At 41.4% G+C, this 72,089-nt stretch overlaps 3 protein-coding genes across 3 annotated transcripts; all 3 read left to right on the top strand.

Moving 5' to 3' along the window:
• Positions 1 to 28,139: 28,139 nt before the first annotated feature.
• LOC149012233 (uncharacterized) lies at positions 28,140 to 41,869 on the top strand. Its single transcript, XM_089157557.1, has 5 exons — positions 28,140 to 28,373; positions 39,745 to 39,933; positions 40,286 to 40,704; positions 40,867 to 41,077; positions 41,189 to 41,869. The coding sequence occupies exons 1-5, from the start codon at positions 28,140 to 28,142 to the stop codon at positions 41,867 to 41,869; spliced, it is 1,734 nt and encodes a 577-aa protein (XP_089013683.1).
• A 2,506-nt stretch (positions 41,870 to 44,375) lies between these two features.
• Positions 44,376 to 51,329, top strand: LOC149012232 (Transducin/WD40 repeat-like superfamily protein). Its single transcript, XM_089158538.1, has 2 exons — positions 44,376 to 44,557; positions 45,727 to 51,329. The coding sequence occupies exon 2, from the start codon at positions 45,881 to 45,883 to the stop codon at positions 48,695 to 48,697; it is 2,817 nt and encodes a 938-aa protein (XP_089014664.1). The 5' UTR covers positions 44,376 to 44,557; positions 45,727 to 45,880; the 3' UTR covers positions 48,698 to 51,329.
• Positions 51,330 to 54,559: 3,230 nt separating this feature from the next.
• On the top strand, positions 54,560 to 58,530 carry LOC149012231 (uncharacterized). The gene is made up of 4 exons (XM_089158539.1): positions 54,560 to 54,936; positions 55,510 to 55,550; positions 55,879 to 56,005; positions 57,927 to 58,530. Exons 1-4 carry the CDS (start codon positions 54,567 to 54,569, stop codon positions 58,061 to 58,063), a joined length of 675 nt encoding a protein of 224 aa, XP_089014665.1. The 5' UTR covers positions 54,560 to 54,566; the 3' UTR covers positions 58,064 to 58,530.
• The last annotated feature ends 13,559 nt before the right edge of the window (positions 58,531 to 72,089 follow it).

Genomic DNA, 72,089 nt, shown 5'->3' with positions numbered 1-72,089 from the left:
TCCTCATCCTCCGATTCCTCATCATCCTCACCCTCCGGACCAGGAGATCTCTCTCTGCTGCAGTCTCATCCGACGAATGGTCCGAGTCCCAATAGAGTATCCCCGTGAACCGGTGTCCACCGGTGTATCCTCGAAACTCACCCCGAAATGCCCGAAGATCAAGGTCAGTAGCCTTCCATAGCAAAGGTTCCGCATGCTAGGCCGCAGAATTAAGTCCAGCATGACCTGCTGAATGATGTAGGAGAGATCGATCTCGAAGCCCATGTAGATGCGGTAGATGACTAAGGCCTCCATCACTGTGACCCTGTAAAATCCAGCTTTTACCTAACCTTGACCCCCCCGCCGGTTTTTTTTTTGTTTGGCCCCCCCCCCCCCCAAGGGGGGGGGGGGGGGATTTAGGCCCCCCCCGGTTGTTTCGGTGGGGGGGGGGTCCCCCCCGTTGATGACGCAATGTCGGGATTCCAGGTTTATGGACATTGATGATGCTGCTCCTTCCTTGAGCACATTACCAGTGTTAAGTTAGAATCTACGCACTGATGAAGAGCGAGACAGTTGAAATAGCAAACGGACTCCTGTGCATAATCCGAAGGTACTCCCTGAAACTAGACCTCTTGAATGAACTGTAGGAGAAAACCCCATGCAATTTGACCTTGTATAGCCCTCCAAGTCCGCACCTAAAGTTGCTGAACTATTCTGTAAAATTTCTGCGAGTTTGTTTTGGTCGATACTATTGGTCGATACCATCGACCAAAGGTATCGACCAACAAGTCTCGCTGAGCCCAGATTTAAAGATTCTTAGAATATTCTTTTCTATTTATTTATTCCTCGAGACTGGAGCCCTATTCTCGCGTCTTTAACATCTGGGAACGTGAGAGAGCCTCCCAAGAACTCCTCCTTGGTAGTGGTGAAGCATCTTCTTCATCAATCATTGCCAACCACTTATTCCTACTTTCTTGTTCCACTTTAAAGGTATGACTCTCTCTCCTAATCACTTTCTCACTCATCTTCTCTCTATTTTACTGTTGGGACCATGGTCAAGGTGCTGCAACCTTGCATACACCTTGCCATGAACCTTCTAAACCCCATACAATGATGTTTTCACCGATATGACTATGATTGATTCACCTCATGATCATTGACTACACATTTCCATGATTTATTGCTTACCAACTTGCTTTATTTACCAAAACTGAGATGAAGCTCGTGATTTACCTAATCTATACCTTGCATATGTGCTCCATGTTACTTCTAAACGATTCCCTACCTAATCCCCCATGTTTTCCCCGAATTTGCATTGAGTTATAGCCAATGCTATGATCTACAACTCTTAACCTTAATATGTCAATTTGGGGATTTCCAAATGGACCATTGGATTATGAAAGTTTCTTGATAATTAGTGTCCCCATGTTGTGCTTAGACTATCCTCCAAGTTTCATGTCAATCCGAGACCCGGAAGACCAAATCTGGGCAAGAATCCGAAAAGCCAGCTTGCTGTCCTGGAATTGATTTGGTCGATACTATTGGTCAATACTATCGACCAAATGTATCGACCAATAGAGTTGTTGTCAGCAACTTTTGCCCAGTTCTGATTCGTTTGATCTCCGATTGTTCCGATTTCTTCTCTAACCTTTCATATATGCTTGTTTAGGACTTTAAGACTATTTGGGCCACTTGCTTGTGATCTTGGACCATTCTCTTCTCCGATTCAAGGTAAGGATAGTTATCGATGTAATTACCTAGGATATGGAAATCTTGACTTGGTATTCCTAACCTAGTAAATATAGTTTCTATTTCATATTCTTATCATGTTAGACTTGCTACATATGTCTTTTAACAGTAGCTTTGTGTTTACATTATATTACTTCAATGTTTTATCATGTTTATCAATTTCAATATATGATGACTTATGTCAATGTCATGAATCGAATGTTTATTATGACGTTGTATCTTGTGAACCGATATGCTGAACTTGGGCATGTGATTGCTTAAGTATAACTTGGGATTGAGGGGTACCCTACTGGTGCTTCTGTCCTTGGACATCGGAGGGAATAGTATGGGATGTTCTCCGAAGGTGTCCATTGACGCTTTCCCGGGTTATTGAATGACATGCATAGGATTTGTCTAGATGTATGGCTAGGATGTCCCTATCATATCAGACCCGATTCGGAAGGGCATTGAGACCGAACAACCCGTGGTAGTAGTGTGGATTTGTGGGCGCTCAAGACCGGTATCCACTCCGTGAGAGGACATAAATTGCATTACGGTTACCCGAAAGGGGCCATTTATTGGTAGGGTTACAAATGGCTAGACTTGGGCTCACGGGCACTCAAGACCGGTGAAATGATCCGTGAGAGGGACATGAGAGCTTCCCGTTTACCATTTGTGGATGACCAATAGGGTTGATGAGTCCGGTGAGTAATATCCGTGACTCTAGTGTGAAGGATACCGGAAAGGATCCCGAGAGGGGAGGAATGGAAGTATCTGGAACCGGCATGATATGATTAAGTAGATGACTTGCATTGGGCTAGGCTATACCCTGACATGCGCCAATACTTAGACCAAACGGTGATGTGAGAGAGCGGTGACCGAAACCCCCAACCATGGATTTGTCCGAGAGGGATGCAGGACCCAATTTCCCCCCGGTGATGAGTGACTGAGACTATCTAAAGAAGTATGGTGCTATGACTTAAAGCATGTCTACCATAGATGACCAGCATACTTAGAATAAAGTCATATTGCATTATATGCCTCATATCATCTCCATCATTTTATGATTATCTTGTGGTTTATGTGTGGTGGGATAACTTCCTTGCTGAGTTCTTTTGAACTCATTCCTTTTCTGTTGCAATATTTTGTTAGGCTATTCTACAGGGTGATTACTCGATGGCACCCTCCCCGAGGCGGACCCGGATACCTCATACTACCATCCGGAGGCTGGCTACGTTGAAGACTTCGGTGACCATACCGAAGAAGATTACCAGGGCGTACCGGGGTTAGCCCCGGAGTTGTATGGGAGCAGTCATGTTGGGTCTCCATGGTCCTCAACTTTGAAGAAGATATATTTATTATGGAGGAGACTTATGAGTAGTTACCCCTTCTTTTGTGACAGTATACTTAGAAGAATTGTAATAATTTTAACTTACCTTTATAACTTGAGACGTGTACTTAACTAAATTTTGACCTCACTTCCGTTTAGTGAAGGAGTGGATTCCGCCCACCGCCTTCTTAATTTATCCGATTTGATATTTATTTCCGCACTCGATTATGTCCGACTCCTTATTTCTGAATTCCATGATCATTCATTGTTAGTTTATGATTATTATCTGTTCATGATTGTATTATCGTCGATGTGGATTATGTGGTCCCCGAACTATGGATCTTCGGGCTGTGGATCACATCCCGGGTATGCCGGATAGGGTACCGGCTGGGTGGATGTGACAGAGTGGTATCGTAGCCCCGGGTTCGGTAAGACCCTAACCACGGAAGCGATGATGGAACATTCCGAGTTACCGATCAAAAAGGGTAACTCAACTATTCTTAGAGCTGAATAATAGATAACCGAGATTAGTAACTGAATAAATGAAACTTAACTGATTATGGAATAAGATACAATAATATAAGCAAAACAACTTGATTTCATTAATCACATAAGAAAATTTTTACAAGTCTGAAAGAAAGTACATCTGGGAAACATAAAAAGGGAAACTCCTAATGCTATCTATCTAGGTGATCTACTTCGACGATCTGTCTGATCCCTCCTCGATCTGAACTCATCCTCGAGCCGTGTAAACCTCTCACGTAAAGTGTGCATGTATGTCTCCATCCTCATCTGTCAAGCCTCGATCCTCTCGAGTATGGAATAAATCGAAGACTAATGAGAAGTCACACCTGGAGCCTCAGAAGTCTGGTGAGATGGACCTCCATCCTCGGAGAATCGTGGAGCGGGAATCTCCCGATGCCCCCGGTCATCATCCTGAACTGGAGCATCACCTTGATCATCATCGTCTCCATGCTCATCTACATCGTCATCCTCGGCATCCTCATCGATGCCGGCCTCATTGTCTGATCCAACCGCATTACCAAGCCCCATTTTCTTGACCGACCATGCACAGAGGTCCTCACCTATCTCTATATCAGGAATCGTCAGTGTGTCCTCTAAATCCACCTGGAAGTACTGGAAAATGCGTGTCAAGACCCGGCCGAAAGCTAAGTTCTTGACCCCGGGAGACTCAACTCGGTATATCATGATATGCTGCATGATGTGAGCCAAGTCTATCTGCACGCCAGTGTAAATGCAATAGATGACTAGTGCCTCCATAATCGTCACCCTACTGTGATGACCTGCCTTCGGAATAATGTTTCGCCCGACAAAGCGAGCATTGACTCGGGCAGATGGTATCATAGAAGTGCCACTCCTGGGCATGAAGCGGTTCTCGTCGTCCCCACGTAGTCTTGCATATCTCGTGTGTCTCGTATGGAATGAGACCCTCCAGAATGTCAGTGCGAGGAGGAATCCACAAGCGAAAGTCTGGTATAGATGGCACTCCCAAGATCCCAGCCAACTCGCTGGTAGTGAATGTGATCTCAACGCCTCTTACCACGGAGCAGATGACAATCCGAGGACCATCTCGCGGGTCATCCTCGAATCGGTAGGTCAGGTTACTATAAAAGTACCCGACAAGCTCGGGTAGACCGGATATGGCGTGGTGTACAAAGATGACCATCCCATCGCCTCTAACCTCTCCCGTATGCGAAAGGTCTCTAGCTCATCTAAGACTACCAACCGCCCGTACTCGATCGGTATGTCATAGAAGTAGTGCTCGAACAGAACTCGCCCGAGGTGATATGAAGAGGTCCTCATCGGTCACCTCCTGCCGTGGAGCATGTCCTATACCTCTGTCAGCCCTCCGTCCTCCTCCTCGGGCATGATGAACTCTGCGGAGACAAGAAAGAAATTTCATTTTGATTAATTCCCTTGTTCATTTGTTAGATGAAGGGCATTTTTGTAATTTTTTGAAAATTTGAAATTGTTGCGAAAATGCGATTCGAACATACTAGCATATGTATAAGACTTGGATAAACATGCTGGGATGTTTCGTTTGGTGAAAATCTAACATCTTGGCCGTGTAGAAGTGAAAATTCAGCAAGAAGGTGAAGGAAGAAATCCCTCCTTGGGCTATGTTTGAGATTTTTTAAAAGTTGGAATTTCGGCAAACCGAATGTGGGAACACCTTCCCCATGGTAATTTAGTCATGTGGGACTTGGTTTCATGTCAAAATTCATTTTGGTTTAAAAATGAGGCAAGTATTTGTAAAGTTGGAATCATTGAGATGAATAGTGATTTTTGAATCCTAAGAATGTGAAATCTTGTGTTTCATGCTTAGTTTGGCTTGTAAAATGGTGGGAGCATGTTTCTAAACGTCCCTAGACATGATTCTAACCATTAGCATCTACCATTTTGCAGTTTTGAAGAAAAATCATATCTTGGTAAATGAAAACGCAAGAAGAGAGAAGAAGAGAATGAGACTTACTTGTGTTGTTGATCAATGCAAGCTTGCAAGAGTGTTGGAAGTCTCAAATCACCCCTAAAACCCTTAGAGACCTTAAGGAGAAGTTTTCCCCAGAGCCAAGTTTGAAATGGAAATGTTTTGGAAATGAAACGAGTGGGCCATTTATTCTATTTTTCGCGCAGAATGTTTTTTGGTCGATACTATTGGTCGATGCCATCGACCAAATGTATCGACCAATAGGGAAAAAATTTCTGCTTTTGGGCTTTTGTGGAAATCTGATTTAAGATTTGTTTCTTGTCAATGTTGGACTATAATCTTGCTATGTTGATGATTTTAAGCATGATTTGGGCATTCTATTCTATTGATCAAGTGATTTTGACAAGTTGATTTTCGATGTTGTAAATTTCCGATGTTTGCAGAATGGTGCTTCTGAGGAATCGTTTGATTGGTTCTGATAATTCTGGAGTTGAAGATGTGCCTGCTGGGACCCCGGACCAGCAAAGACAAGGAGAGCACCCCGCCCCTAATGGAGTTCCCGATGCTCTTGAAATCGGAAGCTTCAGAGACATTGCTAGCATTATGACCAACATGATGCAGCAACAAGCGGCGCAGTTCAATCAAATGATGACCGGATTTTTGGCTATGCGAGAAGAGAACCGAGCAAGTGGTTCAAGAAACCCTGGCCGTGCAGCTCCGTATGTGGAGAGGTCCACTGAGATCCCGCATACCAAGCTGATGGAAAGTTTTCTTAAACTCCAAGTGCCATCTTTTACCGGAATGACCAAGGACACCCTCTTTCCTAATAGATGGTTAAGAGAATTGGAAAAGGCATTTAGACACCTGCAGTGTTCGGATAATCGAAGGTGTTGTTTGCGTAACGTAAGCTCCAACATGAAGCCGATGCATGGTGGACCTCCACCAGGCCTATTCTCGAGAACCTTCATGCTGGTGTGGTTACTTGGGAGTTGTTCAAGGAAGCATTTTGTAGGAACTATTTCCCTGAGTCGGTGAAGGATGCCAAAGAGGCAGAATTCATGGCATTGGTACAAGGTGCCCTTTCTGTGTTGGAATACCAGCAGAAGTTTGAAGAACTCTTTTTCTTCGCCCCTGATTCTTTGAGTTCCGATGTTGCCAAGGCGAAGAAATTTTTCAAAGGGCTGCGACCTTCGATCAAAGTCCACCTCACCGCCTTACCTCTTGGAGACTATGCTCGGGCCGTGGAGAAGGCGAAGAAAATTGAGGAAACCGAGAAGGAGAATGTGCGAAACACACGAAACCTTGGCAATCCAGACCTTCTGGATTTGTTGATCGTACTGACCGTCGTTTTGTGAAGCCTGCACCGTACCCCACTCCCACCTATCAGCCCCGGAGTGTTGGGCCGAGTCCCAGTGCTGCTCATGTAGGCCAAGATGGCCGCACTAGTGGGACCCGACCTGCAGGAATTGTTCAGCCTTCTCTACCCGGAATGGTACACCCCAGGCCCGCATTTCGAGACCTCCAAAGGGCAGCTACCTCTGTTGGACCGAAGGATAATGTTTGCTTCTTTTGCAAATAGCCCGGCCATTTTGCCCGCCTCTCGCCCCAAGAAGTCCTGTTCAGCCCGGTGCTCCTGTTCGTAAGAGTGTCCCCGCCCCCCCCGCCGCAGAGTCTTCAAGATATCCGGTACCGACCAAGAAGCTTGTCATGATGTTGTTACAGGTACATTGTTAGTCGCTTCTTTACCAAGCATTTGTATTATTTGATACGGGTGCATCTCATTCATTCATTTCATCTACTTTTGTCATGAAGACTAACCTAACACCCAAATGTTTGTCTAGTTATTTATCAATTTGTACCCCCGTTGGGTCTCTCGTTAAACTAGATAAAGTGTTAGAGGAATGTCCTGTTTGTGTTTGTGGTTTGAACTTGAAGGCAAGGTTGGTGTTGTTCGATATGAGAGATTTCGACGTGATCTTGGGAATTGATTGGTTGACATCCTACAACGCTGTGATCTTGTGCTCTTCAAAGAAGATCTAATTCCGATTGGAGGGGAATTCAGTTTTGGAGTTCCAAGGAAGGAAGGGAAGAGTGAGCAAGAAGACTTTGACCGCTTTAATGCAAGTCCACTCCCTAGTGGAAGATGTTTCATCCGGAAGCAAGGTTAAGGAAAAGAAGAGACCCGAAAATATCGGTGTAGTTTGTAACTTCGCTGATGTGTTTCCAGACGAATTATCGGACTCGCCCCCGATAGAGAGGTTGAGTTTTCCATAGACTTAACTCCTGGAGCGTCTCCGGTGTCTAAAGCTCCTTACAGGATGGCGCCTACCGAGCTAGAGGAGTTGCAAGCTCAGCTGAATGAACTCCCGGATAGAGGTTTTGTGCAGCCAAGTGTGTCACCCCGGGGAGCTCCGGTCTTGTTCGTTAAGAAGAAAGATGGTAGTATGCGCCTATGCATTGACTACAGAGAGTTGAACAAGTTAACGATCAAGAACAGATACCCGTTGCCTCGGATTGATGACCTGTTTGATCAGTTGAAGGGTGCGTCTGTTTTCTCAAAGATTGACTTATGATCAGGGTATCACCAGTTGATAGTGAAGTCAAGTGATATCTTCAAGATGGCATTCCGAACAAGGTATGGACACTATGAATTCAAAGTTATGCCTTTTGGCTTAACAAATGCCCCTGCCGTATTCATGGACCTCATGAACCGGGTATTTCATGATGTGCTCGATAAGTTTGTGATCGTATTCATTGATGACATCTTGATTTACTCGAAGAATGAAGAAGAGCATGCGGAACATCTGAACTTCACTTTGCAAAGGTTGAGAGAAAAGAAACTCTATGCTAAGTTTAGCAAGTGTGACTTTTGGCTCTCAAGGGTAGTGTTTCTTGGCCATGTTGTTTCAGCCGAAGGTATTCGTGTTGACCCGGAAAAAGTGCAAACCGTTACCGATTGGGAAAGACCGAAGACCGTGACTGAGATAAGAAGTTTCCTTGGATTGGCAGGATACTATCGGAGATTTATCGAGAATTTTTCTAGGTTGGCTGCCCCTATGACTAAGCTAACTAGAAAGGAAGAGAAGTTCGTTTGGACCGAGTCTTGCGAGAGGAATTTTGAGGAGCTGAAGGTTAGATTGACAAGCGCCCCGGTTTTGACTATACCCGATAGTTCCGGTGGGTTGACAATCCTACACCGATGCTTCCATGATCGGATTGGGTTGCGTGTTGATGCAACACGGAAAAGTTGTGGCTTATGCTTCTCGGCAATTGAAAGACTATGAGCGGAATTATCCCACTCACGACTTAGAGCTTGCCGCCGTTGTTTTTGCTTTAAAGATTTGGAGACATTACCTATACGGTGAGAAGATCGCTATCTTCACAGATCATAAGAGTTTGAAATACTTCTTCACCCGTAAAGAGCTGAATATGAGACAAAGAAGATGGCTGGAGTTGGTTTCCGACTATGATTGTGACATCCAATATCACCCGTGAAAGCAAATGTAGTTGCGGATGCTCTTAGTAGGAAGAGTCGAAGAAGGATTTGAACTTGTGTGCTTTGAGTCGACCTTTATTGCTGTCAATGGAAAGGTTTGGCTTAGAAGTGGTTCCTGAGGGTTCGGATTGTATTCTTTTTGCCATGACGGCAAGATCCACCCTTAGAGACCGGATCGTCGCTTTGCAAAGTTCTGACCCTGAACTGAGAGAGAAGATTGAGAAGGTTGCCACGAATTCGAGAGATGGACCCCGCTTTTAGTACATCTTTAGATGGTGCCTTATTGTTTAGAGGTAGACTCTGTGGTGCTGCTGTTGATGAAATCAAGAAGGAAATATTGAAAGAAGCACACCAACGATCTTTACAATACACTCGGGGGTACCAAAATGTATAAAGACTTAAGGGAACATTTTTGGTGGAATAGCTTGAAGGCGGATGTGGAAGACTTTGTTGCCAAGTGCGAGACTTGTCAGCGTGTTAAAGCCGTTCGCCAACCTCCGTCCGGATTGCTTCAGCCCCTTCCCGTTCCTAGTTGGAAGTGGGAAGATATATCCATGGACTTCGTGGACTAGCTTGCCGCGGACAAGTAAAGGAAATGACACTGTGTGGGTGGTTGTAGATAGGTTGACTAAATCAGCCCATTTCATACCTATGAAGATCACCTACACTTTGGACAAGCTAGCTAGACTCTATGTGGACAACGTGGTTCGTCTACACGGTGTGCCGGTGAGTATTGTGTCCGACCGTGATCCTAGGTTCACCTCAAGGTTTTGGAATGGATTGCAAAAGCCCCGGGAACCCAATTAAACCTCGAGTACAGCTCATCATCCCCAGTCTGATGGACAATCTGAGCGGACGATTCAAATTTTAGAAGATATGCTTAGATCTTGTGTGGTAGACATGGGTGGAAATTGGGATTAACACTTAGCTTTAGTGGAGTTTGCCTATAACAACAGTTATCAATCAACAATAGGCATGGCTCCTTTTAAAGCTTTGTACGGTAACACTTGTAGAACGCCTTTGTATTGGACTGAGATAGGTGAAAGAAAAGTCTTAGGCCCGAAAATGATTGAAGCTACAAGTGCTATGGTCGACATGATTAGAGAGAGGATTAAGTCTGCTCAGTCAAGACAGAAATCCTATGCCGACAAGAGAAGGACCGATCTGGAGTTTCCTATTGGAGAGAAAGTTTTCCTTAAGGTATCACCTATGAAAGGTGTGATGAGATTCAATGTGAGAGGAAAGCTTAGCCCCCGCTTCATCGGACCTTTTGAAATCTTGGAAAGGGTTGGACCTGTTGCTTATCGCTTGGCCTTGCCTCCATCTCTTGCTGGAGTTCACAATGTGTTCCATGTTTCGATGCTTCGGAAGTACATAGAGAACCCGGAACACATACTACAGCAAGCATCCGAAAGACTTAGTGCTGATCTTTCTTACGATGAAGGACCAGCTGAAATCTTAGATAAAAAGGACAAGCAGCTGCGGAATCGCACCATCCCTTTGGTGAAGATTCGGTGGAAGAACCATACCCCGGAAGAGGCTTCATGGGAAAAGGAAGAAGAAATGAAGGAGAAGTTTCCTCATCTTTTTGGGAGCACAGGTACACTTTCAATTTCGAGGACAAAATTCTTTTAAGGGGGGAAGAATGTAAAATCCAGCTTTTACCTAACCTTGACCCGACCCGGTCATTGTTATGTTTGTAGGTCCAAAGACCCGAAGTGGTGGTAGGAGGGACTTATGGGCCCTACTGGTTGATGACGTAATGTCGGGATTCCAGTTTATGGACATTGATGATGCTGCTCCTTCCTTGAGCACATTACCAGTGTTAAGTTAGAATCTGCGCACTGATGAAGAGCGAGACAGTTGAAATAGCAAACGGACTCCTGTGCATAATCCGAAGGTACTCCCTGAAACTAGACCTCTTGAATGAACTGTAGGAGAAAACCCCATGCAATTTGACCTTGTATAGCCCTCCAAGTACGCACCTAAAGTTGCTGAACTATTCTGTAAAATCATGCAGAGTTTGTTTTGGTCGATACTATTGGTCGATACCATCGACCAAAGGTATCGACCAACAAGTCTGCTAAGCCCAGATTTAAAGATTCTTAGAATATTCTTTTCTATTTATTTATTCCTCGAGACTGGAGCCCTATTCTCGCGTCTTTAACATCTCGGGGAACGTGAGAGAGCCTCCCAAGAACTCCTCCTTGGTAGTGGTGAAGCATCTTCTTCATCAATCATTGCCAACCACTTATTCCTACTTTCTTGTTCCACTTTAAAGGTATGACTCTCTCTCCTAATCACTTTCTCACTCATCTTCTCTCTATTTTACTGTTGGGACCATGGTCAAGGTGCTGCAACTTTGCATACACCTTGCCATGAACCTTCCAAACCCCATACAATGATGTTTTCACCGATATGACTATGATTGATTCACCTCATGATCATTGACTACACATTTCCATGATTTATTGCTTACCAACTTGCTTTATTTACCAAAACTGAGATGAAGCTCGTGATTTACCTAATCTATACCTTGCATATGTGCTCCATGTTACTTCTAAACGATTCCCTACCTAATCCCCCATGTTTTCCCCTAATTTGCATTGAGTTATAGCCAATGCTATGATCTACAACTCTTAACCTTAATATGCCAATTTGGGGATTTCCAAATGGACCATTGGATTATGAAAGTTTCTTGATAATTAGTGTCCCCATGTTGTGCTTAGACTATCCTCCAAGTTTCATGTCAATCCGAGACCCGGAAGACCAAATCTGGGCAAGAATCCGAAAAGCCAGCTTGCTGTCTCCGGAATTGATTTGGTCGATACTATTGGTCGATACTATCGACCAAATGTATCGACCAATAAAGTTGCTGTCAGCAACTTTTGCCCAGTTCTGATTCGTTTGATCTCTGATTGTTCTTATTTCTTCTCTAACCTTTCATATATGCTTGTTTAGGACTTTAAGACTATTTGGGCCACTGCTTGTGATCTTGGACCATTCTCTTCTCCGATTCAAGGTAAGGATAGTTATCGATGTAATTACCTAGGATATGGAAATCTTGACTTGGTATTCCTAACCTAGTAAATATAGTTTCTATATCATATTCTTATCATGTTAGACTTGCTACATATGTCTTTTAACAGTAGCTTTGTGTTTACATTATATTACTTCAATGTTTTATCATGTTTATCAATTTCAATATATGATGACTTATGTCAATGTCATGAATCGAATGTTTATTATGACGTTGTATCTTGTGAACTGATATGATGAACTTGGGCATGTGATTGCTTAAGTATAACTTGGGATTGAGGGGTACCCTACTGGTGCTTCTGTCCTTGGACATCGGAGGGAATAGTATGGGGTGTTCTCCGAAGGTGTCCATTGACGCTTTCCCGGGTTATTGAATGACATGCATAGGATTTGTCTAGATGTATGGCTAGGATGTCCCTATCATATCAGACCCGATTCGGAAGGGCATTGAGACCGAACAACCCGTGGTAGTAGTGTGGTGGGCGCTCAAGACCGGTATCCACTCCGTGAGAGGACATAAATTGCATTACGGTTACCCGAAAGGGGCCATTTATTGGTAGGGTTACAAATGGCTAGACTTGAGCTCACGGGCACTCAAGACCAGTGAAATGATCCGTGAGAGGGACGTGAGAGCTTCCCGTTTACCATTTGTGGATGACCAATAGGGTTGATGAGTCCGGTGAGTAATATCCGTGACTCTAGTGTGAAGGATACCGGAAAGGATCCCGAGAGGGGAGGAATGGAAGTATCTGGAACTGGCATGATATGATTAAGTAGATGACTTGCATTGGGCTAGGCTATACCCTGACATGTGCCAATACTTAGACCAAACGGTGATGTGAGAGAGCGGTGACCGAAACCCCCAACCATGGATTTGTCCGAGAGGGATGCAGGACCCAATTTCCCCCCGGTGATGAGTGACTGAGACTATCTAAAGAAGTATGGTGCTATGACTTAAAGCATGTCTACCATAGATGACCAGCATACTTAGAATAAAGTCATATTGCATTATATGCCTCATATCATCTCGCATCATTTTATGATTATCTTGTGGTTTATGTGTGGTGGGATAACTTCCTTGCTGAGTTCTTTTGAACTCATTCCTTTTCTCGTTGCAATATTTTGTTAGGCTATTCTACGGGTGATTACTCCGATGGCACCCTCCCCGAGGCGGACCCGGATACCTCATACTACCATCCGGAGGCTGGCTACGTTGAAGACTTCGGTGACCATACCGAAGAAGATTACCAGGCGTACCGTGGTTAGCCCCGGAGTTGTATGGGAGCAATCATGTTGGGTCTCCATGGTCCTTAACTTTGAAGAAGATATATTTATTATGGAGGAGACTTATGAGTAGTTACCCCTTCTTTTGTGACAATATACTTAGAAGAATTGTAATAATTTTAACTTACCTTTATAACTTGAGACGTGTACTTAACTAAATTTTGACCTCACTTCCGTTTAGTGAAGGAGTGGATTCTTCCCACCGCCTTCTTAATTTATCCGATTTGATATTTATTTCCGCACTCGATTATGTCCGACTCCTTATTTCTGAATTCCATGATCATTCATTGTTAGTTTATGATTATTATCTGTTCATGATTGTATTATCGTCGATGTGGATTATGTGGTCCCCGAACTATGGATCTTCCCCATGCCTCCCACCCCCCCCCCCCCCCCCCCACCCCGCACCCCCCCCCGCCCCCCCCCCCCCCGCCCCCCCCCCCCCCCCCACCCCCCCCCCCCCCCCCCCCCCCCCCCCCCCCCCCCCCCCCCCCCCCCCCCCCCCCCCCCCCCCCCCCCGCCCCCCCCCCCCCCCCCCCCCCCCCCCCCCCACCCCCCCCCCCCCCCCCCCCCCCCCCCGCCCCCCGCCCCCCCCCCCCCCCCCCCCCCCCCCCCCCCCCCCGGGGGGGGGGCCCCCCCCACCACCCCCCCCCCCCCCCGGTGGGGAAGCGAATCCGAGTCCGGAAGACCCCGGCTCCCGAGGACAAGTCTAAGTGGATGTCCTTGGCCTCGAGCCTCCTCTCGTGTAGGTAAGGTTGTTGAAGAACAACCTCACTAGCTCCGGGTATACCGGCAGATCCTCGGTGAAGAGATGAGTCCACCGCAATGTGTCGAATCTCTGCCGAATCCTAAAGGCTCGAGCTAGCGTAAGTGAAGTAGACGTCCCATCTCGATATTGCAAGAATCGAAGTAGGCCTCATACAAGAACTCGGCTTGAGGTGTGTCAAACATGTCCGGTCTCCTAACCTCCCGTCTAGGCTCGAAGGAACCCGACCTCTGCCCCTAAGAGCACCTACAATGCGACCACGACCTCTACCTCGTCCTCGCCCTCCCCTCTGCATAGTGGGTATCTGTGAAAGAGACAAGAGACAATTCTAGTTAGTGCTACTTTAAGATTTGAGCCAAAAGGGTATTTTCGTAATTTTTCGGAAAATTTCAAATTTGGGGGAAATTTGATTTGAACATACTAGCATGTGCGCAATACTTGGAATTTCATGTCTATGAAGTTTGTTTGATGAAAATCGATCGAAAACTTGGATTAAAGCGAAAAATTCAGCAAGAAGGAAATTTGGGGATTTTGCAATTTAGGTCAAAATTGGATTTTTGAAAAGTTGAAATTGGTTAAATCAAATTGTATGGACCTATCTACAATGTCATCTTGAGCATGTAGCATTTGATCTCGTGCGAAAATTTCAAGCGGTTTGAGAGAAAACAAGATTTTTCTAAAGATAACGATTTCGGTATGAAAACGTTGCGAGATGAACACCAATATGTTAAAACTTGTTGTCTATGCATGGCATTGTGTTTAAAACCTAGGGAATATGTTTCTAAGCATTCCTATGCATGATTTCTAGCATTGGATACAAGCAAAGCATGGTTTTGATTGAAATGCAAGCATGAGAAGATGAAAATGGAAGAAAGAATGAGAGATTTACCTTGTTTGTGAAGATTGTGGGTTGTTGTGTTGTTGTTGAAGCACCAAATCACCTCAAGAACACTTGTGAGAACTCTTGGAGACTTTCCCTAGAGCTCTCTCACCTTTGGAAGAAGTTAGAATGAGGTTGGATTGTGAAAGTGAGGCTTATAATGCGAATTTTCGCATTCTGTCTGCATTGGTCGACTCATTGGTCGACGGTCGCAATCGGTCGACCAATCACTCGACCAATGGTCACAGAGACCTCATTTGCTGTTGAATTTTTGGAAAATGTGATTTTTGCCTTATGGATTATTGTTTGATGACTATATGGATATATTTAAGCATGATTTAAGTTTTCAAATCATTTGGACTTGTGGTTTATGTTGAAACTTCGAAATTCGGTATTTTGATGTTCTCGGTTTTGCAGAATGGTTACTCCGAGAAGTGGGCGTGGTGAATCCAATGGTCAAGGAGGTGGTGAAATACCTCGGGAGGTGGTGAAATACCTCATGGAGGTGGTGAGATACCTAATGTTGATCGGGGTACCCATGAGATACCCGGTGCCCCGAATGTTGGAAGTTTTCGAGATATTGCCAATATTATGGGCAATATGATGCGACCAGCAAGCAGCTCGCTTCAACCAGATGTTGGTGGGTTTCATGACTCGCATAATGAGACCCGAGCTGGTGCTAATGTGAATCCTCATGTCGCAGATCCTGAATGCGGGAGGTTTAGCTGAACTCCTCATACTCGCCTCGATGGAGAGTTTTCCGAAGATGCAAGTACCCACTTTCACCGGAGTTACCAAGGACCCCTTGTTCCCTAACAAGTGGCTTCGTGAGTTGGAGAAGGCTTTCCGACATCTGCAATGCTCGGAAGCTCGGAAGATTCTCGTTTGCTTGACAGAAGTTGCAACAAGAAGCCGATGCATGGTGGATCTCCACTCGGCCTGTCTTGGAAGGTTTGCATGCAGGAGTTGTAACTTGGGAGTTGTTTAAAGAGGCTTTTTGTATGAACTACTTTCCCGAGGCGGTGAAAGATGCGAAGGAAGCCGAGTTCATGGTTCTTACTCAAGGATCTCTGTCTGTGTTGGAGTACCAACAGAAGTTCGAGGAGCTTCATTTCTTTGCTCCGCATTCTTTGAAGGATGACCTCGCCAAAGCAAAGAAGTTCTTCAAAGGACTGCGCCTGCCATTAAAGCTTACCTCACAGCACGCACCTCTATAGTGAGCTATGCTCAAGTGGTGCAGAACTCGAAGAAGTTGGAAGAAACAGAGAAGGAAAGTGCTCGTGTGCAAAAGCCCCAGGCAATCAAGGAATTCTGGTTTGGTGGATCGTAATGACCGTCGTTTTGTGAGACCTACACCCTACCCCACTCCTACCTTTCGTGCTAAGAGTGTAGGTCGAACACGGGTTTTCAGCAGCCCGGCCAGCTTTAGGACAGTATGGCGGAAACCGACCACCAGCAAGTGCAAGTGCAAGTGCAAGGCCTTTTGTTCGAAGCCCTCTGTTGCAGCCACCCCTCGTTGGACCCAAAGAATCCTGTTTGCTTCTACCGCAAGCAAGCTGGTCATTTCTCTCGTGCCTGTCCGAAGCGACACCGCCCAAAGCGCCTTCCGTGGTGAAGAGTGCTCCTGCTCCTCCCTCCGGTAGAGTTTTCAGTATTTCCAGTGCTGAGCAGGATCCAAGCCATGAAGTGATTACAGGTACATTGTTAGTTGCTTCTATTTTTGCATTTGTCTTATTTGATACGGGTGCATCTCATTCGTTCATGTCATCTCGCATTCATCAAGAAGACTAACCTAATCCCCGAGAAGTTGTCTAGTTGTTTATTGATTAGTACACCTACTGGTCCTGTTGTGAAACTAGATAAGGGGTTATCTAAATGTCCTGTGTTGATTGGTGAGAAGAACTTGGAAGCCAATTTTGTAATTCTTGATATGAAGGACTTCGATGTTATTTTGGGAATTGATTGGTTAACAGCCCACAAAGCTGTGTTCCTTTGTTCCTCAAAGAAGATTCAGTTCCATATTTGTGGAAGTCCGGTCTTAGAATTTCAGTGGTGAAAAGAGAAGGGTTTGTAAGAAGGTGTTGTCCGCACTCGATGCAAGTCTATGCCCTAGTGGATGATGCTTCATCTCAAGGCAAGGGTAAAGTGGAGAAAAGAGTCGATGAAGTCGAGTTGTCTGCGACTTTGTTGATGTCTTCCCGATGATCTATCGGGAGTGCCTCCAGACACGGGGATGTCGAGTTTTCTATTGATCTCGTCCCCGGTGCCGCTCCGGTATCTAAAGCTCAGTATAGGATGGCTCCTACCGAGTTGAAAGAGTTGCAAAATCAGTTGAATGAGCTCATTGATAGAGGTTTCGTACAGCCTAGTGTGTCACCTTGGGGAGCTCCGGTCTTGTTTGTCAAGAAGAAAGATGGTAGTATGCGCTTGTGCATCGACTACCGTGAGTTGAATAAGTTGACTATCAAGAATAGATACCCGCTGCCCGAATTGATGATCTCTTCGATCGGTTGAAGGGTGCAGTTGTGTTCTCAAAGATTGACTTAAGGTCCTGGATATCACCAATTGAAAGTGAAGTCTAGTGATATCTTCAAGACAGGCGTTCCGAACGCGGTATGGTCACTACGAGTTTAGAGTCATGCCCTTCGGATTGACCAATGCTCCTGCGGTGTTCATGGACCTCATGAACCGAGTATTTCACGATGTGCTTGATAAGTTTGTGATTGTTTTCATTGATGGCATCTTGATCTATTCGAAGAGCGAGGAAGAGCATGCGAGTCATCTAAGTTTCACTTTGCAAAGGTTGCGAGAAAAGAAGTTGTTCGCTAAGTTTAGCAAGTGTGATTTCGGGCTTAAGAGAGTGGTATTCCTTGGTCATGTAGTTTCAGCCGAAGGTATTCGTGTCGATCCCGAAAAGGTTCAAGCTGTGGCTGATTGGGAAAGACCGAAGTCAGTAACGGAAATAAGAAGTTTTCTTGGATTGGCGGGTTACTACAGAAGGTTTATTGAGAACTTTTCTCGGTTGGCTGCTCCTATGACTAAGTTGACCAGGAAAGAAGAAAAGTTTGTTTGGTCTGACGTCTGTGAGAAGAATTTCCAAGAGTTGAAAGATAGATTGACAAGTGCCCACGTTTTGACTATACCTGATAGTTCCGGTGGTATGACAGTTTATACCGATGCGTCAAAGATTGGATTGGGTTGCGTCTCGATGCAACATGGCAAGGTCGTAGCCTATGCTTCTCGGCAATTGAAAGATTATGAGCGGAATTACCCCACTCACGATCTAGAACTTGCCGCCGTTGTCTTTGCTTTGAAGATTTGGAGACATTACCTCTACGGTGAGAAGATTGCCATTTTCACGGATCATAAGAGTTTGAAATACTTCTTTACCCAAAAGGAGTTGAACATGAGACAAAGAAGATGGTTGGAACTAGTCTCCGATTATGATTGTGATATTCAGTATCACCCTGGGAAAGCAAACGTTGTTGCTAATGCTCTTAGTAGGAAGAACCCGAAGAAGACTTTGGATTTGAATGCTTTGAGTGTGAAACCCAGCCCTAACCTTGACCCGGAAACCTTGTTGTTTGTAGGTCCGATGACCCGAAGTAAAGTAAGAAGTCAGCTTTGGGCCATCCCAAGAGAGGACTTGGTGTCCGGCTTTGAATCCATGAAAGTTGATGATGAGGTTCTATTTATGGAAACTGAATCCCCGATGAAGATCTAATTAGTTGATGGACTTGGAGTGCTCTCTATCTTGGTTTGAAGGCATTTCTACCTATTAGGTAAGTCACTTGACTTGTGTGCAAAACCCCTTTAGGTTTGGATTTGATCTGGACCTTCAATTCCCTGTTTTGGCCTTTGTCACAAGCATTGGTCGACCGATTGGTCGATCGGGCCAACGACCAATCCACTCGACCAATGAGTGCTGTCTTTGGCAATTAGGTTGATTCTTGCTCTATTTAAGCCCAACCTCGAGTCCACTTCGTATTTGCTGCCTCCAAACCCTCCGGAACGAACCAAAGACCTCTCGCAAGTCATCTCTCTTGCATCCTTGGTGTTTTCTTGACGGATCTTCGTCGGAACTCTTCTTTTTGCATCAAAAGGTATGTCTACTCTCTCTTCTTCTCCTCCATCTTTGTTTTTCTTTCCTTTTTGAGTTGAGACAGTAGAAGAGATGCTGCATCCTCTGTTGCAAACATCTCTGAACATGTTCTCATGATCATCCAAAGGATTTAAGGCTAGAACAATGATCTTAACCAAGATCATTGCAAGCTTTTGAAGGATTCATGATCAAACCATGATTTAATCTCTGTTAATCTTCTAATCTGAATTCTGATCTCTTTGGATCTTCTTTCATTGATCATGTTAGTGGTTAATGGTTGTGTTTTCTTCCCATGATCCATAATCCATAGAATTCTAGTTGTTCTCTTCTACCTTACTATGTGTTCTTCATGATGCATGATAGTTACATATATGGTAGGTTTTATTTCCTTATTTAGATTTATGCTTCTAAGCCTTATTCCATGAAGATCTATGTATGTTTTCATGTTTTCATTACCAAAAGCAATGATCCATCCTCCTATAGTTCTTGTCCTTGTTTTCTATTTCAAATTCATCAAGATCCATGTTTGAGTTAATTATGGTAACTTTTTGTTTCCTAATTTGGATCTTGATATCTTGATTTGATTAGTGTTTTGAGGTCCCCTATATGCTAGAATACTACTGATGTAGTCTACCCCTTGATTAGTACCCTTTTGAACCACCAAATTCGGATTTCATATCTTAAAACTCTGATTTTATAGGCTATCGTCCGCATTGGTCGATCGATTGGTCGATCGGACCACTCGACCAATCCACTCGACCAATGAGTACAAAGCAACTCCTGAATTGGTCTGCTTCGGATGTTTTGATATATTTTCTGTTAGGGATCTTTCCTAATATGTTGTATATACTTGTTTAGGACCTTCTTCTCAAGTTTGCCAAGATCTTACTTGATTTCTTAGGATCCTTTTGCGAGTTATAAAAGGTAAGGATGGTTATTTCCTTAATTACATAGATAGCATGAATCTAGTTTCTATATTTGAATATCATGAATATGTTTCCTAAATTAGATTCTTGCAATGATATACTACTTGTTGCATAACTTTGACTACAGTAGCATTACTTATTCATATTGAATTGATTCATGTATGATTTACTTACCAATGTTATACAAGTGATTGTAATACTGATTTCTTTCCATATATGTAGTTACCATATATGTGATGATATGAATTGATGCATGTGTATGCTTACGTATGGTTTGGAAAGGAGAGGTGTCCTTTCGACACTTCTGTCCTTGGACTACTACGGGAATATTATGGGATGTTTCCCGGAGATGCCCTCTGGACACCTTCCTAAACTCGTTGGATGACATATCTAGGATTGTCTAGTAGTGTTTGGCTAGGATGTCCTGTTATGTCGACCCTAATCGGAGGGGTATTGAGACCGAACGACCCGTGGTAGCAATGGGGATTCATGGGCGCTCAAGACCGGTAACCAACCCGTGAGAGGACAGGAATCACATTGTGGGGGCCATTTATTGGTAGGGTTGCATATGGTTAGACTTGGGCTCACGGGCGCTTAAGACCGGTAACCAACCCGTGAGAGGACGTGAGAGCTTCCCGTTTACCATATGTGGATGATCAATAGGGTTGATGAGTCCGTAGTCCGAGTTGGTCGGTGCCATAGGATACGCTGACTCTAGTGTGAAGGATACTGGAAAGGATCGTCGTGGACGAGGAATGGAAGTATCTGGATCCGACTTGATGTAACCAAGTAGAAGACTTGCATTTGGCTAGGTTTTACCCCGACATGCGCCAGTACTTATACCAAATGGTTGTGAGAGAGTGTGTTGACTTAACCCCCTGCCAAGGTTTGTCCTAAGGGATGAAGGACCCATTACCAATCGGCTGCTCAAGACCGGTGAAATGATCCGTGAGAGAATCCAAGATATCTTAAATGGTTGAGGATGTGAGTGGACTTTCCTAAAGAGGTACGGTGCTATGACTTAAAGCATGTCTGCCAATAGAGACCAGCATCCATAGAGTTAGATTCATTCATTCATTGTTTGTCTCATATCATATTGCATTTATGTTTGTTCGGAATCCTGCCATTTATGTTATTATGGATTTTAATCGCCTTTACTCGGGTTTCTTTGAAACTCATTCCTTTATTGTACAATGTTGTTAGACTATCCTGCAGTACCGAGTACTATGACGGTCCCTATGAAGAAGCGCAAGGTGAAGAGACATATCTCCAGGAAGGTGATTGCGGTTACCACAATTACTCTGAAGATCCCGCGAGTGGTTATGCTCCGTACGATGCTTAGTCCGACCATCGAGTGGAAGCGTCCTTGTGCTATTTATGAGATCTATACATACAAGGATGTCGTCTATAAAGTGGAGAATAATTTAGTTACCCAATGTACTTGCTACTGGGATTAGATTTTGTCTAGTTTATTCTTTAGAGCTACTTTTCCGCTGGATGTAAAGTGGGATTTTTGCTTCACTTTACTTATCCGTTCGATACTCGATTATATCTATTATTCCGATTCGTTTATGATTCATTCTTTCATTATTGGATCTATGATTTATCTTCCGCACTCTTGTTATGATTGTTCATGATTATGTTATTGTTTATGTGGGAGGTTGATCACTCGATACCCGATCTTCGGGCTGTGGATCACACTCTCGGGTATGCCGGAGATAGGGTACCGGCGGTGGGAGGGCGATGATTGGTATCGAGCCCAAGGTTCGAGGAGATCCTAACCACAAAAGACAACAACCGGCATTCCCCATCCTGTGATGAGTCACCCGATGCTCTATCCTATCCCGTCGTGACTCCATCCTCTCGTACATCTGCTCCTGTCGACCTCCATCCTCTCTAGCATGGAAGTCATCGATCTCATCTGTGCACTAAGATCCGAAGTCTCCGGAACCGCATGTGAAGGGCCGCCTGCCTCGAAGTGTGATGAAGGAAACTCGTGATGCACGGGCTCAGCCTCGCGCATATCTCAGTATCATCTCCGGCCTGATCATCACTATCGGACCGATATCCTCTCCTCCATCCTCTCGATCCCTGATCCTCATCCTCCGATTCATCATCATCCTCACCCTCCGGACCAGGAGATCTCTCTAACCGATGTAGTCTCATCCGTCGAATGGTCCGAGTCCCAATGGGGTATCCCCGTGATCTAGTGTCCATCGGTGTATCCTCGAAACTCACCCCGAAATGCCCGAAGATCAAAGTCGAAGCCTCCCATAGCAAAGGTTCCGCATGCTAGGCCGCAGAACTAAGTCCAAGCATGACCTGCTGAATGATGTAGGAGAGATCGATCTCGAAGCCCATGTAGATGCGGTAGATGACCAAGGCCTCCATCACCGTGACCCGATGGTGATGTCCGGCTTTCGGCATGATGTTTCGGCCGACTATGCGACCGATAATACGTGCAGAGCCCGTCATCCGTCCGCTAGTCCACGGTGTGTAGCATCGACGGCTATCCCATAGCGTAGAGCATATCTCGCGAAGCTCGTACGGCATCGGATGGCTGTCCGGATCTGCTCCTGCAGGTATCCACACACACCGCTGTGGATAGTAAGGGACCCACAAGATCTCAGCCGTTGTCCGGGTAGAGAAGCGAATCCGAGTCCGGTGGACCCCGCTCCCGAGGACAAGTCCGAGTGGATGTCCCCCGGCCCCGAGCCTCCTCTCTCGTGTAAGTAAGGTTGCTTGAAGAACAACCTCACTAGCTCCGGGTATACCGGCAAATCCTCGGTGAAGAGATGAGTCCACCGTAAAGTGTCGAACCTCTGCCGGATCCTAAAGGCTCCGAGCTGGCGTAAATGAAGTAGACGCCCCATCTCGATGTTGCAATAGCTGAAGTAGGCCTCGTACGAAACTCGGCCCGAGGTGTGTCAAACATGTCCGGTCTCCTAACCTCCTCTCTAGGCTCGAAAGGAACCCGACCTCTGCCCCTAAGAGCACCTACGATGCGACCTCGGCCTCTACCTCCTCCTCGTCCTCCCCTCTGCATGGTGTATCTGTGGAAGAGACAAGAGACAATTCCAATTAGCGCTATTTTAAGATTTGAGCCAAAAGGGTATTTTCGTAATTTTTCGGAAAATTTCAAATTTGGGGGAAATTTGATTTGAACATACTAGCATGTGCGCAATACTTGGAATTTCATGTCTATGAAGTTGTTTTGATGAAAATCGATCGAAAACTTGGATTAAAGCGAAAAATTCAGCAAGAAGGAAATTTGGGGATTTTGCAATTTAGGTCAAAATTGGATTTTTGAAAAGTTGAAATTGGTTAAATCAAATTGTATGGACCTATCTACAATGTCATCTTGAGCATGTAGCATTTGATCTCGTGCGAAAATTTCAAGCGGTTTGAGAGAAAACGAAATTTTTCTAAAGATATCGATTTCGGTATAAAACTTTGCGAGATGAGCACCAAATGTGTTAAAACTTGTTGTCCATGCATGTCATTGTGTTTAAAACCTAGGGAATATGTTTCTAAGCATTCCTAAGCATGATTTCTAGCATTGGATACAAGTAAAGCATGGTTTTATTGAAATGCAAGCATGAGAAGATGATAATGGAAGGAAGAATGAGAGATTTACCTTGTTTGTGAAGATGGTGTGTTGTGGTGTTGTTGTTGAAGCACTAAATCACCTCAAGAACACTTGTGGGAACTCTTGGAGATTTTCCCTAGAGCTCTCTCACCTTTGGAAGAAGTTTGAATGAGGTTGGAATGTGGAAATGAGGCTTATAATGCGAATTTTCGCATTCTGTCTTCATTGGTCGACTGATTGGTCGACTGGGTCACTCGACCAATCACTCGACCAATGGTCACAAGTGACCTCATTTGCTGTTGAATTTTTGGAAAATGTGATTTTTGCCTTATGGAATATTGTTTGATGACTATATGGATATATTTGAGCATGATTTAAGTTTTCAAATCATTTGGACTTGTGGTTTATGTTGAATCTTCGAAATTCGGTATTTTGATGTTCTCGGTTTTGCGAGAATGGTTACTCCGAGAAGTGGGCGTGGTGAATCCAGTGGTCATGGAGGTGGTGAAGTACCTCGGGGAGGTGGTGAAGTACCTCATGGAGGTGGTGAGATACCAAATGCTGATCGGGGTACTCATGAGATCCCCGGTGCCCCGAATGTTGGAAGTTTCGGAGATATTGCCAATATTATGGGCAATATGATGCAACGAGCAAGCGGCTCGGTTCAACCAGATGTTGGTGGGTTTCATGACTCGCATAATGAGACCCGGGCTGGTGCTAATGTGAATCCTCATGCCGCAGTCCTGAATGCGGGAGGTTTAGCTGGAACTCCTCATACTACTTTGATGGAGAGTTTTCTTCAAGATGCAAGTACCCACTTTTACTGGAGTTACCAAGGACCCCTTGTTTCCTAACAAGTGGCTTCGTGAGTTGGAGAAGGCTTTCCGACATCTGCAATGCTCGGAAGCTCGAGAAGATTTTGTTTGTTGAGCGAAGTTGCAACAAGAAGCCGATGCATGGTGGATTTCCACTCGTCCTGTTTTGGAAGGTTTGCATGCGGGAGTTGTAACTTGGGAGTTATTCAAAGAGGCTTTTTGTATGAACTACTTTCCCGAGGCGGTGAAGGATGCGAAGGAAGCCGAGTTTATGATTCCGACTCAAGGAACTCCGTCCGTGTTGGAGTACCAACGAAGTTCGAGGAGCTTCATTTCTTTGCTCCAGATTCTTTGAAGGAAGACCTCGCCAAAGCAAAGAAGTTCTTCAAAGGACTGCGCCTGCCATTAAAGCTTACCTCACGAGTTCAGCCTATAGTGAGCTATGCTCAAGTGGTGCGAGAACTCGAAGAAGTTGGAAGAAACAGAGAAGGAAAGTGCTCGTGTGCAAAAGCCTTGGCGATCAAGGAATTCTGGTTTGGTGGATCGCAATGACCGTCGTTATGTGAGACCTACACCCTACCCCACTCCTACCTTTCGGGCTAAGAGTGTAGGTCGAACACGGGTTTTCAAAGCAGCCCGGCCGGTTTAAACAGATGGCGGAAACCGACCACCAGCAAGTGCAAGTGCAAGTGCAAGGCCTTTTGTTCGTAAGCCCTCTGTTGCAGCCACCCCGTTGGATCCAGCAATCCTGTTTGCTTCTACCGCAAGCAAGCTGGTCATTTCGCTCGTGCTCGTCCGAAGCGGCCTGCCCAGCCAGCCCTCCCCGGTGGTGAAGAGTGCTCCTGCTCCTCCCTCTCGGTAGAGTTTTCAGTATTTCCGATCTGCGAGCAGGATCCAAGCCATGATGTGATTACAGGTACATTGTTAGTCGCTTCTATTTCGCATTTGTCTTATTTGATACGGGTGCATCTCATTCGTTCATGTCATCTCGCATTCATCAAGAAGACTAACCTAATCCATGAGAAGTTGTCTAGTTGTTTATTGATTAGTACACCTACTGGTCCTGTTGTGAAACTAGATAAGGGGTTATCTAAATGTCCTGTGTTGGTTGGTGAGAAGAACTTGGAAGCCAATTTTGTGATTCTTGACATGAAGGACTTCGATGTTATTTTGGGAATCGATTGGTTGACAGCCCACAAAGCTGTGTTCCTTTGTTCCTCAAAGAAGATTCAGTTCCATATTTGTGGAAGTCCAGTCTTTGAATTTCAGGGTGAAAAGAGAAGGGTTTGTAAGAAGGTGCTGTCTGCACTGATGCAAGTCTATGCCCTAGTGGATGATGCTTCATCTGAAGGCAAGGGTATAGTGGAGAAAAGAGTCGATGAAGTCAGAGTTGTCTGCGACTTTGTTGATGTCTTCCCTGATGATCTATCAGGAGTGCCTCCGGACAGAGATGGACATACGTTCTATTGTATATAGAATGCTCCACCATAGCACATATATCATACTATGTGTGCTTAGCGATCATTGGAAATGAGAGGATGGATCCCTGCTCCTCTCATTGTGTGAGTACTGGACCTTATGGTCCATTAGTGTTCTTAGTGACTTTCGACGACATCATGAAACGAAGGGTTGACATGGCTACTTTGGGGTGTTACCTATGGTCATGATAGGTTCGACCTAAAGGGGCACTACCGGGAAAGGAGTCAATCCTAAGTGTAGTGATGGTCTGGGGCGAAAGGAAAGGTTTGATTCAACTGCACCCTAAAAAGTGTTTGCTGGGGCGCCAACCGTATGTGTTACGATAGTGAACATTTTAAGGACAAGAAGGTGATCTCTCAGAGGGATCGAGATACCTTTAGTCTGGTGAGTTTGAATAAACCTAGGACACTGTATTATACTAATGCTTATTTGATTTGTTTCTATGAGTGATGTGCCATTCTGGCCTTCTGGGAAGGTTTCTAGTTTGGGGCTCACGCGTGTAGGTATATCACCGGTCGCACAACCCATTTTGCCAGTATGACTTGTGGATATTAGTGTCTGGGACACAGGTGGTCTATGTATCTGGGATACATAGTGAAGAGATCAATATATATGTATATCTGGGATATGCATGTGTGTCTGGGACACAAGAGGTCTATGTATCTGGGATACATAGCAGAGAGATTGAATGTGTATATCTGGGATATACAAGTGTGTCTGGGACACATTGAAAGATTAACACTTGCCCTTGTGCAAGTGGGAGCTGTTGGAATTTATTAATTTGATTAATAAATTAAATGCCCAAGGGCAATATTGGAAACTCACTATTAGGGCGGTTACAAAATAGGGTTATATATTTTGGTAACCACCGCATTAGTGAGTAAGTAACGGAGTGATTCATTCGCACGAGCGAATCTCTGAGAAACGGCGGCTCCATCTCTCTCTCCCTCTCTCTTAGAATCGCAGGCTTAGAAATTTTTCTTTCCTAGTTTTTGATCTTGATTCCATTAATCCACGGCATTTGGGTTGTGGATATTATTCCCTTTCCCAGTGATTGTGGAATCTCGCCGGTAAATCTTTGGTGGTGGAACGAGAACGTGGATCTAGACTTCCGCTGCGAATACTTCAAGTAAGGGAAAGCGAATCCAGGTAAGGAATCTTTCCCCCATCAATTAATTGAATTGAATTACTTTTGATGTATTACCAACAATTTTGGTTGGCGATAAGAAACCTCTATGTAGGAATGTTGATTCCTGCATTTTTTACTCAAATAATATAACAATTCTAGAAGGCATTGCGACTGGAATTCACCATGCAAAGGATGAGCACTGTGTAATTCATCATTGGTGGATTAACTTGACAAAATTGGTGAAGATGCTTCCAATTCCACCACAAAGTTCTTGGCTCTTTTATCTCTTACATATGTTTGTTTAGTTATATACTAATATGGTCAATGTAAATATTTCCACTTTTCCCAACAATATATATATGGTTTCACTCTTGGGTTAAAATCTATAACCCATATCATAATCCGTTTGTAATATAACAATATTTTGAACGTTTCTCCTCCCTGCTGGGTGAGTGATTCTCTCCTCCTGTTGTGAGTGGTTTCCTTCTTGTGTGTTGCTTTAACTCTGCTTCCTTCCTCTGCTTTTGTTCTATTGCTGCTGTTACCTAGTTCAGTTTTTGCTAGCCTGTTCCCCTCTCTGTTTCTGAGTGTTTCACTTAGTGGTTGCCCTTGTTACTTTATTTCTCTTCATCCAGTCTCTCCATCCATTGAGTGTGGATTCAATGGAGAGAACTACTCTTTTACTACCCCCTACTGAACAAGTCCCTGAAACTTCATGGAAACCAGAAGATAATGATGAGGATGATTATATATCAATGGATGATTCTATTGATGATGATCATGCTAAAGTTAATCCTGATTATTCCTTGGTTGGGAGGGTCTTAGAGGGAAGACCTTTTAGGCTTCAAGCTGTAAATGAAGCTTTGGTTAGAGCTTGGAACCTGCTGCATGGGGTTAAAGTGGATCAGTTGGACTCCCAAATGTTTATGTTTAGTTTTGAACATCTTTTAGATGTTGAGAATGTCCTTGAAGGTTCACCATGGGCTGTATCAGGTAATCTTATGATTCTAAAGCATTGGAATGCAGAAGAGAAATGGGATTTCAGCAAGCAGGAATTCTGGGTTCAGTTTAATGGCATTCCAAAAGAGATAACCAAGCTGGAGTTGGGAAAATAGTTGGCTGCTAAAGTAGGTGATCCTACCAAGATAATGCTTATTCATGGTAGAAGAGATGGAGTTAAGAAGCCTTTCATGAGATGTAGAGTAGAGGTTGACATCAGCAAGAAGTTAAGAATGGAAACAGGTCTTAAAAGGAAGAATGGAGACACTATCCCTGTTGCTGTAAGCTACGAAAGATTGCCTACTTTCTGTTACTATTGTGGAATCTTGGGGCATACAGACAATAAATGTGAAGAGTTCTTTCAAGTTAAAAGGGATCATCAAGTAAGTCATCAATGCAGAATTGCTTCCCCTTGTTCTTTGCTCCCCTCCCCTCCTTACACTGCTTCGATTAGAGCTTTTATGCCCAATCAACGCATGCTTGAAGAGGCAAGTTTGCTTGACATTAATCACCCAATAGACCCAATGACCTAGTCTTCTCACCAACCTCAGGCCAACCACCGGAAACCACCAGCAATTACCTCCAAGAATGGCTCTGCTAAACAATCCAGCAATCCCCTACCCTGTCCTACACCTTCTTGCCTTGTCAATTCTACGACAAAGCGTGGGACTCAAGGAAGTCTGACATGTCTGAAATTTCTGTTCACTCAATGTCCCAAAGTCAAATGTTGCAGCTACAGGGTGGCAGTAAGAATTACCCAGAGAATACTTGCCTTAACTGGGAAATTCAAATGGATTTCATAAACTCTAGAATGATCTAAATATCTAGAATGATCTAAATCTGCAATTGTTAGACCCAGAGAAAAACAAATCTAAAACTTGAAACTTGAACTTGAATTGCATTACATAAAAAATAAAAATAAAAATTAAACCTAAACATTCAATCTAGAAATTAAAATCTCACAAATGCAAGCAAAGAAAACTAAAGAAAGCCTAAATAAACTAAAGAGAAAAGAAAATGTGCTTCTCCTAAGCTCTAGAACACGTTCTCCCTTGATGGAGTATGTTCTCTTTTTATAGAATTTACATGGGATATGAATCTTGACAAAATTTGAATCAAACTCAAGATTTCTATTTGACTCAATCAATTAGGGTTTTAACGTATTAATCGGACTGACTTAGAGAGATAAAATGCACAATTCCACCGTTGGATTTAAGGATCAAGAAGTCTTGAAGCTCTCTTCCAAAATTCAGCTCGATCAGACACCTGATGACCGTTCGATGAAGGGCTTGATCGAAATTGAACAGAGACATTCAAAAACGGGATTTTTCCTTCTTCCTTATCTGAATATAATTCTTTTTCTTCTTTTTCTTTCTTTAATCAAATCACAAATAGGAAATAAGATATTGAGGTATGCAATGACTCTTTTCTCCATTTGGACTCTCTCAATAATATCTCTGTAGATTTGATTGATAATTTATAATCTCAGTCGTAGATCAAAATTGCCTTATTTATCTCTTAAATATTTCGGAGTTGGCCCATAATCACATCTCTAGCCCATCATGTTCCAGATCAAGCCCATTTTTGCATTTGAGAATTTGAATGGATCTTTTGACATGTAAAATTGCATGATTCATACCCAAAACTCCAAATATTTGCTTAGGGCATGTTTGGTTAGTTGAATCTTTGGAATAAAATTTGTAGATTTATCCTGAAAAAATATTTATTGAGTTAAGGTTCAAATGTTTAATGATTTTATAATAGGGGTGAAATCTCTCGATTTCACTTCATACCCATAAATCTACAGATTCACGTTTTTAGTGTAAAAAAGTGAATCTCTAGATTTCATGATTCTAGAGATTCACACAACCAAACGGGTAAAAATCTCCCACTTGTGAATCCAGAGATTTCAAAATCTGCAAAAACAACATAAAACCCAAGGTAGCTCCACTCTAAGTGTGTAAAATGCATGCTTTATGCCCTAAGATTTCACACATAAATGTGTTCATCATGCAGTAATCTACTTTTGACTAATGCTAGCCCCAATAAACCAACAGCTCTACAGCTCCTAGTTGCTCTCCAAAACCAAATGAGAAGTTCCAAGAAAATCCACCAAATCTGCTAACCCTTTTTACCTATGCTGTCAAACATCTCCATCACTAGTTAGGCCACCCAACTACTCACTCAGTTGAACCCAGCCCCACATCAGGTAAGCCCAACCCGTGGAGATGAAAGCCCAAATCCTTCTATCCTGACTCAGCAAGGTGGAGGGGAGGACTGTTCAGCATCAGCAAATGATGGCTTTAATTTAAAGGACAGCAGGGAGTCTAGTCAGCAAAAAGATAAAGTAATTTACAAGAGTGGTGATCAAGGACAGCAAGGAAGCAATAACACACGTGGCATTCTAAATGGCAGTGAGAATAGAAATTTGAAGAAGTTGGCCAAAAGGAGGAGCTCTATTCAACCATATACTATCAGATCTTTAGCTGGTAAAGGTACAAAGCCTACAAATTAGAAGAGTAAGCAGGTTCATTTAGAAGAGGTGAAGGAGCGGGAGCAGAAACCTAAGAGTGAAGATGAGGATCTGCTGAATCAACCTACTTCCCTTCATTTTTTTAGAGGAGGGCCCCTTGGATGTTGGGGGTTATCAACACCAAATGAAATTATGAAAATCATCAGTTGGAACTGTCAAGGTGTGGGGAGGGCACTGACTGTGAAATCCAACCCTATCCTAACCCTGACCTTGACCCGGAAACCTGTTGTTTGTAGGTCCGATGACTCGAAGTAAAGGAAGAAATCAACTATGGGCCATCTCAGTGGAAGACTTGGTGTTTGACCTAGAATTCATGGAAGTTGATGACGGTGTTCCAATTATGGAAACCTACTAGAACTAAAAAGGAAATTGCACCTGATTGAAGATGAGATTAGTTGAAAGACTTGGAGTATTATTTGACTTGGTTCGAAGGCATTTCTACACCCTAGGTAAGTCATATGAGGTGTGTGTTGAAGCTCTTTAGGTTTGGTGTTCATTTGATCCTCCAAATCCCAACTTTGGCCTTGTTGTGATGCTTGGTCGATTGCTTGGTCGATGGGCCAATCGACCAATGAGATATGTTTTGACTGTTTAGGTCTTGGTTGCTCTATTTAAGTGCATCCTCGAGGTTATTTCGTCTCCTCTACCTCCTAAGCCTCTGGAACAAGTCAGAGCTCCATCCCAATCAATTTCTTTGCACCCTAGGTTGGATTCTTGCAAGAACTCTTACATTTCTCTTTTTCTTGCATCAAAAGGTATGTCTACACTCTCTTCTTCTTCCCCATCTCTGTTTTTCTTTTCTTTTTGGACTGAGACAGTAGAGTAGATGCTGCATCCTCTGTTGCAAACATCTCTCCACTCATCTCTCATGGTTTCCTAAGGATTGATGGCTAATATAATGATCTTAATCATGATCATTGCAAGCTTTTGAAGGAACCATGATCTTCTCTTTGATCTTCTTCTTTGATTCATCTTCTGATTCGAATTCTTATATTCTTAGATCTGTTTTCTTGATTAGATTAGGGTACAATCTCTATGTTTTCTTTACTAGATTAGTAATCTATCAATCTCTGGGTTTCCCTTCATGATCATACCATGTTTTCTTCAAAAACCATGATTGTTACTTTTATGGTAAGTTTTGTTTCCTTATTTGTATCTTTAGGTTTTGATCAATGATAGTGTTAGACTTGTTCTTTAGTACTAGTACACTGTCATTGTAATTCCCTTTTTGTATGGTGGTGTTTCGGATCGCAAAATTTTGTTTTCAGATCAGAAACCTTTTTTTTGTCTGTTACTGACTCAGTTGGTCGACTGATTGGTTGACTGGGTCGGTAGACCAATCAATCGACCAATGAAGACAGTAGCTCTTTTCTTGGTCTGTTCTGATTCTTTTGATCTTCTGCCTTTTAGACTTCTTTCCTAATAAGGTATGTATACTTGTTTAGGATCTTTTGCCAAGTTTAGAAAGATTCTCCTTGATTCTTGGGATTCTCTTCAAAGTTATATAAGGTAAGGATGGTTACTTCTATAATTACATAGATTGTGTGATCTTAGTTTCTATATTAGAATCATTCGGATTTGTTACCATAAATAGATTCTTTTATGGATACACTATTGATGCACTTACTTCAATTACAGTAGCATTACTTACTTGCATTCTTTAGTTTATGGATACACTACTGATGTAAAATCCAGCTCAAACCTAACCAGGACACCCTATTTGTTTTGGGATAAAGAAAGACTTGTTTAATGTTAGACCTTGAAGTCGGACCTTAATTTCAATGTTGTTATCCTTGAAAGCCTTAGGAGGCCATTTCCGGCCTTATCCTAACCTTGACCCGGCCCGGAATCTGTTATGTTTGTAGGTCCGAAGACCCGAAGTGGTGGGAGAAGTCCTTGTGGACCCTTTTGGGTGATGATTTGGTGTTAAAACCCAAGCCCATGGACATTGACGATGATGCCCCTCACTTGAGAGCATTGTTAGTGTTAGTTTTGAAGTTGCGCACCGAAGAGGGGTGAATTAGTTGAAATACCTAATGAACTCCTGTGCTCAATCCGAAAGTATTTCCCAAAACTAGACTTCTTGATGACTTGTAGGAGAAAACTCACTCAATTTGACCCCATATAGCCCTCCAAATCCCTGGTCCGAGTTGCTGAACTATGTCTGAAAAATCCTGCTTGCGCATTGAAGAAGGTGAGCTTAGTTAGTGGACCTAATGAACTCCCATGCTTGATCCAAAGGTATTTCTAGAAACTATACTTCTTAATTGACTTGTAGGAGAAAACCTCACTCAATTTGACCTTGTATAGCCCTCCGAATCCACATCCGAAGTTTCTGAACTATTCCTGAAAATTCTGTTGAAACTCTTTGGGTCGATACTATTGGTCGATACCATCAACCCAAGGTATCGACCAATAAGCCTAGATTCGAATAAAAAGGTGCTTTTTGGATATTCCTTCCTCCTTTTAAGTGAAACCTCGAACCTAAAACATTATTTCACTCATTTCAACATCTGAGAACGTGGGAAAGCTCCTCTAAGCCTCCTCCTTGGCTTGGGTGTTGATATTCTTCAAGAATCCTTTGTCTCTCTTCTCTAATCTCTTCTACAAGGTATGTGATCTATCACTCTCTCTCTAATCTACTTCTACCTCACCTTATTCTTGCTGTTGGGACCATGGCCAAGGTGCTGCAACCTTGCAAACACCTTGCCATGAGTCTTCTTTACCTAATACATTAATGTTTTCCCCAATCTTGCTATGATTTACTTACCTCTTGATCATTAACTATGCAATTCCATGATTTGTTGCTCACCAACTTGCTTTATTAACCAAAAAGCCTCCCCATAATTACCCTAATTTCTCCCTTCCCTATGATTACAATAATGCTCCTAACTATTCCCTACCTAATTCACTATGTTTTCCCCCAATTTGCATTAAGTAATAACCAATGCCATGATTTCCAACTCTTGAACTTGATATGCCAATTTGGGGATTTCTAAATTGACCATTGGATTATGTTAGTTCTTTGATAATTAGTGTCTCTATATTGTGTTTGAACTATTCCCCAAGTTTCGTATCGATCCGAGACTCGAAAGACCAACTTTTGCCCATTTTTGATCCGTTCGATCTCCGATTGTTTTGATTTCTTCTCTAATCCTTCATGTATGTTTGTTTAGGGATTTAAGACTATAATTGGACCATTCTCTTGTGACTTCGGATCGTCTTCTTCACAATTTGAGGTAAGGACGGTTATTACCATATAACATAGACTGTATGACTTTTACACTGTTGTTGGTAACTTAGTAGACTTAACTTATTAGTTGATTTTAGACATCATATGACTACTGTAGTTACCTTATGACAGTAGCACCATGCTTAATTACTTGGTTTATCATGTTTACTTATTCTTGTCATTATTTACACACTGTATTATGAGATGTTATGACATGTTTTCAATATGAATAATGTATTGTTGATATGTAATGGATGGAAATAAGCATGTGATTGCTTAGGTATGATTTGGGATTGGGGAGTGCCCTACTGGTACTTCTGTCCTTGGACATCGGAGGGAATAGTATGGGATGTTCTCCGAAGATGCCCATCAACGCTTTCCTGAATCATTGGATGACATACATAGGACTTGTCTAGATGTATGGCTAGGATGTCCCTGTCAGTATCAGACCCGAATCGGAAGGGCATTGAGACCGAACGACCCGTGGTAGTAGTGTGGATTTGTGGGCGCTCAAGACCGGTAACCATCCCATGAGAGGACATAAATCGCATTGCAAATACCTGAAAGGGGCCATTTATTGGTAGGGTGCAAATGGCTAGACTTGGGCTCACAGGCGCTCAAGACCGGTGAAATGATCCGTGAGGGGACGTGAGAGCTTCCCGTCTACTATTTGTGGATGACCAATAGGGTTGATGAGTCCGGTGGGTAATATCCGTGACTCTAGTGTGAAGGATACCGGAAAGGATCCCGAGAGGGGAGGAATGGATGTATTTGGAACTGACATGATATGACTAAGTAGATGACTTGCATTGGACTAGGCTTTACTTTGATATGCGCCAATACTTAGACCAAATGGCGATGTGAGAGAGTGGTGACTGAAACCCTCCAACCATGGATTTGTCCGAGAGGGATGCAAGACCCAATTCCCCCCGGTGACGAGTGACTGAGACTACCTAAAGAAGTATGGTGCTATGACTTAAAACATGTCTACCCTAGATGACTAGCATACTTAGAGTTAGATTCATGTTTGCATCATATGTCTCATATCATATTGCATCATGCTATGTTGTGCATCATATGATTTATGTTATTATGGAATAACTTTCCTTGCTGAGTTCTTTTGAACTCACTCCTTTTGCAACATATTTTGTTAGACTTTTCTGCAGGTACTACTACTGTTGACTATGACGGTCAACACTTTGAGGACTAAGTTGGTGACTCATACCACTTTGGCTACGGTGACTACATTGGTGAAGGCTATCAGTTCAAGACTCATATTTGTCAGGAGTAGATCCGGCCTGGCTTAGTTTCTTATGATTATGTTATTGAGGAGACATTGTATAAGTTAGAAGAAACTATAACTTAGTTGCTTACCTTTTATTTCCTTCTTTGGAGATCTGGTTGTAACCTTTACCTTATTTCGATCTACCTTCCGCACATGTTTGTAGGGTATATTTCCGCTACACTCTATAGTTGTCTTTTGATTTGGTACTTGTTATTCCGCACTCTGATGTTCTTTGTAATCCTTCTGTGATCATTTCTTAACTTTTATTATTAGATTACTTCAATACCATAATTTGTTCTTGCTTTTGATTATATTATTGTGCTAATTGGATATGATCGTTCCTAAACTGGATTTGTTGGGCTGTGGATCACTCCCGAGTAACCCAGATAGGGTACCCCCTGGGTGGATATTGGGCGGGATGTGACAACTGATGTCTTTTATTGTCAATTGTATATGTCACACCCCACCCGCCGGTCTCGGTTACCCACCCAACAACCCGTGGGAGTGATCCGTCACAAGATCCACGGTTTTAGTCTATCAACAATAATAAATACAAATATAGACAATCAAGAGCAATAAATGTCCAATAAATGAATTAAAGAATTACAGGAGCCCAAATACTCCAATAAAAATAATAAAAGAAAGAATAATGAATTAAAATGAATATGAGTTCAGCAAAAGCAATCAAAAGAGTTATATCAGTTTCTTTCCTGTTTCCTTTTCTAAGGCTAAATAATGTTTTTCATGAATCTCAAGAAAAGGGGTCCTCCAGTTCTTTTCCATTCGCTGAGCGAATTGTCTAACCACTCTCCGTCTCTGTCCATCAATAGGTGCAATAAGCGCACTCCATGCACTCGCAGGAGCTCCCGCACAAGCTATCTCCATTTCCCACTGCCGGTGTCACATCCTCTTCATACGGGATGGTTCCTTCATAGGAAACCAGTCCATCTTCCGGCAAACTTCCTCCATCTGTGCAAGCTAATAAACATATACAAAATAAAGGAGTGAGTTCTAGAGAACTCAGTAAGAACAATTAAAAATCCCGTCAGTTATCCAATAAAGCATAAATGCATAAATGATATGAATGAGTGCAAAGTATGAATGATACTATGATTTCTAACTATGCAAGTCTCTAACAGCTGACATGCTTTAAGATATACACTAGCTCTCCTCTGGGTAAGTCTAGTCACTCTGATCCGGCAAGGACTGGTTACCTCTGTAGGGATCCTGGGCAAAATGGAAGGTCCACACCTGGCTCTCAAACCATGGCTGGGGTTAAGTCAACACTCTCTCACTATGACCATTGGTAATGAGTACTGGCGCATGTCGGGGTTTCTAATCCAATGCAAGGTCATACTGGTAACATGTCTACATGAAGTCTAGATACATCCCCTATGGCACCAGCCAACTCGGTTCAGTATCCTTCGCAACCTAGGAATAAGAATCCTCACGGACTAGCTACCGCTGTTGGACTCCACTCCTTAACCCTATGGTCATCCACATATTATTGGGGCGGAAGCTCTCATGACTCCTCACGACTCCCGGTCCGTTCCTTGGACGTCCATGAGCCCAACCCTAACATATGCAACCCTACCATTTATATTACTAACAGTGGACCAACGTCACATCACTGTCATCATGGGTCATTCGGTTTCAATCCCCCTACCGAAAGGGTAGTAGCATGTGGGGTACCTAGCCATGCAATTCTAGACTCTACCTAAGAATGTCATCCAATAGTCATGACAATGCTGGAGACATCAGCAGGCATGTGTCCCATTCCACAGCCTTCTGATATCCCAAGCTAAGATATCCCAGAGGAATACCTCATCCATCAGAACCACATACTAACCATCATCAGTACATAGCATTCATAATCAACAAAGTATATATGTAAACAAGACAAACAGCAGTAGTATAACAAGATCAATATATAAAACATGACTACAGCAATATATATAATGAAAGGCTAATGCTAAGACACACTGGACTAGCATGTTCAAGTCTATTTATAAAGATAGGGTTGAATGTCCTTACCTGCATATAAGTAAAATGTCCGTAAAACGGAATCCGTAAACTATTACAAGACTTTCTCTTCAAACAGAGAACACCTAAACACAGGGTTACAATAATGTATAAGTTAATTGAATCAAAGTGGATCAAAACCAAAAGTCAGTTGGTAACTGTTTACCAGCCGGTTGCTCATGCTGGTCGCTTAGGTTGAGTGACCGCCACTAGTGACCGCCCCAAAAACAGAGAGTTCCAATCCGAAACTCAGGCTTCTGATCATCCATTTTCAATCCGGATTTCGAGTGATCATAACCTAAATCTCGAATCTAACATCCCCAAAGCCAAAGGGTGAAGGAAACCTAACAATTACCATCATTGGATTACCCAGAACTCTCCCTTGACTGGATTATCCTTTTCACGAAAGCAGGGTTTCGTTTCGGATGAATCACCTCAAGTAGATTGGAAAGAGAGTTACAAATGATCAAAAAGGGTAACCACCATGATGAGGGGATGGGTTAACACGAAATTGAAAGACAAAGGAGAAAAAGGATGAAGGGTGAATCCATTACCTCACTTCAGAACACTAGAAAAAGGGAAGGATTGATCTTTAGATCACTACCAGCACTTCAGATCTGCTTTTGGCACTTCTCCGCAGCCGTCTAACCTCCAAAATGGTAACCACGAATAAAATATTCGTAAGTGGGACGAGGGTTACCTTTTATACAAGTCAAGGGGCAAAATAGGGCAAAACCCCGAAAACAGACCAGGCGGTCACTCCAGGCGGTCGCTCCAAGCGGTCGCTTGGTTTGATCGACCGCCACTAGCAACTGCCCCCATATATTTTGCCATACAAGGGTGCTTTTGCTAGGGGGTTGATATCCAAGTGCAACCTAGCCCTAAAGAAGAGATGGGGGAGATCTTACCTTCATTTCGGACATCTCCGAACAACACTTGTCTTCCAGAAGACCAACTACCAAGCAAGGCAGGCTCTTCAGACAGAGGATCCAAATCCATGGGTTCAGGGTATGGATCATGGACTTCTATCCGGACACTCCACAAACTTACCCGACTAGACCTTCGGGTTCTCGGACCCGCAATACGGATCTCGGTTTAGAAATACGGGGTTATTACAGTATATGAGATGGATCATGTTATTGTATACTTTTTATATGAGGAGTTACTAGAATTGTGTATGATATGATTGACTGGTGATTGTGACTAATTAGGTATGGTTCGGGATGGGGAGGTGTCCTTTTGACACTCCTGTCCTTGGACATCAACGAAAATATTATGGGATGTTTTCGGGGGTGCCCATTGACACCTTCATGAATTGTTGGTTGTCATACATAGGGTTGTCTAGCAGTGTTTGGCTAGGATGTCCCCGTTGTATCAGACCCTAATCGGAAGGGTATTGAGACTGAACAACCCGTGGTAGTAATGGGGATTTGTGGGCGCTCAAAACCGGTAACCAATCCGTGAGAGGACATAAATCACATCGCGGTTACCCTTTTTGGGGCCATTTATTGGTACGGTTGCAAATGGCTAGACTTGGGCTCACGGGTGTTCAAGACCGGTAACCAACCCATGAGAGGACTTGAGAGCTTCCCGTTTACCATTTGTGGATGACCAATAGGGTTGATGAGTCCGTAGTCTGGGACTATGAGGACTCTAGTGTGAAGGATACCGGAAATGATCCCGAGATGGGAGGAATGGACGTATCTAGATTTGACTTGATATGACTGAGTAGAAGACTTGCATTTGGCTAGGCTTAACCCTGACATGCGCCAATATTTAGACCAAACGGTGATAGGAGAGAGTGGTGACCTATACCCCAGCCATGGATTGTTCGAGATGAATGCAAGACCCTTTTGCCAACTGAGGATGAGTGATTGAGACCTACCCAAAGAAGTATGGTGCTATGACTTAAAGCATGTCTGCCAATAGAGACCAGCATCCTTAGAGTTAGATTCATGCTTACATTGTCTGTCTCATATCATATTGCATTATACTTTGCTTTATAATCCTGCCATTTATGTTATTGTGGATTTAACCTGCTTTACTGGGTTTCTTTTGAAACTCACTCCTCTTGTACCATATCTTTTGTTAGACTTCTTTACAGGTTCGGAACACTATGACGGTACATATGAGGAACACAGGGTGAAGAGGCATATTTCCTGTAAGGTGATATCTGTTACGACAATTACTGGTGAAGATCCCTCGGTGATCATGCTTCGTACCATGATTAGTCCATCTGTAGAGTGGAAGCATCTTTGCCTTATCTCAAAAGTCTACACTTACAAGGACGTTCTTTACAAAGTTGAAAACAATTTAGTTACTTCTGTTACTTCTTTTTGGGATTAGTTGTAATCTCTTTTCTTTCCTTTTTGAGCTACTTTTCCGCTATTTTGGTAGAGTGAGTTTCTGCCTCACTTTACTCCTTGACTTGACATTATCTATTATCTTTTCGCACTCTGATGTTATATGATCTTTTCCTTCCTTATTAGGATCTCTCATTTATATTGGCACATTGATTATTTATGTTCATGATTATGTTATTGCTTATGTAGGAGGATGATTTCCTCAATACTTGTTGCTTGGACTATGGATCACACACCCGGGTATGCCAGTTGGGGTACCGGCTGGGGGGAAGTGACATTGACAGTTCAAGCTCTAGTTAACCTCTCAATGAAAGTTCAGCCTGATATAGTTTTTCTTATGGAAACAAAGAATTCGATTGAGAAGTTGAGAAGTGTGGGGAGAAAGCTGAAACTGAATAGTGTGTATACTGTGGATCCTATTGGTAAGTCTGGAGGCCTAGCTGTCTTATATGGTAATTCTACATGTATGAATGTCTTAGAATCAAACAAGAGGTTCATTAATGCTGAGGTATCTATTAATGGGGCCAAATCTTTCTTTATCACAATGGTGTATGGGGATCCGGAGAAGGAAAAAGGCAGCAGGTGTGGGATATGTTAAGAAGAATAGCTTGCAATAGGAATGGTCAGTGGCTGTGTTTTGGTGATTTCAATTCTTTTATCTCTTGGAAGGAGAAGAAAGGAGGTTCTATTGATAGCAGCTATGATAATGAGAAGTTCAAAATGATGATGAATGACTGTTCTTTCTTGGACTTAGCCTCCCATGGCCCTCAATTTACCTGGAATAATAGAAGAAAAGGAGGGGGCAAACATCAGAATTAGGCTGGATAAGAGCTGTGGCTAATGCTGATTGGAGGAACCAGTTTGGGGATGCTTCGGTGGTGGTTCATCCCATTATTGGATCTGACCATCTCCCTATTGTCATAGACTCTATGGGAGGCAAAAATTCAAGTGTAAAGCCTTTCAGATTTAAGTCAATGTGGTTTCAACATAAAGAGTGTAGAACTGTAGCTAATCAGGCTTGGTGTATTGATGGAGGAAATACCTCAACTGGAAAGTTAGTGGCAAAAGCTGAGAATGTTAAAAGAGTATTTACAAGGTGGAATAAAACTTCATTTGGCCATGTACAAACAAAGATTTCTCATCTGTTAATGGAACTTGAAGATATTTTGCAGCACCCCTCACAAGGAAATGAGATTAAGGAAGAAAAATTACATCAGCTGTTGGAGGTTGAGCTGAAAAGAGAGGAAGATTTGTGGGCTCAGAAGTCTAGAGAACTATGGCATAAGGCTGGAGACAAAAATACCAAATTTTTTCAAGCTTCTACTCTGAAAAGAAGAGATTACAACAGAATTACAAAGCTGAAATCGAGTTCGGGCAACTAGACTAACTCTAAAGAGGAAATTTTTGAGAAAGTCTTGGCCAAGTACAAAGATATTTACAGCTCTAAAGGTATTGATGAGAACTCCCTCAACATTGCTCTATCTACGATCCAGCCAAAGGTTACTTTGGAAGATAATCAAATGTTGATGAGCCCTCCCAGCAAGGAAGAGATTAAAGTTGCTTTGGGTGCAATGGCACCACTCAAATCTCCAGGCCCATATGGACTTCCTCCAGCATTCTATCAACACTATTGGGATCTTGTAAAAGAGGATGTTTGTAAGTTTGTTTCTAACTTATTCTCATCTGGTTGCTTACCTGAAGAAATTAATTCTACATATGTATGTTTAATTCCTAAGTGTAACTAGCCTGAAAGTGTTGATCAGTTTAGACCCATAAGTTTATGTAATGTCACTGTGAAAGTAGCTACTAAAGTTATTGCATCTAGGCTTAAAGGGATTCTTGATAGGATAATTGGTGAACCTCAATCTGCTTTTGTTCCCAATAGAAGCATCTCTAATAATGTCTTGGTGGCCCATGAATCTTTTCACTACATCAAAAATAGGAAGAAAGGAAAGAAGAAGGTAATGGCTCTAAAGCTTGATATGAGGAAGGCTTATGATAGCCTAGAGTGGGGCTTTATTGAGGGTACTTTATCTAAACTTGGTTTTTGTGATAAGTGGGTGGGCCTAGTCATGTCATGCATCAAATCAATATCCTACCAAATATTGGTGAATGGAGCTGTTAGAGGGTTGATTGAGCCCTCGAGAGGAATCAGGCAGGGAGATTCTATCTCCCTTGCAATTTTTGTATTATGTACTGAAGCTTTGAATGTTGTTCTTAGAGTTGCTCTTGAAGAAAGATTTATCACTGGTTTGAAAGTCAGAAATAGGACTGATCCCATCTCTAACTTGCTGTTTGCTGATGACACAGTGCTATTTTTAGAGATGAATCTTCAAGAATTTCAGAATATTAGAGCTTGCTTGGATCTCTACTATGCTGCAAGTGGTCAACAAATCAACCAACAGAAGTCATCTATTTATTTTAGTCCTAACACTCGCTCCTAGGTTCAAGAGATGGCTGTCAAGAGTTCTGAAAATTCCATATGGGGGCTCTCCTAAAAAGTATCTGGGTCTTCCCTCGGAATTCCAATTATCTAAAAAAGAAAGCTTTAGAGGTATACAGGAAATGGCAAGTAATAGAATGCAAGGGTGGAAAGCAAATCTCCTATCTATGGCTAGCAAAGAGGTACTTCTCAAATCGGTTGGACTCACCATTAATAATTATGTTGCAGCTCATTTCATTCTTCCTAAATCTCACCATGATAAGATTAGGAAAGATGCCTTAAACTTTCTTTGGGAAGATAAAGAGAACAAAAGGAAGATCTGTTGGGTTTCATGGGATAAACTGTGTCAATCAAAGGATAGAGGAGGTTTAGGTCTCAGAGACCCTTATCTTCAGAACTTGGCCATGTTGTGTAAGCTTATGTGGAGAGTGTGGAGCAATCCTAATGCCTTCTGGGTTAGATTTCTTAAAATAATTTACTTCCCAAATGCAGAGTTCCTAACTACCTTAGCAGTATCTAATCCTTCATGGGCATGGAGAAGCATTCTGGAAGGAAGGAAAATTCTTAAGTCTGGTATAGTTTGGGCAGTGGGGAATGGAACCTCTATTCGTGTTTGGGATGATCAATGGATTTTATCAAACCCAGATTTCAAGATTAGAAGCTGCAACAGAGATCATAAAGGAATTATATGGGTCTCTGATCTAATTGATGAAGAATCTAGAACTTGGAAAGAGGAACTGATTAAAGACACATTTGATCGAGTGGATGCTGAGGCGATTCTTAATATTCGGTTAAGCCTGATCTCTAGGGGAGATAGAAGAATCTGGGGGCCTGCTAGGAATGGTGTGTTCTCTGTGAAATCAACATACCATCACCTAATTAATCTCAGAGAGAAGGAAAGAGAAATGCAACCTTCTTCATCTGGTGTTTCGGGTAGGGAGAGAGTGGATGCAATGGTTTGGAAGAATATATGGAATTGCCATTCTACACCAAAATTAAGAACATGTTGTGGAGAGTGTGTGCAAGAGCTTTACTGCGCGGCAGAGGAACTTTCCAAGAGGATCGATAATTTTGATCCTAGATGTGGTAGGTGCGGCAACTTGGAGTCGATTGATCACATTTTGCTAGACTGTGAGTTTGCCTTAAGAGCTTGATTTGCCGCTCCCTTGTCTTTTTCCCCTCCCTCGAATCCATCAGTTTGTGCAGCGATCAAGTGCTGGAAGTAGATCTTGCCTCCTGATAAGCAGTGATTCAAGGAGCTTACTTCTCTCATCGCGTATATGTGTTGGAGGATTTGGAAGGCTCGGAATGATCTGATCTTCAAAGGGTTGCAGAGAAGGCGGTGAAAGAGGCTGAAGAATTTTCCAGGGTTTCCGGTGGTTGTATTCGATCAGAGGAGAATGCTCAAGCAAATGTGGGCTCTAAGTCTTCAAATCACTGGACTTGTCCTGATGTGGGCTGTGTCAAAATTAATGTGGATGCTGCCTTAAATGATGCGGGCTATGGAATGGATATCGTATGTAGAGATTATTTGGGCAGGCCCATTAAGGGAGTAATGATCTTGGCCCAATTTGAATCTGTGTTGGAAGGTGAGATTCTGGCGTTAAAAGAGGGCATCTTACTAGCAGTTGAGGAGGGGTTTTGTAATGTCCTGATGGAATTAGATTCAGCGGAAGCTATTAAGTGCTTATCCATGTTGGATCTGATTCTAGTGGATATCCAAAACCTTGTTTGGGATGTTGTGTCTTTGGCTTCTCGGCTACAAAGTGTGTCCTTTCTCCATGTTAATAGGGAGTGTAATGCAGTAGTTGACTTCCTTGGTGGTGAGGTTGTGTCCGTAGCGTGCCGGACTCTTTGGCCTATTGTGGATCCTTGATTTCTTGATTTTTGTAATCTGGATGCCTTTCGGGTGTCACGTGTTAATATATAGACCATTTTCTACAAAAAAAAAAAGTAATATAACAATCAGATTATAGTATTGCTTTCAGTAATGAAACTTTTAGCTTCATAAAAAAAAATGATTATTATGGTTGAATATGAGTATGTATTATGTAATGATATTATGATCTTTTTCATCTTCAAACTTGAAGGGTGTTAACTTTCACGGGTACATAAGGGTGTCAATACGGTACTGAAACCGTTTAACCATACCGTATCGTGCCGTTTAAAACCGCACCATATCGTACCGATTCAAATTCGGTATGGTATGTACCAAAACCGTTTTCCTGAATTCGGTATGGTTTCGGTTTCAGACTGTATACCGTCGGTATATACTATATATCGTACCGAATTCCCAAATACCGAACCGTATCGTATATTCTAGTGGATATCCAAAACCTTGTTTGGGATGTTGTTTCTTTGGCTTCTCGGCTACCGAACTGTATCGAATACCCTTTTTCGTGCCGTTTTCATACCATATTTAAGGAAGGTTAGTTTTGTAATTTTAGTCAAAACTTTAAACCCCAATAACCCTTAGTCCCCCAATGTTCGTGTCTTCGTGACTTCCTTCGGTCGTTCCTCTCACCTCTCTGCGACTCTTGAGCCTTCTTAAGCTTCAGCCTTCTTCAAGCTTCAGCAGTTTAGCCTTCAGTTCGAGACTTCGAGTTCAAGCTTTAGCCTTCAGCCTTCAGTTCGAGTTCTCTGTTCATTCGTTACCTTGCTGCCCATCTCGTTTTCCAACAAGCTTAAGGTATTTGAATTATAGTATAAGACTAACGAACGAATTGAAGCACATCGTCTGTGTGTTGGACTAATCGTAGATTGTTTGGGAGTTTCTGGTTTAGGTTTTCCCAATTCTGCATTTCATGGTTGGTTTCAATAGACTGGTTTATGGGGTATAAGAATAATCGGTGTTTTGCAAATCAAGGAAATTTCAAAGAATCGCATCTTGACAAACAATATTTTATTCTTCAAAAACCAAGAGAAATCAACGCCCAAGATACTGTTGCTTACATCATGACCTTACCGTTTCTGTTGCTGGTAACCTTGTATTCATTCCCCACACCGGATTTGAAGTAAAAGAAAACAGAAAATGGTATAGAGTCGTTGAACTTGAACTGTTTTGGGGTTCGTAGCAAGTCTTTTGGGGGTGGATGTAATGCTTGGCGAAAAGGTTTCTTTGGGGCTATCAATTAATGATTCTTGTCTGTTACGATCAAGTGATCAGTAGAGGTTTGAATTTTTCCTGTTGATTGGTGAACATGGGGAAGGTGCCATGTTTATGCTGCTACTTATTTTCTTCTGATATGGGTTTTTTAAGTCGCCCAGATGCAACAGGCAGAACATCCTTAAAAAAAGCTCCATATCATGCCCAACCAGTCACAAGGCACTGTTTGCCTTCAGGGGATATATGGTAGTTAATTAGGATATATCACTTTCATATATTCAAATACCTTCAGCAGGGTTTTTGAAGCTTGTCAATCCATCTTAAACATTAAATTGATAGAAAATATGTATTTTTATACCATGTGATTTTCTAAATGAAATCTCTTCATTTTCAATTAATGGGCAAATATGGCTGTGTTATAGCCTCTTTAAGTAGGCAGGCATGCAAAACTAACATCTCTCACCTATGAGTAGTGTAGTTCTGATACAATGATAAGCTTTCCATTTAGAGGTAGTAAGGGTTTACAGGCTGAAACCTAGGTCAACAGACATGACAACTTAACTTATGGCACGGCTTTTGTTTCTAGTACTGCACATATTGTAAAGAAGTGATTATTGTGTGGTTCATGGATTGTTATCTGTTTGATATTAATCTACTTGTTGGTGTTAACTTTAGCACACAAACTTTATTTTTTCAATATTGTCTCTTTCTAATACTTGCTTCTATTATTTTGTGCATTAATAATTTAAAAGGGCGTCAGAGTTTCAAGGGTTCTTGCAAGAGAGCTTCTTGCTGCATATCCAACTTCAGGGACCTAAGGCGACTAAGAATTTCTTAGAGATTTATCTTTCTGCTGGTCAGGTTCAAAGTAATAGACCTATTTATTTTCCTAGCAGTCTTCAGGAAATGGAAAAAGCTGTTGAAGGATTTCCTTATAAGAAGGGGAAGGAAAAGACAGCCAATTTGGAATTGAAAAGGAACCAAGGTGGAATAAAGCTGAAGAAACAATCCATGGCCAGGGAAGAACAAGGGTTGAAAGATTTGACAGTAGATATTTCAGGTGTTACGGTGTCAAAATTTGATTCATCTGTCGAGAGTCATTTTAAAGCAATTGACACAATTTCAAAACTTTGTGGATTGGAAGGTGAAGAAGCTCCGAGTATGTACGAGATTGAACAATTGACTGCTAGAATCACTTTCTTAACGGAATGGAGAGATTTTTCTTACAAGCCAAGAGTCATTAAGTTCAATTTTGAAACTGAAAGCCCCAATGGGGACAATGCTATCAATGAGATAACCTTAACCAAATTTTCTGCTGCAGCTGTCCCCAAGATGGCCAACATGTGTGATGATTCAAGATCTTCTCAGTCCACGTGTCGTTGCGATGAAGATTTTGTTTTGTATGTGGGAGGTTCTGTTTGGGCATTGGATTGGTGTCCAAGAGTTAGTCAGAGTTTTGACTCTGATATTTATTGTGAATACCTTGCTGTTGCTGCTCATCCACCTGAATCTTCTTATCACAAGATAGGTGCTCCTCTGACTGGCAGGGGTCTCATTCAGATTTGGTGTCTTTTAAATGTCAGGGCAAAAGAAGAGGGCTTACCAACTCTGGTTAAGCCAAAAAGAAAACCTAGAAAAGATGTTGCAGAAGATTTATCTCCATTGAAGAGGCCTAGAGGGAGACCTAGGAAAAATGTTGTAGAAGAATCAAATTCTTTGAAGAAGCCGAGAGGCAGGCCTAGGAAAGAAAAGATCTCGGAAGAGCAAGCTCCACTGAAGAAGCCAAGAGGGAGACCAAGAAAAGAAAAAGTCTCGGAAGGATCAGCTCCAACGATGACACTAAGAAGTAGACGTGGAAAGCAGAAGGTAATAGAAAATTTAAATGATATAGACAGTGGTAGCCAATTTGTTCCAGCACTGGCTGTTGAATATTCGGAAGATTCGGCATGCTGTCCTAATAATAATGGGGCTGGGATGCAGATGAATAAACAGGTTATGATAGAAGGATGTGATGCACACCATGTGCTTAGGACAGGACCTGAAGAAGGCTTCGGCGATCAAATCTCACCTTGTAAATCAGATTCCAGAACTCCCCCGATGAAGAAAAAAACAAGAGATAAAGCAAGGTTGAGTAGTGACTCTGATGGTGTTTGTCAATCTTTGTCAAACTACAATGATATTAAAGAACCTTCTGTGGTGATTTTGCCAGAAAACAATAGCTCTATGGAGTGTATTGCGTTACAGAGTCAGAATATGCTAAATGGTGGGTTGTTGGAGGTTACTACTAGTCTTCCAAAAGATGCTGTTTTACCTAGGCTTGTGTTAAGTTTGGCCCACAATGGCAAAGTTGCATGGGATGTGAAATGGCGGCCTTCTGGTGTTAATGATATGGAATCTAAACATCGCATGGGCTATCTTGCCGTACTGTTGGGAAATGGCTCAATGGAAGTGTGGGAGGTTCCTTCTTTGAGTACAATCAGAATTTTGTATTCCTCTTGTTCCAAGCAAGGTACTGATCCTCGTTTTGTGAGATTGGACCCGGTCTTTAGGTGCTCAAAGTTGAAGTTTGGGGACAGACAGAGTATTCCTCTGATAGTGGAGTGGTCACCATCATCCCCACATGACTTAATACTAGCTGGATGCCATGATGGGACAGTCGCTTTATGGAAATTCACTGCAAATTGTTCGTCTGAAGATACGAAGCCTTTGCTTTGCTTTAGTGCAGACACTGTCCCCATAAGAGCACTTGCTTGGGCTCCTAGTGAAAATGACCATGAGAGCACCAATGTTATAATCACAGGTGGACATGGAAACCTAAAGTTTTGGGATATTCGTGATCCATACCATCCTTTATGGGAGGTGAGTCATGTCCGAAAGGTTTTGTATAGCCTTGACTGGTTGCCATATCCAAAATGTGTCATTTTATCCTTTGATGATGGTACCCTAAGGATTCTCAGTTTGTCAAGAGCTGCATATGATGTTCCTGTGACTGGAAAACCTTTTGCTGGGACACAACTTCAGGGAATTCACAATTATTACTGTGCATCATTTTCAGTATGGAGTGTTCATGTATCCCGATTAACAGGCTTGGTTGCATATTGCACTGCAGATGGTAATGCTCTTCATTTTCAGCTTACTGAAAAAGCAGTGGAGAAAGATCCTTCTCGCAACCGCGCCTTCCATTTTTTGTGTGGATCACTTTGTGAGGAGGACTCAGTTCTTATAGTTCACACTCCGCTGCCATACTCACCTTTCCCGATGAAGAAATCTCCAAACGAGTATGGTGATGTCCCAAGGTCTATTCGTGGATTTGTGTCCTCAGCTAATCGAGCAAAAAGAATTGATGATCAAAAAGTAAATTGTGAAACTCCTGCCTTGAGTCACGAGGATAATTCCACTATAAGGTTAGAGTCTGAGAATGGAGTGGCTGGCCCAAGTAGTTCAACATCAAAGCAAAAAACTACCAAGACGAAAAAAACTGACCCAAACCAAGATTCCATAGCTGAAGAAGTGGAGAATTTACCAAGGAGTGAGAGTGAGAAGGGTGAAAATGGGAGCGGAATTGAAGTATTTCCTTCCAAGGAAGTAGCCATGCATAGAGTACGGTGGAATATGAATAAGGGAAGTGAAAGATGGCTTTGTTTTGGAGGAGCTGCTGGCATTGTACGGTGCCAAAAGGTTGATGTTTCTTATGTTGGAAATATAAAAGGCATCAAGAAGTGAAATGAGGTGTGGCTTTTATAGGCATGTGCTTTAATTCTATTTTACATTTATATGAGTTCCTTTTTCAAAAATATTGTATATCAGGAATACATGTAATGTAGCAGCAAGCCCAACCCATGTAATATTGCCTTTTAAACTCCATAGAACTACCTCAAGCCCCCTCCTTTATGTGGATAGGTTCAACTCATGTAAGTTATGGAATTTATTTGAAATTTCAGACTTCATTTAGCTTGTGGTCCTCCCAAAATTGGTGAATTTTATTTTAGATTCTGTCATTTTCCCATAAAAAGAAGTAGATATATGTCGTTGGCTTCTAAATTTTCTTATCCGCTCACCTAAGGTTTTTTTCCTTCTAGTTCTGATGCAATACTAATCTTCTGGAAAATATTATTAATACCCTGCAATCTTTTCTTACTTACATTGCCTTAATGTTTGAGTGAAAATAGTTTTTCGATTTGTAAAATCAACAGTTGTTGGAGACATCATAGATCCTTTGTTGTTTGGAGAAACAGATGTTTGCTCAACAAGGATGCAATAAAATTAGGCAGGTGTATCACACAACACAGTGGGTCCAAAAGAAGAAACAACAACATTATGTGAAATAGGAAAGGAAGCAGGGAGAGAGTCAGACAGATCCTGAACAAGAGGAGAGGTAGAGGGCGGAGTAGGGGATGAGGGAAAAGATGAGACAGCTCTATCAGTCAGTGGATTTCTGTTATCTGATTGTGTTTCTGGGTGTTTGCTCTTGTAGATTCAAGAATGAACTCATCTGGATTCAGAATGTGGATCTAGAGGATTCCAGATTGTTAATTAGGTGGATTCCTTATTAATAGAATGTAGATGGAAAGTGATTCTATTCACTAATAATCAATGGGTTACAGCACCATTTGTAGACTATGATAAACAAATCAGAAACTTCTATGAACATCCTAGCTAGCATGTGACCGAATGGATCAGGTTATGCTGGCAGGTGCTTTTCCTTTGACACTTATTATTGTTACTTTTCCAACCTCATTCTCTCAATCATCTGCATTCAATCAATTCCCCGTGATTTCTGATCAGTAGAATATGATTCTGATTTCAGTTTAAGTTTATTTAGTTCTGTGAGTATTATAGTGCTATGCTTTTTATTTTTCCTGTTCCTCTGTACAATTCTGGTACTGGGATTTCTGAATCCTAAATCGTAGGTGATTGACAACAGGCTGCAGATTATGCCCTTGGATCATGATGTGTATTCACATATTAATGGTAAAGTGTATGTATAAAGAATCTGTCATACAGAAAACAGATGGGTGTATATATATGTATATGTATTTTTTTTTTTTTTTTTTCTTGTTCATGCTATCCAATTATGAAGCATCATATAGGAGAAATTAGTGTTGTGGAGATGAGGTTGTTAAGATGGTTCAGTGGTGAAACTAGAAAGGATAAAGTAATGACCATATTAGAGATGAGGATGTTGATATGGATAATCTATTCTTAGAAATCTCAGTGTGTTGAAAACCTTGTTGCATGCAGAGGGCACTTATGTTTTGGTAAAACATAAGTTGCCATGTGTTTGCCTGTATGTTTTGATTATTATTCATTGTCCATTCCCTTATCCCCTTGCTTTAGAATAGATTCTCATTGCTTTGTGCTTGGCAGCTTTTTACACTTACTGTTGTTAGAGAGGGAGGGACAACCAGGATTTGCCACATCTAATTTGGTGTTGACCATTTTTCAGCATCTCTCTTTCTGTAATTAGCCATAATACCTTTTCCTTGCACTTCTCAAAAATTTGAGTTTTCAATGATTTTTAAAGCTTTATTCTGCAATAAGGCAAGCTACTTTAGGGCTGAACATGGTTAAAGAACCTAGCAAAGTCTCAAATATCATGAAAGTCCTGACCTCCTTAATAGGTAATCATGTACTGATAGTTTTGTATTGTTGGACTTGGGAGTTGGGATGTGGAGACTATTGTACTAAGGTGTCTGTGACTTATTTAAGTATTCACTGTACATGGGTTGGGTGTCCGTAATGCATTCCAAGCACTTTGCTGTATCTTGTGGTTTGCAGTAGAAAGTTCAAGTCTTTAACTATTTCTTAAGTAATCACTTATCTTCATATATTTTTGTTGTGGAATAATGTTTCATAGCAGTCAAAAAAGGGGTAGAATAGGCAATTTTAACTTTGGCTCCGACATTTACTACTAGCCAAAGATGCAAACCCAAAGCACCAAAATTAGGTCCATTGTTTTTTACAATTTGAAATTGTGAATGTCAAAATAAGTTATTTATTAAGCCTATGGGTATCCCTTAAAATTTCAGAGCCAACTATGATCATTTTCCCACTGAATCATTGTTCCGAAACCCCCAAAAAAGCACACTCTCACAGGATCTTGGCCATCTTGACTTGGGTTGAGATGGATCTTTGAACCTTGGGGCTGAATCCTCTGAGTGATAAGAAGGTGACTTATTTTTCTTTTGATTTCACCAACTTTAAGTGCTATCATAAGCTTTTGTGGATCACTTGCCTAAAGAAGGAGTTGGTGGGCCAGTTTATTGCATCTATTATATAGTGATGTAAAAGTGCTTTTGAGTTTCATCACCAGGTACACTAAAATCAATTTTATACACTGATATGTGTTTTATCGTCTGACCCTTCCATTGACTTTTGTTTCTTTTCTCTTTTTAGGTATTTGTGCAGATATTGCAGTGACAAAGCACGAACACTGGTCATCATTAACACCTCTTCCATTTGAAGTCGTCATCTCTGCAGGACAGAAGGCTAAAGAATAATCTTGTAGCCATGGTTAGCCATAGCGCGTTTATGAGACACCTTTCTCTCTCTTCCTAAATTCTAGGGAAAGAAGGCAGAAACTGTTCATGATACAATCTTCAGTTTCCCTTATTATATGTGGATAACTCATTGTATCTAAAACATTGGGCAGGGGATGGTGATCCTGAGAAGAGGAATACACTTGTTCATGATTTGAGTGATCTATCTGCAGAAGCCAGTATTGAGAGTATGCTTTTGGTGGAGATGGGCTTGAGGGAACTTGCTTCCTTAAAGGTCTCTTTATTTATTCGACATTTATTTTATGGTATACTATTGCCCATTGCCCCCATCAATTTTGACCCATTTCCTCATTTTCTTTCTCTTTTCTCCTTATTCACTCCAAACCAAAATTGGCATAAGTAAAAAACAGGGGAAATTTTACAATTCATGCATTTTGTTTTTGTGCAAGTAATTCCAGGTCCACTCTTTTGTGGCATTTTACAGTGAGAGTTGTATCTTCTTCTCTATCTAGGGGTTCTTCCGCAAACTGACCGTTGGCAAGTATAGAACTGCCTTTTGGCCATTTCTCCTCCTACAACCTGTGGATTTTACTGCTTATGCCGTGCCAAAATTTCCCATACAGTCTTTCCCTATTTGGTACTAGTTGAGTGGTCTAGAACATGTGTTGCAGGAGTTGTCACATTATTTGTTCTTTTACTATGATAACAAAACATCTAAGAGTAATCTCTTTAGTAGAAGATAATGGATGAAAGCATTCTTGGTAATATTTATTTGACAAGTATCGAGTCCACATTTTCTTTCCCAATTAACGGATGAGAGGAGTTTGCACATTGGGGGGCTTTAAAAAATTTTCACCAATAATTAAGTTGTACTTCGGCTTGCTGGCATTACCCACCACGATAGGGTGGCTGAGGAGAAAATTTGTCATTTGTTGGAAGTTATTAGGAGCTTAGTCATTTGTTGGAAGTTATTAGGAGCTTAGTCATTTGTTGGAAGTTATTAGGAGCTTACTGTTTTGTATGCATGTCCTTAATACCTTTGGTCTAATGAGTTCCTCACTGCCATCTTTGTGATAAAGTGCATTCTTTTCACTGTACTTGGTTTCAAATCTCCCCTAGAAACCCTAGGTGTTGGGGTTTCTCCTTTCTCTCTTCCTTGCAAAGCGTTTGGGCATGTATATTATCTGCTCTGGTTAAACATGATCGCAAAGCTCTTAAATGTCTTTTTCTTGGTTAGGCCCCTCCTTCGAAATGCTACTAGTGCTACCTTTATCCTTTAGGGAACGGCTTCTCTCCAAGGACATCTCTTTCTTTGAACCAGTGACCTCCTTTGATCCCCTGGTGTAGCCTTAGGCTGAATCGGATCAACTAGGGCCAGTTCTTCTGTCCTCTTTTGATCCTCTCATGTGGCCTTAGCCAGGTGGACCTCTGATGAATTAGTTGCCCATCAATGACAACACTAACTGGTGTTTTTGCTTTGGAATTTTGGTCATTTAAGGAACACATGTAAACTCTGTTCCCAATTTTGCTGTTACTTGCTACATAGAAACAAATACTGTTAAACTTTCCAACAGTGAGCAATTTTCTTTTGCAGAATTTTATGACTGATAGATTGTAGTTTCATTATGTTAAACTAATTCTTGTTTCCTTCTACGTATGCTTATATCTAGAAAACATCAGCTTTGCATGTCTTTTGGTGTAACATGCTGACTTGCGTGCTTATTTCTTTATATTTTATATTTCTTGACTTCAAGGTTGAGGATGCTGTAGTGTTTGGATTGGCCCAATATAGGCGTTCAAACTTGGTTCGACAATCCAGCTCAGGTTTGTTTACCCTATCAAAAGATTAGCTAAGCATTTCCCATTATCTACGGATGCTTTCTGTGATTTCCTGGCCAGCTCCATTGCTCTATTGGGACAAGTTCTGTCATATGAGGTGAAATGATAGTCATGTCAGCTAAGCCTTATCTAGCTTAATGGAGTTCTCCATACCGTAGAGATTAACAATCTTTTGTTTTAATGAAAAAATTGATCACAACTGGACTCTGGTTGTGACAAAGTGTCTCTGTTGTCTAAATACCCAGAACCCTGACACCCCCACCTGGGTGGATTGGTAAGGAAAGATTCTATTGAGTGCAGAGATAAACTTCCCAAATGAGTATGCTATCTCCCATAAAAATTGTATACAATGCAATTGCTGAAGCCCATCTTTTTTGCGGGATGGATAATATTTTCCCCAAAAGGTTGAGGTTACATGTTTTTATACTCCTGAAATGCAATGCCAAAACTAGAAGATAAGATGGAAATCTGAAGAAATCCTCCAAGCGTGTCCTCTTGAGTTATTCTCGTCTTCATCTCTTCCAGATCTGCCTAAAAATTCCAGAAGGGAACAATCTTTCAGAATTAGTCCTTTGGAATGCGTAAAACGCCAAATGCTTGATTAAATTGATTTCAGCATCACCTAATCTAGTTCAAACAGTCTGGCTAAAAAGGGAGAACCCCGTGCTGAAGCTCAAGCAGAGTCTCGGGATGACTGATCATGCTGTGATTTGGGATAAGTGCAGAAGGTGTTATCTTTTCCTTCTGTTGGACACAGCACACCATTTTTCCAGCCTTTGTAATTGACTATAATGACCCTTTCTGAACAAACATCCATAGTCTAGCTTTTAGGAGGTATGCTTCTCAGTAACTAAACCTACCTACTGGAGATATTCTTGATCATTCACCCTAAAGGATCAGCAATAACTTTTAGAAGGGCGAGTGGGTGGTGACATTAATTTGCTTTGATTGCATTGATTTCTTATCTTTCTTCTTCTTCTTGTTTTTTCTTCGTTTTTATTTTATATATTTTTTTATTAGTTTCGTCAAAAGAGTTCTTATCTTTCATACTTGAAGGTGTTTGCATGGGCTCAGTGCTCAGTTGTCTATCAGTTAAGTTTGTCTGGAGATTGGACCGTCATACTATCTTTCTGTCTTGGACATTGGCTTGCTGAGTCTCATCCCCCCCCCCCCCCCTCTTTTTTCTTTTCCTCCCCTGTTTTGATGATAGGGGTTTGTGGGGGGGGGGGGGGGGGGGTGAGTTCAACACAATCATGAGCTTTTCTTTACTGTTTTCTTGTTTGTTCAGTCTTCCCCAAACTGGATTCTTTTCGTCTACTCTACTTCAAAGCTCTTTGGAGGTCTTCATAATCCTTAATTTATTATCCTTTTTAAATCTCCTAATATCTCACTGCGACTACAACTGTAAAGACCAAGTGGGAGTCCTGATTCCAAGCATCAAACTCATACATGTATATTTAATTCTAAAACGTTATCTATCTTATTTGTTGGTTTACGACATTATACTTGTTAATTTTCTCCCTAATCTGCAGAGATTTGTTAAATTTTTGTGCACTAAATACTCTCTCTCACTTGTTTCAGATCCCAAATCACCTGGCAATCCAAAGTTTCTGGAGGCATTTGGTAATAATTCTATTCAATGATCATTTTCTAGGATGCATCTTTTATGAATGGGAGTGGTAAGCGAGTTTGCTTAGGGAAGAGGTGCCATTGTCGACCTACTGAGGAGTCACCCTATGTTAGAATGACCATATCATATTATTTACCATCATCTATTCTTTTACGTTCCATGGATGATAACAAGCAACCTGAGAGATTGTAGAGGAGGAAATTTTATATCGGTAACCAGTTCTCTTGATTGGGTTGATCTTCTAGGTGGGATAACTATGATAATGTTTTTGGGTAATTGGATAATTATGATATTGCAGTTTGTTAAGCCTAAGTTTTTGTTGTTTTCACATCTATGCTTCTTGTAAGTTATACCTGTACCCGTAAGCAGCATCATAGATGTTCAGAAAAGGCTAAATCAGTGTAATTCTTTCTTTTTGAATGTTGAATACAGGCCCTGGTTCCCATGGTTGATGGTACTGGTAATATGATTTGGGTGTGACATTTTTTTTGGGAAACAGAACTGTATTTCTTTGTTTTGCATGCAGAAGGCATGGTACTGACACCTGTCGTTCCGTTTTTTTGCAGAGTTAAGCCAAGAGGAGTCTGAGGATGTTCTTTTCAAGGAGGTTTGGTTTATTTCTTGTCTCTAGTTTGTTGTTGACAAAATTTGTGGTTAGTGGATGATATTTATGCTAGCTTGACTAAGGCATGTTGGCATTGTGTTTGTCATTTATTAATAGATTAAACCAATACAACCCAAATTACCCGTTTAATGATAATTTAGACATCATGAACATTTATCTTTCTGCCACCAGCTTTCCATGAGAAATATCTTTCTACATTGAGCTTATATTTGATTGGTGATTGGCTTTTACATGCGGTGTAGACTGTAAAAGATGATATCAGTTTTTCAGCTTTTGTATATTCTTTTTAACTCACAGTAAACTTGGCCAGGCATGGCTTTTATATTTCTGGAGGAGAGCCAAAGCCCATGGAGTTGAGGAAGATATTGCTGATGAAAGACTTAGGTTCTGGATCAGCCGCAGTGGCCAATCACCTACTTCACATGATGCTGTTGTTGGTAAATTTCTGCTTTACAACTATTGGTGTGGAAAGTGGGACCCAAACCTCACATGGGTTTACTATGAACCCACCCAATTAACAAACAACCAAATTTTAAGAACCTGTGGCAAAAGGGTTTTCTTATAAAGGTTTCTGATAGATGATTCAGTAGGCAAGGGTACTGTTGGAATAAAATCAAAATGAGGGCAATTCTAGAATGAAATGGAGGAGGGATATTAAGGTAAATTAGCTCCAAAGAGCAAGCATATTGTTGGAGACTGGGGAAGAAGACAGGTTGTCTTCAACCTGGTGGTGACGTGCATCTAGCAGAGAGGGAATCTTGACTAGGGAGAATTCCTTGATCTGGAAACTGACAACTTTGCCATTTTGGGGCAAGTTTTCAAATCCGGAACCCTACTGATTCCAAGCTACGTTTATCGAAACAACACCCCACAAAGCTGAGTTTCTGGAAATCGACCCAGGTGGAGGTACTCTTTTAACCTTTTCTTCCAGATTTGTAGCTCTTGGGTAACTGGTATGGGATAGGAAGCTAGTGTTTGAGTTGTACTAGAAAGCCAATCTAATTCCTAGAACATCATCTCAGGTTCTAGAACTAGCATTCCTGCGACTTCATTTTAGATCAGAGAAACCATGGGTACATGGTAGAAAAGGATAACCGTAAAGAGAGCAGGCAAGGAAGAAAAAGAACAAAGGATGAAGGGTAATCATTCCAGGAGGATAGGGAAGAAGATTTCATTATCTCAGGCTCTTTTTGGTATCAATTATCATTCTCAATTATGAGAATTTTTCATTATTTTAAATTGTTTGGCATCTATTATCAGTTTTGTTTTTATTTAAAATAATAGAAAAGCCTCCAAAATCCATAATAGACTTTTTGTCTATTATGGATTATGGTGAGAATTTCATCCTCTTCATTTATGCAAAGGTTTATTTAAAATTTTATAGTTAAGATGAGGGAAAAATAGTCAATACACATTCTTTTATAAAAAACCATATTTTTTTCTTCTTCTCTTTTCTCTTTTTTCACTTGCTCACTATCATTTTCTAACAATTTTTTATTTTGACATACCAAACTTATTTTTAACTCCATAATTTATTTTTGATAAAATTCACCAAACCATTTTTCATTCTTGACCAATAATGAATTCTTGTACTTATTTATTTTTAAATAGCCATAATAGAGAATGAGAATTGATACCAAAAAGAGCCTCATTCAATATATGATTACATTTAAATATTTTGTTTACTAAAAATCTAGTTTGTCTATTCTCAAACATGTTAGTCAGGCCCAAAGAACTGCTCTTGCGTCAACTATTAAATGTTTTATTCTGGGATTTATTTTGTATCATCCTAACAATATGCTATTAACTTAGTTTTGTGAGATTCGATGTGAATGTGGCTACACCTTTCATCAGTTTGTCAAAATGTTATCACAATGAAGCCTCACAGCTCTGGCTCCTTCTTTTCTCCCTCCCCCATTTTGTGGGGTGGGGTGGTTGGCGAGGGGTACAGAGAGCAGTCGGTTACCAGATTTGGCTTAGTCATGGCGGCTTTGATAGTCCAGTGTATGGGTGAACTTAAATTCCTGTGCGATGAAATCTTCAGAATTGTTGATTTCTTTATGGTCAAATTACATCTAAAAGGCCAGTTTCTGTTGTCATATTGAAACTACATGTTTCTCCACTCAACAACCTTGAATCAAGTTTTGAGGAACTCAACATTTTGATTAAAGTTTTGCAAGACAACTTAGTCAAAAGGAAAAAAGAAAAGGTATTGCTAGACCTGTGGAAGATGTGAACATTGTGGCAGCATCCTTGCATTTCTCTTTATCTTTTTTTGTAGCATATTCTGAGTGGTCTGTTGGACCTTTATTTTGTTTTAAAAAACTTTATGAAACAGTTACTGGTGTTTGTGTTCAGTTGAGAAAGGCCTGTTGGAGCTGAGGAAGCTGGGGATAGAGTCTCAACTGTGGGACGCATCGCGCAAGGAAATCGGCCAAACTTCATATACAGCTGTACCAAATAACAAGCCCCTTGGCAATTCAGAAACTTGTTGACACTGCCATATGGTGAGATCTTTGTATAGTAGCTCTGAAAATTTCACCCTGGAGCCGGAGTGCCTGATTTTGCATCATATTCTTTTATATATAGTATATATAAATTGCTGAGGCAAGTCTCCATACGAAGATCATCCCTCCAGGCTTTGCTTGTACTGGGGTCTTTGGCATTAGGCTCACCCTTTTTTATTAGGAGTCATAAGCATTCTATCATAATTCTCTGAAGTGAGTGTGAAGGGTACTGTTGAAACGTATTTCTGTCCTGCATGTTGTGATTTTTTCCACTCTCCATGTATTTGTCAGCCATTTGTGTGCTTCATACATAGTTTGCTGAAGGAACTGTAATTATACTTACCAATGAGAGGTGGGTCATTACTTATGCCTCTCCTCCAATAAAACTTCTGTTACGTCGTTGTGTTTTTATTTTTGACATGATGGTGGTGTTTGTACTTTGCGTTGTCATTTTGAAGGTGTATTACTTTATTAGTGAAATACAGCATACTAATATGCTTTTTATTTCTTGACCCAAAAAAACATACAGCAAACTGCTCTTTTTTTTTTGGGGGGGGGGGGGGGGTGTGGTGGTGTTAGTGTGTTGTAAAACTGACATTACATTTATAAAATCACTCCTTTTTGTGGCGATTTTTTTGTGTGTGGAGGATGCTGGTATGCATATATAATATTTAGTATTGGAATTTCTCACCTTGATTGATTTTTGGTTATTAAAGACATTTGGGAACGGCATTGCTACTTGGTTGATATTTAGTGATACGACACACTAAATGTGGTGGTCTTCACCTTTGCTTCCCTTGTTAACTTTGCTGCAATCGGGGTGAAAATTTCCACCCTTCAACTGCTTCTTCTCTTAATACAATAATTCCTTCCTTTGATCAAAAAATATATATACACTTAATTAATACTTATTATTATGCAACACAATGGTGAAATGCTAAAAAGTGACAGACAGTAAAACATCACATTGGCCTTCTTACAAGTAGGGGCGTAAATGGATAACCGAAATTCGCTTCCGAATTCACATTCGCTTCCGAATTCACATCCGCATCCGTTTATGGGTATTCGAATCCGTTTGATTATTAATAGGATGCGGATATGGTACATCCCTTTCTTACCGATTATTATCCGTCCGATAAAATTATCCGATAAAGTTACTTATTTAAATTTATTATTCTTATTTTTATAAATTTTACCTATGATATGTGATTATTTTTCTAGATTTTCTACTAAAATAGTTATCAAAGTTGCTAAATTCTTAAATTTCAAACTTAGCCTTCACAAATAAAAAGGTAATGATGTAATCAGGTAGTCGAAAACTTGTATTCAATCTGTATTCGTGCCAATTTAGAAGAATCTACTTAAGAAAATAATTATCCGATTAGCATCCGAATCCGACAGAATCCGTCTAATAACTGATAGGATATTATCTGAATCCATTCTCCAATTCGTTTACACCCCTACTTACAAGCATTAACAATTTAACATATGCCAGACATTATTGCAAAAGTCAAGGATTAATGTAAAGCTCTAACATAACAAAACAAAAAAAAAAAAGAAAAACGAAAAAGATTAGTGTATGTAATTCAATATTCTCTTTTGGAAGACCTTGAACCAACACAAAAAAATAATTCTCCAATAATATTTTTATTGTCGCATTAAGTTTTGTCTTAATTAAATGGAGTCGGTTACCATGGAACTTTTTTTCGGCGAATTTCGGCGAAATATCGCTGAAATTCGCCAGAGGGCGAAATAAGAATGCCGTCAGAAACCGATATTACAAAATTTCGCCGGAAAATCGACGATTTTCCGGAAAAACCATTATTTTCTGGCGAAACTTCCAAATTTCGCCGGAAAATGGTCGATTTTCCAGCCAAACTTCAGAACTTTTTTTTTTTTTTCTACTGCTCTTTGAGTCGTGGGTAGCAGGCTAACAGCCACTGCTATTTATGCCAAAGAAGAAGAAGAAGAAAGAGAGAGAGAAAGAGACCGATCTGCTCTTTGAAGCTCTTTTTCGAAAGAAAGAGACCGATCTGCTATTTCTGCCGGAGAAGAAGAAGAAGAAAGAGAGAAAGGGAAAGAGACCAATCGAGTAATCGAGTAGAGGCTAATACCAAATGAATTGAACAACTTCTCGCCACCGAGATCTTGCCGAGATCTCGGCGATTATTCGCCATTTCACTTGATTCGCCAGGCGGCGAACCAAATGAAACCATCGAAACACCGTTCCATGTCGGTTACATGGATTTTAGTCTTTTAATCAATTATATTTGGGGTCATATTAAATTCAAGGTCTTTGCTATGTAAGTCTTCTCTCGTCACTTGTATGTAAAGGTGGGGTAGTACAAAAATTTATTTTTTCAAATTTTGAGATTTTATAGAAAAATTTATGATAAATATCACTTACCTCCCCTCTTAGTTATCCAAATGATACTTGGACCCCTCTTAGTTGGATAATATCATTTCCCTTCCCTCTCGGCTGACAAAGTTATCAAACATCTCAATTCTATTGATTTTTCCCATTAGATATTTTTTTAAACTTCAAATTACCCTTGATTAAAATATGCTTGAATCTAAATCCTAAATTACCCTTAATTAATATAATAGTTAAAATAATAATGTTGGAATTTATTAATTTGATTAATAAATTAAATGCCCAAGGGCAATATTGGAAACTCACTATTAGGGCGGTTACAAAATAGGTTATATATTTTAGTAACCACCGCATTAGTGAGCAAGTAGAGTAATTCATTCGACAAGCGAATCTCGAGAAGCTCCATCTCTCTCCCCCTCTCTTAGAATGAGGTTAGATTTTCTTCTTTGCTAGTATTTGATCTTCATTCCATTAATCCACGGCATTTGGGTTGTGGATATTATTCCCTTTCCCGTGATTGAGGAATCTCGCCGGTAAACCTTTGGTGGTGGACGAGACGTGGATCTAAACTTCCGCGTGAATACTTCAAGTAAGGGGCGTCGGTAGGAATTTTTCCCCATCAATTAATTGAATTGAATTACTTTTGACGTATTACCTACATTGGCATCGAGCCATTGGTTCCCACGTTCTTTGTTCCTCCCCATTGTTTAATTTTATTGTATGGATCCAATGGGAGGATCAAGGGTTTAATCGAAACCCATGGGAGAATTGATAGGGTTTTTGGAAACCTTTATTTTTGATTCGGATCCAGTGGGAGGATCCTGTGAATTTTCCTAATGAAGATTTGCATGAATTGATAATCCATGATGATAATTTTTGTTAATAATTATTGTTGGATTTTTTTTCATGTGTTTTTGGATGAATTTTTGTAAAGAAAAAAAACGTGATTTTCCGCTTTTTTTGAAAAATTCGTTCAAAGAAGAAAAAAATCGTTAAATGGGGAATTGACGTCTGTCGGACGGATGCGAGGGTGAGCCATCTCGGAATCCGTTTGGTCACGGCGACGGACTCTCGGTGGTGCGCCATCTCGGAATCCGTTTGGTCACGGCGACGGACTTCGCGGTGCGCCGTCTCGGATCCGTCGGTCCATCGGGTCGGTGAGGGCGTCCGTCGGGCTGATGGATCCGGATGGAGGCGTCTAGTGTGGGCTTGTGTTCGCGGATTGTCGGACGGTGATCCGTCTCGGATCCGTCTGAATTTTTTGTCCAATTTTGAATGTGTTTCTATTTATTGGACATCTATGGCTCACAATCTATGTGATGTTTGAGCATTAAGGGCCTAATGGGGCCTAGTGGGAGCTAATCTATGGCTCACAATCTATGTGATGTTTGAGCATTAAGGGCCTAATGGGGCCTGGGTGTGAACCACCTCATAGCTTTAACATGATTGCATGTTTTATTTTGATAAAACTATTTTTTTATTTATGGGTCTATCAATCATGTTTCTTGCACGAATGAAGTTAGTGTATAAGTCTATGTGGGTTTGCATGAGAATTTGATTGAATGTTTTTTTAGCATCTCTTTTGGTTTAAGTGCTTATCCCATAGGTTGACTATGCTAGTGTGATTTTTGTTGCATGAGTTGTATTTTATGCTAGATTTATTGAACTCATTCTTGTATGTAATATCTCTAGAAAAATGGCTGCTACCAAGAGCATTGTTGCTTGACCTCACTAAAGGAGATAAGCTGAATGAGAGGAATTATGACCTTTGGCACCGAAAGGTGCAATATCTCTTGGAAGAGCGGGATATGCTAGAGACCATAAACCGGACCATGAACCCACCGAGGAAGGTACCACTGCACATCGCGAGGGACCTTGATATATACAATGCTTGGAAGAGAAAAGACCGGGTAGCCGGGATTACAATCCCGAGCTCCATGAGGGATGACCCGATGCTTCGTTATGAGAGCATAGGACTGCAAAGTCTTTGTGGGAGGCTGTGAAGTTCCGTATGGAGGGACTTCCACCACAAGAGGCCGCCAGCTCGGACTCACTTTTGACGGTTATAAGATGCGCCGGTCACACCATGAGGCGCATATAACCATCATGTCAAACATGATTAGTGAGTTGAGCGCATGTGGGCGCCGAAGAGCGATGAGGAGCAAGTCTCCGATCATCAAGTCATTGCCAAAGACTTGGGAGCATATGAAGATCTTCTTGACTCATGCTGATGAGGTCAAGACTTTCGATCAAGCTGCCAGCACCTTGAGCTTGATGAGGATCGGATGTTGGCCGATACCCCTCAACGATGTGTTTTCTGCTGAGCTAGCACTAGTAAGAGTGCGGGCTTCAAGCGCAAGAGAGAGAAGCTCAACCTCGGCGGTCCAAGCAAAGTAACCGGGTGGGAACAAAACAAGAGTGGGCCAGCGTTCAAGGGGGACTAGTGCGGCAGAAGAAATCGGCTTTGATTTGCTTCAAGTGCCGGCCTGGTCATTTTGCTCGTGATTGCACTGAGCAAGAGGTATGTCGTGTGTTATACCTCATCTTGTTATGTAACAAGTTCTACTATGCTTGCTGAACTAAATCCTTTGTGGATTGTTGATTCGAGTGCGGCAACACATAACAAGGGAACGCTCGAGCTTCGTGGAATACCGTCGTATTCAAGAGGAAGCAAAGGATAACGATGGGGAACAGCTCAAGCGTGGAGGTTCATGGCATAGGCACATGCAAATTAGTTTTGCGAGGTGGCCGGATGTCTGTTACTCCATGATGTCTTGTATGCTCCAGACATTCGGCGAAATCTTGTTTCGGTTATTTATCTTTTAAGACATGGTTTTAGAATTGTATTTGAAAACAATTCTTTGGTTTTGTATCTGGTGATACGGTTTATGGTTATGGTTTTCTTGATAATGGTTTCATTGTATTGGATACAATTGATTATTCATTTAATTCTAGTAATGCTTTTGTTTGCCAAAATCTTTGTGTATTGATTCTAATTTGTGGCATGCTAGACTAGGACATATTGGCTTAGATAGGATGAACAGGTTGGCAAGAGAAGGTCTCTTAGGCCAAGGTTCACTATCTGATTTGCCAACCTGTGAGTCATGTCTAGCGGGAAAGCAACTAGAAAACCATTTAAAAGGCTTTGAGAGCCTCTCTTCCTTTAGAACTTATCCATTCGGATGTGTGTGGACCCATGAATGTGCATACTAGAAAAGGACGTCATATTTCATCACATTCATAGATGACTATACAAGGTATGGTCACGTTTATCTAATTTCTCATAAGTCGAAGCTCTGGAATGTTTTAAGAAATTCATGAGCTTGGTTGAGAATCGGTTAGATAAAAGGATTAAAACTCTTAGAACGGATAGAGGTAGAGAGTATCTCTCCGATATGTTCAAAGGGTTATGTGATGAAAAGGGGATATCTAGACAACTTACTATTCCGGGGACTCCACAGCAAAATGGGGTTGCTGAGAGGAGGAATAGAACCTTGCTAGACATGGTGAGATCCATGATGGCGCGAGCAAATCTACCCATCTCTTATTGGGGAGATGCTTTGCTTGACTGCGGCCTATATCCTCAACGAGTTCCAACCAAATCGGTTCCTTCCACACCATATGAGTTGTGGACCGGAAGGAAGCCGATTTGAGTTACTTGCGCGCATGGGGATGTGCAGCATATGTTCACTCTACTTCTCACCAATATGGAAAGCTTGGACCCGGAGGAAGAAAGTGTATCTTTGTGAGATATTCCGAACCCTCAAAGGGCCATGTCTTCATTGGACTAGATGAGAATGAGAGGAAACGGAACTTGAGTCTAGGGATGCAACATTCTTGGAGAATGATTTTCCATCTCTTTCAGGAGTTAACAAAGAATCATCGGAATTCTTTGAGATACAAGATAGTGGTCTTGTCACTCCAGGGATTCGATTCTGGATAATGAACCCGGGTTCATCCGAGAAGATCCTAGTGGGAGTGGGAGTGCAGATGTGATAGCTACCTTAGACGGTGAGCAATCGACATGCACTTGCGCCGTAGTAGGCGCGGGCTAGTTCCTCGTCGACGTTTCGACATAGAGGATGAAGCCTACATGGTAACTCCTGAAGAGATTGGCTGTGAGATGATTTCAGTCGATGAGCATGAACCAAAGAGCGTGCGGAAGCTCTTGCGGGGTCAAGCTCAAAGGAATGGTTAAAAGCAATAAAGGAAGAGTTGGAGTCGATGAAAGTTAATCATGTCTGGGACTTGGTTGACTTGCCGCCGAGCCGAAAGGCGATTGGGAACAAGTGGGTTCTCAAGATCAAAAGAAAGGCGGATGGATCTATTGAGAGATTCAAGGCTCGTTTAGTGGCTAAGGGCTACACCCAACGAGAGGGCGTTGATTATGAGGAAACTTTTTCCCCTGTGGTTAGGTTTGCCTCAATTCACCTCATACTAGCCATTGTTGCTCGGTTGGACTTGGAGCTTTATCGGATGGATGTAAAACTGCTTTTCTCAATGGAGAACTTGAGGAAGAGATCTATATGGATCAACCTCAAGGCATTGAAGCACATGGACTTGAGCGCAAAGTGTGCAAGCTTAAGAAGTCCATATATGGCTTAAAGCAAGCATCTAGGCAGTGGAATGTGCGCTTCCACCAAGCTATGATGGAAAATGGTTTTTCCATGCTTGAGGAAGACCACCGTGTTTACACCAAGAGATCCGATAATAATTATGTCATTCGACACCGTCGTAGATGACATACTTATGGCTAGCAATAGCAAGGAGCTATTGGAAACCATTCAGAAATGGTTGTCCTCCGTATTTGATATGAAGGACATGGGTGAAGCAAGCTATGTGCTTGGTGTCAAGATTGTCAGAAATAGGCAAAAGAGATTACTGGGTTTATCTCAAGAGACCTATATTGACAATGTCTTGACGAGATACCAAATGCTCCTCGCAAACCAATTGATACTCCGGTGGAGAAGGGTTTGCATTTGAGCCTTGATATGGGTCCTAAGACTCCAGAGGAGAAAACCAAGATGGAAAGAGTTCCATATTCCGGTGCGGTGGGTAGCCTTATGTCGCTATGATGTGTACTAGGCCGGATATTTGTTATGCGGTGGGTTTGGTTAGTCGATACCAATCAAACCCGGGCATAGAGCACTGGAAAGCGTCAAGAGGATATTGAGATATCTCGGAGGAACGAGTAACTACATGTTGTGTTACCAAGGATCGGATTTGCGGTTAGTTGGCTATAGTGATGCCGACTGGGCTGGAGACATCGATGAGCGCAAATCAACCTCCGGATATGCTTTCTTGCTGAATGGCGGGGCCATTTCGTGGTGTAGCAAGAGCGAGGCTTGTATATCCCTCTCGACCATGGAAGCGAGTATGTGGCATGCTCAGCTGCGGTTCAAGAGGCTGTTTGGTTAAGGAGATTCCTTCGACATCTGGGATTGTGATGACATCCAAAGAGGCTGCCCTTGTCTCTGTGATAGTCGGCGCTCTTAGCTATGTCAAGGACCCCAAGTATCATGGGAAGACCAAACATATACAATTGAGATATCACTTTGTTAGAGACATTACATCAAGAAAGAAAGTTGTACTTAAGCACATATCTACTAGTTTGATGGTAGCTGACCCTCTTACCAAACCTATAGCCAAGGATGTTTTTATTTCTCATGTAAAATCCTTGGGCTTGCGTAGATTGTGACTTATTTTGTCTGAGACTTTCTTATTAATGAATAATATGAGTTCATTCCAGCATTTTTATTATTCACTTTCGTGTGATTGTGTTTCTTCTAGCATAAAACAACATATGTCAATAGGCAAGAGAATGGCTCACTCACACGAGCATTCGCCTCTGGCGCCTTGGAGGCGGCAGAGATGAGGCGGTTGTGAATGACTTTGTGTAGGTCAATTCATAATCATGATGTCGCCTTGATTTGGAATCAAGATGAGTTTCTCTATTGTGAAGAGAATCGACATGAATGTTCCCACTATTCATGTTGCCTATATGAGCAGTGCGAGTACTTTATGTGGCGCTAGGGTGGCGACAATAAAGTAACTCGGGTTAGGCGCAAGGGGTTGCGCTGGACTAAGACCTGTATGGTGTTGAGATGGACATCGTTCTATTGTATATAGAATGCTCCACCATAGCACATATATCATACTATGTGTGCTTAGCGATCATTGGAAATGAGAGGATGGATCCCTGCTCCTCTCATTGTGTGAGTCCTGGACCTTATGGTCCATTAGTGTTCTTAGTGACTTTCGCGACATCATGAAACGAAGGGTTGATGTGGCTCTTTGGGGTGTTACCTATGGTCATGATAGATTCGACCTAAAGGGGCACTACCGGGAAAGGAGTCAATCCTAAGTGTAGTGATGGTCGGCGAAAGGAAAGGTTTGATTCAACTGCACCCTAAAAGTGTTTCTTGCGCCCTGTATGTGTTACGGTAGTGAACATTTAAGGACAAGAAGGTGATCTCTCGGAGGGATCGAGATACCTTTAGTCCGGTGAGTTTGAATAAACCTAGGACACCGTGTTATACTAATGATTATTTGATTTGTTTCTATGGTGATGTGCCATTCGGCCTCGGAAGGTTTCTGTTTGGGGCTCACGCGTGCGGGTATATCACCGGTCGCACAACCCATTTTGCCGGTATGACTTGTGGATATTGTGTCGGGACACGGGTGGTCTATGTTCTGGATACATAGTGAAGAGATCAATATATATGTATATCGGGATATGCATGTGTGTCGGACACAAGAGGTCTATGTATCGGGATACATAGCGGAGAGTTGAATGTGTATATCGGGATATACAAGTGTGTCCGGACACATTGAAGATTACACTTGCCCTTGTGCAAGTGGGAGCTGTTGGAATTTATTAATTTGATTAATAAATTAAATGCCCAAGGGCAATATTGGAAACTCACTATTAGGGCGGTTACAAAATAGGTTATATATTTTAGTAACCACCGCATTGTGGCAAGTACGAGTAATTCTTCGCGAGCGAATCTCGGACGGCGGCTCCATCTCTCTCCCCTCTCTCTAGAATCGCGGCTTAGATTTTCTTCTTTGCTAGTATTTGATCTTCATTCCATTAATCCGGCATTTGGGTTGTGGATATTATTCCCTTTCCGTGATTGGGAATCTCGCCGGTAAACCTTTGGTGGTGGCGAGCGTGGATCTAAACTTCCCGTGAATACTTCAAGTAGGAAAGCGTTCGGGTAAGGAATTTTTCCCCATCAATTAATTGATTGAATTACTTTTGCCCAAAAAAAAATTTCTGGATGATATTTTTGGGAGAAATAAATAACATTTTTTTTTTATTAAAAAAACATTTTTTATTTTATTAAAAAAGCTTGTTTTTTTTTTTTTTTTTTTTTGGGGAGAAAAAAAAAAAAAAGAGGGGGGGGGGGGGTGATGGGTTGTGTGTGTCTCTTTCCTCTCTTTGGGGGGAAAAATTTTGGGGGGGGCCCTTTTGTGTTTGGGGCTGTCCTTTTGTTTTCAATTCTTAATAGTAGGGAACGTCTATAATTGATTTTTTTCTTCCAAAAGTAGTAGATGTAATTGGTTTCAAATACAGGGGTTCTTCATGTAATTTTTACAAAAAAACCATTTAAAAAGCTTTCTTAGGTCCTTTTTCCCCTCCTAATCAAGGAAAGGTATCTAAATAAAAAGAAATAGGGGTATTTTTGAGGTTTGGAATCAAATTAATTGAGGGTAATTTAATGTTTTAAAGATACTTTGAGATTTTATTGGAAGGTAATGTGGAATTTAAACTAAAATATTTTTTTAATATAGGATAATTTTAGATTTTAGAAAAATATATAATCCAAAAAATTTTGATTGGTAAAAGGTGATTTAAGTGTCATTTGATTATCTGGGAGGTTGGTGGAAAATTTATCCAGTCCATTTTCTTGTCAGAAATGGATTATTCATTTTGCTGAAGATACATAATATCTGTCCCAACGTCACATCAAATAATTGAAATTTGTCTGTAAGTCATATCTAAGAATTGTGATTAAATTTAAATGGATGTGAAGCTTTATAAATCTATTTTGACTTGATGTTGAGACACGTATAAAATTTATTTTCCAATTTTAGAATTTCAATAAGTTTGGAATTTCATAAACCCACTTCAATTTTAGCGAACAACCTTTGGTACTCGATGGATGTTCAAGATTTCTTTGTTGTCTGCTTGATCGTCGTCGCGACTCCTTTTGTTCTGAATCTTCTCATACCGAAGTCCTCTTCTTTTCTCACCACAACACCAACCTCTCTTGATAACATAAGTTTTCAAAATTCGATCTTCTGCCAAATCCTGGCACGAAACGCTTCTGAAGATAATTCTTCCTTTGCATCTCGCCGTAATGCTCGGAGCAAGAGCTGTATTGGAGGACGATACAGTCTTTTTCGCTGATAAATTGGTAAAGACCACACACGTGACACGACCACAATCTCTGGTTGTATGTGGGAAGCAATTCGGAGAGCTATCATATGAGTGGAAGTGATGAAAGGGTTTTCGCTTGATCCAACCCCAAGAACCTAAGTTTCATCGGCTAATAATTTGAATTGAATTTTCTCTGATTTTTTTAGAAGGCCCAATGCATCACCTTAAGCTCAAATTACATCAAAAACAGCATATGAATAAAAGAATCGAATGTTGTAAATATGTTTAAAACTTAATATTATTTTATATAAATATATGTTTTAATTGTGTCTTTTATCCAATGGTTTTATTTAGTCCCACATCGAGTTGAGAGGATCTGATTATATGGTTTATATATAGTAAGGGTTCATGTAATATTAATTTATGTCAAGCTTGAATCCTGTTGTGACCTTGCCATGATTATATAGATTTATTAATTAATTGACTTGGGATTTGGGCCTTGATCCGGAAGGTCCATTTTGTCATGGGTCCTATTTTGGAAAACCTACTGTTGGGTGAAAATGTGGAGATGCCATTAGAGAGACACTCTCTTGCAGGGAGGTCATTTTGTCATGGGTCCTATTTTGGAAAGCCTACTGTTGGGTGAAAATGTGGAGATGCCATTAGAGAGACACTCTCTTGCAGGGAGGTTAACTGGATAGGTACCTTCCTAAAGGGAGTTGAGCTGAGGTACCCTCACAAAGAGAGGTGACCTTACCCTTTCACCCCGGAGATGCCATTAGAGAGACACTCTCTTGCAGGGAGGTCATTTTGTCATGGGTCCTATTTTGGAAAGCCTACTGTTGGGTGAAAATGTGGAGATGCCATTAGAGAGACACTCTCTTGCATGGAGGTTAACTGGATAGGTACCTTCCTAAAGAGAGTTGAGCTGAGGTACCCTCACAAAGAGAGGTGACCTTACCCTTTCACCCCCAAAGCCTTTGGGGCCTATTTTCGTGTTCATTCTTTACACTGATTTGACTCTCTCTCTCTCTCTCTCTCTCTCTCTCTCTCTGTTGTTATTCTGTTAAGCAGTGAACATAGCCTGATTACACATTAAATAACCTTTCTGGGGTGACCTTAAAGGTTTGGGCTGACTGATCTTGGGGTGAAGACACTATAGAACCCGTATTGCACAAATCGGGGTGTCTAAAAACCTTAAAGAAAGTACCTTTGATACGTTTTAGCTCTCAACAAATATTGTGAGAACAAGCGTTCAAGTGTTTGTGCAGATTCCTCTACCGATTTCAACAAGTTTAAGGTATTTATTATTTTTCTATTATGGCTACTGACAACACCACTGAAGTAGTCAACACAATCGTTGGAAAAGAGACCAAGATGAAGGACTCTACAAACGTAAATGCACATGAGAAAGTCACTAAGAATAGCACTCCTCTTCCATCTTTGCAAGCTTCGCAACCAACAACCGGAAAGTTAGATTTTGACAAAATCGAACAGTTCAAAGGTGAGAACTTTAAATGTTGGAAGCAAATGTTGTATTTTGCACTTATGGAAGTTGGGATAGCATTTGTGCTGAATGAACCCCAACCTGATAAGTCAAGTGATCCTTCATTTGATCAGAAAACGATCGAATGGTTCACCTGGGATTTCAAATGTAAGAATCGCATTCTAAATGCGTTGTCAAACAAGTTATACAATGTGTATAGCTCTTATGAATTTGCTTATGAAATCTGGGAGGCATTAGTCAAGAAATATACTCTTGAGGATGTCGACAACTTAAGGTTTGTGGTTGAAAACTTTCTGGAGTTTATGATGGTCGATGGGATTAGCATCTTCGACCAAGTAGACAAGTATCAAGTGTTGGTGGGGAATCTGGCAAAAGAGAATATCATTCTGCCAGATGCCTTTGTGACCAGTGCCTTGATATACAAGCTTCCTTCCTCTTGGAGTGCCTTCAAGGTTTTAATGAAACAAAAGAGGAAGGACTGGGCTTTTGACAGTGTTGTGGTTCGGATCAAAATAGAAGAGAGGAACCGACTTAGGAACGAACCTAGTAGCTCCAATAAGCCTAATGCCAACTTGATAGAGACCGAACAGAAAAAGAAATCTAATAAGTCTCTGAAATCCAACCAAGATGTTAGCTTCAAAAAGAAGAAGAGAGCATGCTTCAAATGTGGAAACCTGAGCATTACATAAAAGGTTGCAGGGTAAAAAAGAAAGGAGGATCAAAGAAAGCAAGGGCTAATTTGATTGACACTGAGATCTACACTGCAATGATAACAGAGGCTTTTGTGGTTGAAAAGTCAACATCTTAGGTGATAGATACGGGTGCTACCCGGCACATTTGTGGAGATAGGAGCTTCTTTTCCAAGTACTCTGATGCTGCTAACAAGATCTTCATGGGAAATTCTCAACCAGCTAATGTAATCGGAAAAGGACAAATCACCCTAAAGCTTACCTCTGGAAAAATTCTGAAGTTGGAGAATGTCCTCTATGTACTAGATATAAGGCGAAATCTGATCTCTGGTCCGCTCTTGAATAAAGCTGGGTTCAAATTGTCTTTTGAAGGAGACAAATCAGTTCTCTTGAAAGATGATGTATTTATTGGAAAAGGTTATCTAAATGATGGCCTATTTGCATTGAATATTACTGAATTAATAAATACTTCTGATTCTGCTTATGTTCTTGATTCTTTTGATTTATGGCATGGTAGACTAGGTCATAGTAGTGCTCCTTATATATCTCAATTATGTAAGTTGAGAATTATACATAGTGTTAAACCACCACTGACTAAATGTCAAATTTGTGTTGAGGCTAAGTTTAAAAAGAAACCTCATAAGTCAGTGGATAGGAAAACGAATTTGCTAGAACTAGGCTTAGTGATTTATGTGACTTCAAATCACAAGAATCAAGAGGTGGTAATAGGTATGTTATCACCTTTATAGATGACTGTTTTAGATATACTATAATATATCTACTGAAATCTAAGAATGAGGCCTGCAATGCCTTTCTGGCTTATAAAGCATAAGTATAGAATCAACTTGGAAGAAAGATTAAAAGGCTAAGGACTGACAGAGGGTTAGAATATTTCAGCCTTAGTAAATTCTTTGAAGAGAATGTCATTATTCATAAAACCACTGCCCCATATCAACCAGAATCTAATGGGATAGCAGAACGAAAAAATCGTTCATTAAAAGAGATGATGAATGCAATGTTAATCAGTTCTGACTTGCCACTTGACTTGTGGGGGGATG

This window comes from Hakea prostrata, chromosome 6 (assembly GCF_041222555.1).
Source record: "Hakea prostrata isolate BN-2017 chromosome 6, UWA_Hpros_2, whole genome shotgun sequence".
In the NCBI taxonomy this organism is placed as follows: domain Eukaryota; kingdom Viridiplantae; phylum Streptophyta; class Magnoliopsida; order Proteales; family Proteaceae; genus Hakea; species Hakea prostrata.
Note: the sequence above shows the minus strand (reverse complement) of the source record. Positions and strands in the feature narration are given on the sequence as shown.

What these genes read in the sequence shown, in the direction of transcription:
- LOC149012233 (XM_089157557.1), top strand. Translation starts at nt 28,140, where the DNA reads ATGCTTATTCATGGTAGAAGAGATGGAGTTAAGAAGCCTTTCATGAGA. An exon ending in AGAGGTTCATTAATGCTGAG is followed by an intron (nt 39,934 to 40,285) that starts GTATCTATTAAT and finishes TGGAGGAACCAG; the next exon opens with TTTGGGGATGCTTCGGTGGT. An exon ending in GGGATCTTGTAAAAGAGGAT is followed by an intron (nt 41,078 to 41,188) that starts GTTTGTAAGTTT and finishes AGTGTTGATCAG; the next exon opens with TTTAGACCCATAAGTTTATG.
- LOC149012232 (XM_089158538.1), top strand. Translation starts at nt 45,881, where the DNA reads ATGGAAAAAGCTGTTGAAGGATTTCCTTATAAGAAGGGGAAGGAAAAG.
- LOC149012231 (XM_089158539.1), top strand. Translation starts at nt 54,567, where the DNA reads ATGAGCTTTTCTTTACTGTTTTCTTGTTTGTTCAGTCTTCCCCAAACT. An exon ending in AAAGTTTCTGGAGGCATTTG is followed by an intron (nt 54,937 to 55,509) that starts GTAATAATTCTA and finishes GTTTTTTTGCAG; the next exon opens with AGTTAAGCCAAGAGGAGTCT. An exon ending in TTCACATGATGCTGTTGTTG is followed by an intron (nt 56,006 to 57,926) that starts GTAAATTTCTGC and finishes GTTTGTGTTCAG; the next exon opens with TTGAGAAAGGCCTGTTGGAG.